The following is a 72,089-nucleotide window of genomic DNA, read 5'->3' as shown; positions in this document are numbered from 1 at the left end:
TTGAAATGTGCACTCTAAAGCAAATATCATTTGTAGTTTAATCACAAACCATGCTTAACAAAACCATAGACTAAAGTGCTATTCATACTCAGTTAAAACGTTCCTAGAAAAAAGCTTCTCTTTAATTTATTCCTAAAGGCTTGGAAAGCAATCTACCCACATCCAAACACTTGAATTTGCTTCATGCCCAACAATTCTATTTAACTCTAGTAAATGGATTTTGCAGCTGACGTCATTTTTTGAGTCTGCATAGATAGTTGAACATAGCATGCATACTGAACGGAAAGATCAGATCTTGAATAACCCATAATGTTGGGAAATTTAATAAAACAAGCTTGAAACTGCTTGTTATTCTGAAAGATTTTCTATCCGTTCATCAGTAAAGGTGTGATCAATTGGTTTTCTAAACCTGTGTCCAGTGCTAGAACTGATTTGAGCTGCAATCTTTAGTTTCTGCAGCCCAAAATACAATAAAAAGTGGTAGCACCCTTTGCTTGCATTCTACATTCCTTGGTTTATCGCAGCAGCTCTGTTTCACTATTGCACTATATTAAACATTGAGCTTGTCTGTCTGTTTCTGCCTTATCCAGTTATAATAGAAACATATTACCTGTTTGTTAACAGGAAAACATGTATGGGAGTGAAGCACACTTCTGAGATCCAATATTCAATAGGAAAGCCTTTTAACTGAGCTTCAGTTTTGATTAGCATTTGAATTTTGAACACACTACAAAGGCAGTCACATTGTCCTGCAGTGGATTCATCCAAACTAGATAGATCAAGGGTGGACATACCAAGAGACATTTATGGCCTGAAGCAAAAAGCAATAGCATATTTACTGTCTTCATATGACCAGAGTGTGAGTTATTTTATTTTTTAAAAAATATTGCAGATAAAATAGCAGCATCCTAGAGGCCATTTTAAGGGATGTTTAGTTTAGTTTAGTTTTATTTGATTTCTATACCGCCCTTCTCCCTAGGGACTCAGGGCGGTTCACAGAGCATATATAAATAACGATACAAAAGTTAAAAGGAAATTAAACCAGTGCCCAGTTAAAAAACAACAATAATAAAGTGCTAAAAATCAATTTAAAATGTGTAGGATGTACATTTTTCTTCTCCAGCAGAAGGAATTCAGATGGGACTGCTCCTGGTATCTTCAAGCACTTGAGCCTGAGGTAGTTGCTGACTGGAAGAGTGGAATAGTGGAATAGTTTTTCAAGGATTCCTTCTTACTTATTTACTTTATTATATTATATGTATATCCTGCTTTTGTTGTACACAACTCACGGCAGTGTATATAATGCTCCCTGCTCCTGTTTCCCCCACAGCAACACACTTTTGAGATGAGTTAAACTCAGAGTGTGAATGGATGAAAGACACCAGGCAGCTTTCAGGCCAAGGGTGGACTAAAACTCATGGGCTACAGGTTTTCAGTCCAGTATTTTAACCAATCACCAAGCCAACTCTGTCTATGATTCTTGAGAACTAACAGTACTGTACTAACTACTGTACTAGTTCTCTAAGACAACAACTCTTGCCAGTTACAACCATGATTCAATGAGATAAGAAGACAACTGGTGGCCAATAATCATCTGATTATAAGAGTTCTTGAAATTCAGGATGGTGAATGAGAGTTTCCTATGGTAAAATCTTAATTGTTGTTCTACATCTACACATAATCTTTCCATTAATATTATTCAATTTTTAAAGAATATTGTACTTCACAACATACAATTTTCCTGCCTAGTTGAATTTGGAAGAATGGGAGCAAGGATTGCTTGGTGCAAGTTGTAGATCATATTTGAAATCATAATGTTGCCCTGAATGTAGCTACCAGCATAAGTCCCAATATTATTCCAATTTTCAAGAATGATTGTGTTACATATCTTTAGTAACCTGATGTTAAAGCCAAGTGGGTTCTTGCTTAAACATGTCTAAAAGCTTTCATGAAATATATCATTGTTCAAGGAAGTTATTAAACTCTTAATCTGAATATTTTGTTCTTCCTGTTTATGTGTAAAGGTTGTGTTGATAACTTTAAATGTAAAACATAGGAAGAATGTAGAAAGAAAATAAATCATATGTGTGTGTGTGTGTGTGTTTTCTGAGGTTTTCGCGGGTGTTTGTATGTAGATCTTTGGTCATTCAGGATTTTTCCCACGTAGAATTGAAGGTATAAGAGCAACGTTTCAACGAAATCTCATCCGTCATCCTCAGGCTGGTGGCTTCAGCTTCGTTCTTCTGGGAGAAGTGTGTGGTAGTGGCTGTTTGTTCCTCTTTTTTAAACTGCCAGAGGGGGTGAGTTCTGTGGGTGGAGGTGTGCTCTGATTGGGTGGGGGGTTAGCTGTGTTCTGATTGGGTGGGAGTGTGTTTTGAATGGGGGCTGTGTTCTGATTGGATGTGTTTTGAGTGGATGGGCTGGTCTCAACTGCCAGCCTTAGACCTGAACTGGTGAGTTGTGCTGCTTTTGTTCGGCTCCGTGTTTGTGGTGGTGCCATGTTTTTCTAGTGGGTGTCAGTTTGCTTATTGTGTGGTTTGGAGGGGTTTAAAGTGGCTGATGTTGCAGCAGTAGTTAGGTTTCTGTTTTGTGGTTGTGTGTCGTTATCGTTGTGGGTTCGGATTTGCTTTTTGAATGGTTGTGTGGTGGTGATGTCATGTGATGTTATCATGAGTTTGGGTCTGGTATCATTCTTGGTGGTTGGGACTCGTCTGTCAATCAAGGCGGGTTTCCAAATGGCTGGTAGGCGAGAGGTATCATCTTGTTTGTTCATGCTGTGGGGGCGTTTTTCTATCTCAATGGCTTCTCTGATTATTCTGTTGTTAAAATGTTCAATTTTGGCAATAGTTCTGTTTTTTTTTAAATCAATTTCATGTCCCGTGGCTTTAAAGTGTTGGAACAGGGATGAAGTTTGTTCTCCCTTTCTGAGTGAGTTCCTGTGCTCTTCAATGCGTGCACTTACAGTATTCTTCTGTTGGTCTGTCCGATGTATGTGGTGGGGCAGGTGGTGCATGGGATTTCGTATACCCCTTGGTTTTCTAACCCAATTATGTCTTTGGGTTTTCTTAGGATGGTGGATATTTTTCTGTCTGTGTAGAATGCTGTTTTGATGTTGTGTTTTTGGAGGATCTTGCTGATTCTGTCTGTGGTCCCTTTTAAGTATGGGAGGAGGGTTTGCCATTTTCTTGTTCTCTGTCTTGGGTTTTTGTGGGTGTCTCTCTTCGGATTAAATTGGTAATCATGTTTCTTTGGAATCCATTGGCTGTTAGTACATTAGTGAGAGTGTGTAGTTCGGTTTTTAGGTGTTGTTCGTCAGCTAGGTGTTTTGTTCTGGAGATGAGTGTCTTGGCTACGGAGTTGATCTGTGCTGGGTGGTGGTGTGAGAGTGCGTTCAGATAGCGGTTTGTGTGTGTTTTTTTATGGTAGATAGTTGTCCTAGGGAGCCGTTGGATTTCTTGTAGACTAAGACATCAAGGAAGGCAAGTTGATTGTTAGCTTCTGTTTCCATGGTGAATTGTATTTTGGGGTGTAGGCTATTGAGGTGCGTGAGGAAGTCATCCAGTTTTTCTTTGCCGTGTGGCCAGATTACGAAGGTGTCATCTACGTATCTGAGCCAGAGTTTGGGTTTGTGGTTGGATTTTTCTAGAGCGAGGGTTTCAAAGTGTTCCATGTAGAAGTTTGCGATGACAGGTAAAAGGGGTGATCCCATGGGTGCTCTTTCCATTTGTTTGTATCTTTGTCCATTGTAAATGAATTATGTGTTTGATAGGCAGTGGTTGGTCAGATCTAGGATGTGTTTTGGGGGGTTGTATTTATTTAGGATAGCTGTTAAGGCTTCTTTGATTGGCACTTGGGTGAAGAGGGATATGACATCGAAGCTCACAAGTAGGTCACAGGGCTGTAAGTTTAGTTTACTTATGATCTCTATGAATTGGAATGAGTTTTGTACGTGTGAGGTGATGGAATTTGCGTAAGGCTGTAGTTGTTTGGCAAGAAATTTGGCTAGATTTTGTAGAGGTGAGCTAACCCCCCACCCAATCAGAGCACACCTCCACCCACAGAACACACCCCCTCTGGCAGTTTAAAAAAGAGGAACAAACAGCCACTACCACACACTTCTCCCAGAAGAACGAAGCTGAAGCCACCAGCCTGAGGATGACGGATGAGATTTCGTTGAAATGTTGCTCTTATACCTTCAATTCTACATGGGAAAAAACCCGAATGACCAAAGATCTACACACACACACACACACACACACACACACACACACACATAGGGTGACCCGCTCCCTCCTTAATCTAGAGGTGAAGGAGGATCCCTTGCAGGGTCGTGCTGAGGAATTTAGCCAACATCTGGACAAAATCGCTCGGATCCGGACCAGTCTGGATTCCAACTGGGCAGAGTCTGACGATGAGAACATGGACAGTCTTGTTGATGTTATCTGGGAAGAGTTCGATCCTGTGACTCTGGACGAGGTAGAAAGGATCATGAGGAAGCTAAGCTCCACTACATCCTTATTGGACCCGTGCCCCTCCTGGCTGGTTTATGCGGCTCGGGATGGGACATGAGGCTGGATCCATGCAGTGGTAACTGCTTCATTGAAAGAGGGCAGTTTCCCCGCAGCCTTGAAAGAAGCGGTGGTGAGACCCCTCCTCAAAAAGCCTTCCCTGGACCCAGCTGTTTTAAACAACTTTCGCCCGGTCTCCAACCTTCGCTTTCTTGCGAAGGTTGTTGAGAGCGTAGTGGCGCATCAGCTTCCTCTGTTCCTTGAGGATACTGATTATCTAGACCCATACCAATTGGGTTTCAGGCCCGGACACAGCACGGAGACGGCATTGGTCGCTTTGATGAATGATCTCTGGCGGGCTCGGGACAGGGGTCATTCCTCTGTCCTGGTCCTATTAGACCTCTCTGCGGCTTTTGATACCATCGACCATGGTATCTTACTGCGGCGTCTCAGGAGATTGGGAGTGGGAGGCACTGTTCTTCAGTGGTTCTCCTCCTACCTTCTGGAACGTTCACAGCGGGTGTTGGGTGGCCAGAGATCGACCCTGAGGCCTCTCATTTATGGAGTTCCTCAGGGGTCGGTCCTCTCACCTCTCCTGTTTAACATCTATATGAAACCGCTAGGTGAGATCATCCGTGGTTTTGGAGTGAGTTATCATCAGTATGCTGATGACACCCAGCTTTTCATCTTGACCCCAAACCACTTCAGTGATGCCCTCGACGTGATGTCCCGTTGCCTGGAAGCGGTCCGGGAATGGATGGGGAGGAACAGGCTTCAACTCAACCCGGACAAGACTGAATGGCTGTACATACCGGCATGTCAGGATATTCAGATTATTCCATCTCTTAATATCGGGGGCGAGTTATTACCCCCCGTAGATAAGGCTCGCAATCTGGGTGTCCTCTTAGATTCACAGCTCTCCTTAGAAGATCATATAGGAGCTGTGACTAGAGGGGCCTTCGCCCAGGTTCGTCTGGTGCGCCAGCTGCCACCCTATCTGGACCTGAATGCCTTGCGTACAGTCACCCATGCACTTGTGACCTCTCGTCTTGACTACTGCAACGCTCTTTACATGGGGCTGCCCTTGAGAACCACTCAGAAGCTTCAACTGGTACAGAGTGCAGCTGCACGAGTGCTTTTGGGGGTCTCCCGATACTCCCATATTACACCTCTGCTCCGTGGGCTGCACTGGCTTCCAGTTGCCTTCCGGGTGAAATTCAAGGTGCTAGTGATGACATACAAAGCCCTACATGGCGTGGGTCCGGATTACCTACGGGAACACCTACTGCCAGCGTCAACATCCCTCCGTCCTGTGCGCTCCCACAGAGAGGGCCTCCTCAGGGTGCCACCGGTCAGAGAATGTCGGCTGGTGACCCCCAGGGGGAGAGCTTTCTCGGTGGGTGCGCCAATCCTTTGGAACTGCTTACCAGCTGAAATCCGGATGGCCCCCAACCTTCGCTCCTTCCGGCGTGATCTAAAAACTTATCTATTCCAACAAGCCGGCCTGGCCTGATGGATTTGGGTTTTAAAATTTTCTCACTTTATTGCTTTATTGTATTCTTACTTTATTGCTCTGTACACCGCCCTGAGTCATATATATATATATATATATATATATATATATATATATATATATATATATATATATATATATATATATATATATATATGGATCTTTGGTTATTCGGGTTTTTCCCCGCGTAGAACTAAAGGTGTAGGTGCAACGTTTTGACGGAATCCCATCCGTCATCATCAGGCTGGTGGCTTTAGTGGCTGTTTGTTCCTCTTTTTTAAACTGCCAGAGGGGGTGTGTTCTGTGGGTGGAGGTGTGCTCTGATTGGGTGGGGGACCAAGTGTGTTCTGATTGGGTGGGAGTCGAAACGTTGCACCTACACCTTTAGTTGTACGCGGGGAAGAAACCCGAATAACCAAAGATCCACATACAAACACCCGCGAAAACCTCAGAAAACATATATATATATATATATATATATATATATATATATATATATATATATATATATATATATATATATATATATGTTATATATATATATATTATATATATATATATATTATATATAATATATATATATATATATATATATATGTTATATATATATGTTATATATATATGTTATATATATATATATATATATATATATATATATATATATATATATGTATATATGTATATATATGTATATGTATATGTATATGTATGTATATATATGGAATGCTGAAACAATGAAATGACTTCACTTAGTCATTACTAATCATGTTTTCTGAATCAAGATTTTCAGAGGAAAAATGTAGATGGACTGATATTATATTGACCTTGAAGAAATGCAGATCCACAATTTAACACATTTCCCTTACCTTTCAAAGAATTATAATATAGCATTACTTGATAATAATGATATTCAGGTCTCTATAAATGTACTTCCCCACCCCGCCCCATATCTGCCTTCTGCACATATTCCTTAAGAAGCTAGATTGTACAGCTTCAAATGCTTCTAGGGCTTATATGCACTTACAGGTAGTCCTTGACTTACAATAGTTCATTTAGGGACAGTTCAAAGTTACAACGGCACTGAAAAAAGTGACTTATGACCATTTTTCACACTTACATTTGTAGCATTCCCCACGACCATTGGATTAAAATTCAGATGCTTGGCAAATGGTTCATACTCATGACCATTGCTGTGTCCCAAAGTCATGTGGTCACCTTTTGCAACCTTTTCACAAGCAAAGTCAGTGGGGAAGCCAGATACACTTAACAATCAGATTACTATCCTATTAACTGCAGTGATTCACTTAACTGTGGCAAGATAGATTGTAAAATGAGGCCATCTCACTTAACAAATGTCTCACTTAACAACAGAAATTTTGGGCTCAATTGTGGTTGTGAGTCGAGGACTACCTGTATTTGGAAGCTGTAGGATGGCTGTGATACTACCTTGGCTTCAAATACTTGCAGATCACCAGGTATGTAGGTACCTCCTAGTGCAAAAAAAAATAGTATGCCAATAATAATAATAATAATAATAATAATAATAATAATAATAATAATAATAATAATAATAATAATAATAATAATAATAATAATAATTTAAGGAGATAACTGGTTGATACCTAGGATGCTGGCAGCAACCCGTGTCAACCATTAGTGCCAGTCAATGTGAGTGTTCAGTTGACTGAGTTTCATTTTTTATGAATAAAAGTATAAAAAAGTATAATAATAATAATAATAATAATAATAATAATAATAATAATAATAATAATAATAATAATAATAATAATAATATGGCAACTACACTTCTTCTGACCTGTCTATACTGAATTTTCCACCATTCAAATTCATTGCAGAGTTTCATTCCTCTTTTATTATTCATCTTACTTTTTTTGTTTCTTTTTTCTTTTTAAGCAATTTTTCCTGATAAGGAAGGGAAGACTCCAACTATTAAAAACTGGCAACATATAGTTGATGTCTTTTATCAGCTATAGTCAGTGGTGGGATTCAAATATGTGAACAACCGGTTCTCTATGTGGGTGCTGCTTCTGTATGGATTCTGGACCTGGGCAGTGAAAAATTAGCTAATGGTTCTGCCGAACTGGTGCGAACCAGCTGAATCCCACTGCTGGCTATAGTCCTAAGTCCCCTTTTCTATTCATTGATATTAGTTACTCTCTCTCTCTCTCCCTCCCTCCCTGTATGTTTGTGTGCTTGTGTGTGTGTGTGCATGGTTATGAGCATGTGTATTGTTCTAATTTCCATCATTTCACATTTGCTGACATTGAGCAAATATCAGTCCAATCTACAATAGTGATGAAAGAGATATGAAATTGAGGCCTGCTTGGCTCTGATGTAACTGTCCTTGCAAACTTTTTGGCCTTCCTGAATGACATTGAATCTTGGCAGCTGGCATTTGCTGCCTTTCAACATGTGAAATGCCATCATGGATAGCAATTATTCACTCCATTTCCTTGCAGCATACAAATGCCATTTTCTCCTGTTTTTCCTTTTTCTTTCTGGCTAGTTTGCTCGACAAATTCCCTTTTACTTCTTACATCTTCAGCTGTTGACACTTACTAGGCACCAGAGAGGCAGAATTATTTTGTATCACCTTTTCTAGCCCAAGCTTTAAAATGAACACCTTTCACTGTGATGTTTGCTTTTTCTGGTGTCAACAGGTTATGTTACATGAGTGAAGGCCAAGGACAAAATAAAACTCAGAAAACTTTGTTAAGTCATTTGGTCAAATTCAGCATTCTGGAATAATCCCATAATAATTATTGTTACCTCTGATCAGGAATCTCTTATATTTAGAAAGACATATGAGCTGTGGAAACAAAACAATTTTTATATGATAAAAAAAAACACACGACAGAGTGTCTAAGACCAGGAAGTCCCTGTTTCAACTTGCAAGAACTATATTTTGTATCCCCAGTAAAGAGAGGGGTCTCCAATAATGAAGCTAATGCTTGTACTGTGATGAGGTCATTTTTGTCATTGGAGAAAGCTGTTTCAGGAAGCAGAAATGGCTTGCCCTTTTCAGATGGAATGTGACCAGAAAGTTTTTTTCTTTGCCGGGATTTCTGCTTTGTCCTATAAAATGAAGGAGAGTTTACTTGTCTTAGGGTAACTACCCCGTATTGAAAAGTTCCCATTTCAGCATCTGCTGCTTTTGTAAACTCTGAGACAGCTACAAAGAAATCACTGGGATTTAGAAAGTTATCCTTGCCTTGCTTCTTGCATAATAGAAGGCATCTATTTCCTCTTCAGTTGAGTAAAATAAAAAGAAGTGATGCAGTATTTCCAAATTAAAATGAATAGCTACAGTTTGATCTCTCTTGCCTGAACTAAATGTACCCTGTAAAAATCAAGCTAGTGTTATTCGCCCTCACCCTCCTCCTGCTCTGTTATGTGGAGAAGATTTGCTGCCATCTAAAAAAAAAATATCAGGAAAAATATTCAAGTAGCCTAAATCTTATATAACTATAAGGGAAAAAACAATCCTGGTTTCCTTAGACCAGAGGTTTTCACACTGGAGAACATCTTAGTCTAGTTTAGTTTTAAATCCCAGACTCCAGATGAAAAGCTGTAGTGGTAGAAAGTTGGCTTAATGACCTTTTTCTCCCACTTAGTTTGTCACTGAATTATGACATTCTAAGATTCCATGGAATATAGTTTTTTTGTTTTTTTAAAAGGCATTATTTATTTATTTTATTTTATTTTATTTTATTTTATTTTATTTTATTTTATTTTATTTGTATACCGCCCTTCTCCCGAAGGACTCAGGGCGGTGAACAGGGCAATAAATACTAAAATACCGAAATACAAAAATTAAGAAGAGATTAAACCACAATGCCCATATACAACAAATAAATTACATAAAAACAGTAATAAAACCCAAACCCATCAGACCAGGCTGGCTTGTTCAAACAAATAGGTCTTTAGATCACGTTGGAAGGAGCGAAGGTCGGGAGCCATCCGGAGCTCAACCGGTAAACGGTTCCACAGATCAGGCGCACCCACAGAGAACGCCCTCCCCCTGGGGGTCACCAGTCGGCACTCTCTGACCGGTGGCACCCTGAGGAGGCCCTCTCTGTGGGAGCGCACTGGGTGGAGGGAAGTTGATGCCGGCCGCAGGTGCTCCCTAAGGTACTCCGGACCCATGCCATGTAGGGCTTTAAAGGTCATTACCAGCGTCATTAGGGCGGCCACACAAAGATACTGAAAGAAACCCTATGCCACTGTGACATACAACACAGAAAACTAGAAGCTGCAGCTGCTGACAGAGTTTACTGATCAGCCCTGTGCTATGAATCCTCCACTGGCTTTGAAAACAGGTTCCTCCAAAAAATGGATAGAAGACTGAATGACCTCAGAATGACACCCACAACTACTACAACAATGGACTTCCAGTGTTTCCACTGTGCTAGATTCTGCTTCCAGACTGGGACTGCAGAGGCACCTCAGTGTCCACAGATGAACTGCATAACAGAAGGCCTTCTTTGAACCCAAAGGACCACCTTAAACTGCCAACTACCTGGGAAACAACCATAGAAGAAGGCTATTGCGAATATCTTGTTTGAGGCAACTGATTGGTTATTTCTTCTTATTCAGTACATCACTTTTTATGTTCATTTATTGAACACCTGAAACATGTATTTTTTATCCCTTTTGTTCTGTGTTACACTGTTTTTTCTCCCTTTCTTGGGCTTTACAGCAAATAGAAATTCCTCAGAGGACAAACCATGTAGAGGGTTGCATGTGAGTGCTTGGAAAAAGTCCTCCCTACTGAATATTATCTTGGCACAAAACAGTTAAAAAGCACAGGAATTCTTTCAGGAGAAAAGAAACTGGGAAACTATGATTAGTAGAAAAAGAAAATATATTACATGGTATCTATAACGTGCAATTGAAGTTTCGACTTTTGAACTTTTACCTTGGTTCCATTATTCAGTTAAATAATAATACTGTACATTGTAACATTGGCAGTGTACTGGTTAACACAAATCTGCTTCTTAACACAGAGTACAGGTAGTCCTTGACTTACGACTACCAAATGGGATCAGAATTTCCATTGCTAAGCAAGGCAGTTGTTAAGTGAGTTATGCCCAATTTTATAACTTTTGCCGTAGTTAAGCAAGTCATTGCAGTTGTTAAGTGAACCACATGTTTGCTAAGCCAATCCAGCTTACCCTATTGACTTTGGTTATTGGAAGCCAGCTGGGAAAGTCAAATATGATCCTGGAATCATGCAACCATTGCTGGTTGCTAAGTACCCAAGTTTGATCATATGACTGGCGATGCCACAATGGTCGTAAGTGTGAGGACCAGTCTTAAATCACTTTTTTAAGCACCATTGTACAGTTGCTAAATGGTTGCTAAATGAAGGGCTGAAAATCAAGATCTATCTGTCACTGATGAATTTAACATGGCCTGTAAAAGAATCTATATATGAAGCAGAAAAGTTTGCCTTCTTATGTGTTTTATTTTTCATTCCAATATGTAAGTGGAACCAGGACAAAACGGACTGAACTACATTTCATTTAAAAATGATATTAATGAAATATAATTGACCTGATTATTCCTCACAAAAGCAGTACATTTCCCTTTCTGATATATTGCACTGCAAATTTTAAAGGATCACTTGGGACTGTGCTGAAGGTTTTGTAGACCTCAGCGTAAAATTAGGTCCTCAGGGTTTGCTCCCCACCCCCCAGGCCATTTAACATTTAGTTGTGATAACTGCAGAGATCGTTGTATAGGTCCACTTGGGAATTAGATATGATAACATGCTGTGTACAGTGGTGGGATTCAAATATGTGGATGATGCTTCTGGAAGTCCTGGGCAACAAAAAAAATAGCTATTGTTTCTGCCAAAGTGGTGCAAACTGGCTGAATCCCACCACTGGCTGTGTATATCAATTCAGTTTCTGTCTAAGTAACAGATTGTAGATGCAGAGGTGATTCATGTCTGTCACCTATCAGGCTGATCATGGCTTTAGTACTCTTCTGAAAACGTACTATCCTTGTTAAGGAATTTGTTGTGCAGGGTCTCCTTGTGCTACCAAAGAGTTGCACAGACAAGGAAGGGTACTGAGAGCAGTAAAAGTCACACAAGAATACACTGAGTTATAAAAAACAAAAAGTATTTTACTTTGAGGTGGTGTAAAGACAAAAATGCACAGTCAAAAAATAAACAGTCCAGGGCATAAACAATAGCAACAGTCCAAACTACAAAGTCTTCTTACCGGTCCAGAGGTCAATACACAGTTCAGGTTACAACAGTAGTAAACCAACAGCAGAGCAAAAACAGTAACAGTAGAGATCAGTGAATTCAGAGAGAGAGAGAAGCTACGTTCCTAGCTTCCTCTTATGGCCATGAGAACACTTACACACCCATTGGCCAATTAACTTCTTAAAGACATAACAACATTATGGTTAATATATTTTCAACCCAACATTGTTAGGCTAGCACCATATGCCTAACATTCTCCCCTTTGGGTAGAATAATATATAACTCTTACAATCTTATGGACATTCTTTCACAATTAGCATTGTGTTTCACAGCACTTTGTACCTTCGTAAAATGGTCTGCAATATTTACATCAGATGAACAATACTCTAGCTGTATTAATTTATCTTTGATACATTGTCTGACATTTAAATAACGAAGATCAGTATGTTTAGATCTTGTTCTTACTGCAGCATTATTAGCCATCTTTATCGCAGCTTGATTGTCCTCATATACAATGAATGGATCATTTACATTTAAACCCATATCTAACAATAATTGTTTGTACACTAGCAGTTCTGTACATAACACTGATAGACATGAGAATTCAGCCTCCATTGTAGACAAGCTTATATGCTTTTGTCTAATGGACTTCCATCCAATCAAAGAATCACCCAACATTACAGCCAACCCTGAGGTAGATTTACGAGTGTTTGTATCAGAGGCAAAACTCGCATCTGCATATGCTGTGAGGATTAACTCACGATTTGGCTCTAGATATAACGAGTAGTGAATAGTCTGCTTCAGATACCTTAATACTCGTTTAGCTGATTGCCAGTGTCTAACAGTTGGATTATTGTTGTACCTAGCCAATTGATTTACACAGTAAGAAATATCAGGTCTAGTCCAATTACTCAGATACATAAGACTTCCTATCAAAGATTGGTATATAGTCTTATCAAATACAGGACTCTCAACATTAGTGTCCTTAAAATCCATAGCCATCGGAGTTTTTGCTGGTTTACACATTTCCATATTGTATCTCTTTAATAACTGAGATATTTTACTGGCTTGCGAAATCTTAAAACCCCTATTTGTTTTCACAATATCTAACCCCAAATAGTGGCTTATTTCCCCAAGATTTCTAATTGTGAATTTATTTTCCAATCTTGAAATGATAGTTTGTGCTTCTAACTCAGTTTTTGTTATTATTGCAATATCATCTGTGAATAATAAAAGAAAAAATAATGCTCCATTGTGTTCTCTTCTAAACAAACAAGGATCAGCATTACTGGCTACAAAACCTAATGCACTTAACTCTTTAACTATACATTTGTTCCACTCATAGCTTGATTGTTTCAATCCATAGAGGCTTTTCTTTAACTCCCAACAATCATGGTTTCTATCACTGGTCAATCCTGGTGGTATTCTTAAATAAATAGTATGTTGCAATGGAGCATGTAAATATGCAGTTTCAACATCTACATGGTTAACCATATATTGGTGTTTAGCTGCCCATACTAAAGCTGCTCTTAAAGTAGTTGCCCTCAGACTGGGTGCAAACACCTCGTCATAATCCTCAGTAGTTTGGGTAAAACCTTGTGCAACCAAACGTGCCTTATGGGTAACAGTCCCATCTACACCCTTCTTTATTTTATATATCCATTTGCAACCTATAGCTTGCTCACCAGGTGGCAGTTTTGCTTCCTCATAAACTTTAAGATCCTGCAAAGACTTCAACTCCCTGTTCATTGCAGCTTTCCATGATGCTTGTTCCTTTTCAGGATACATCCTGATCTCATCATAGTTAGAAGGTACTGAACTAACTTGACATATTACATTAGCTTCATAGCGATCAGGTGGACGTCTGATGCGCATTAAATGCCAAGGAATTACAGGGCTTTGAATTTCTGACTCCTTTCCTTTCTCTGACTCTGATTCATCTTTTATATTTACAGGAGAAGTATTATCATTACTAGTTACATTATCATGGGAGTCCTCAAACACTAGAGGATCAGTATTAACAGTTACTTGCTCTAACCTATCCCAACCAACATGCTCAAGGAATTTTGCACACGCACTGTTATATACATTAGTTGTGCCTCGTTCCCAGAAACGATAGGATCTATGGTTAGCTTCATATCCTACAAAGTATAATTGCCTAGCCCTATGTTGACCTTTACTCCTGAGTTGTGCAGGAATGTGGACCCAAGCTGGGGTGCCAAACGTGTGCAGGTAATTAAGGTTTGGTCTTCTACCATGCCATACTGTATATGGTATTTTACCAGTAGAAGTATTAACAACTATATTCAGAACATGGTTTGCACATTTTGCTGCCTCCCCCCACAGTCTATCTGTTAAGCCTGAATCTTTTAACATGGTTCTAATCATGGCTTGTAACGTTTGCCCACGTCTCTCAACAAATGCATTATGTTCAGGTCTATAAGGGGCTGAACGTTTATGCTCAATGCCAGCAGATTCTAACATATCAACAAAACGCTTATTTGTAAATTCAGTGCCATTATCAGTAATTATGCACTGAACCTTTCTCTTTGTTTTCCTCTCCACAAACTTCAGCCAGTTTGCAAATTGTTGGAAAGTATCTGCCTTTGACTTAAGCAGATAACAAAAACCATAACGAGAGTAGTGGTCAAGGATACTTAAAATATAACAAGATCCTCCTAAACTTGGTTTCATGGGTCCAATTAAATCAGCAAACACAACTTCCAAAGGAACAGTTGTTTTGAAGCCGTTTATCCTGTTTGCAGGAGTTGCCTTACTCTTTTCCTGATTACAGGCATTGCAATTCAAATACTTACTACATGGCTTCAGTTTAATTCCCTCTACTAACTCAATTGTTTTACGCAGTGAGTTAAAGTTTACATGCCCTAACCGCCTATGCAATAAATGTATACATTCATCATGTGGCTTCTTATTCTCACATATCGAGTTAGCTTTAACTATACTAACCTGGTTACTTGTGAGAACGAATAAGCCATTTTTCAAATTAGCAGTTACACAGGTTCCATTCCTCTCAATAGTGCATTGCTCCCCTCTGAATGTTACCACAAACCCAACTTTAACCAATTCCCTTACAGATAACAGGTTGAATCTTAGTTTAGGTATATATAACATAGGTAACTGTTCATCAATGCATGGACAATAGGAATTACCTTCACCAGAGGCCTTCATCTTCCAACCGTTGGCTAGTGAAACATATTGGTTGCTGTTTTTCATATTAACAAACCTCTTTTTCACTTTAGTAATGCATTGTGAAGCCCCACTATCAACAACCCACAATTCATTATTTTTGGATGTTGATTCACCAGAAATAGCCAAACCAATGCCCTTTTTAGCCTTCCCACTGCTATTTACATTCTGTTTTCTACCCTTTCTACAGAATCTGGCTGTATGCCCTCTAGCCCCACAAGAATAACATTTCTTGACGTTGTAAGCAGTGGTGAATGGCTGCTCCTCTTGTGGCTGTGTCTCTCTCAGCTGGTCTCTGTCACGCCTTCTTCTGGACTCTTCCAGCAGTCTCCCAGTAATGTTAGTTAATGTCAGTTCCTCTCTGGTCAGGACTTCCAAAGAAGAAACATACTCATCATAACTCTCATCCAAAGATGACAGAATAATGTAGACCTGATGCAACTCTGAAAAAATCAGCTCCTTTTCATGAAGCTCTTGAAAAGTTGCCTTCATGTAATTTAAATGGGTCAGCATATCTCCATTCTTCTGCAGACGAGCTCTAAACAGCTTACGTGTAAGGTGTATATGTGCACCCACACTGTCTCGAACATAAAGCCTTCGCAAAACATCCCAACACCTAGCAGCAGACTCCTCACCACGAATATGGACAAGCTGCTGGTCATTCAGTGTTAGTCCAATAATGCAAAGAGCTTTCTCATTGCTACGTTTAAAGTTGTCTAACTTCTTTGCATCCTCTTCATCATCTGGATCCCAAGCAGTAGTATCTGGTGGGTTATTTACAACAGTCCATAGTCCTTCCTTGTGCAAAAGCAAGCAGCATTTCGTGGACCAGGAAACATAGTTTGTCCCATCCAACCGGGTTATCCAGGAGATGCCTGACAACAGTTCCTGTGCCATTTTACACCAAAACAACTAACACAAACTCAGCTAGGAATACTGTGTGTACTAACTCTCAGTACAGGCCTGGGCCCATAACCAGTGTTAAGGAATTTGTTGTGCAGGTTCTCCTTGTGCTACCAAAGAGTTGCACAGACAAGGAAGGGTACTGAGAGCAGTAAAAGTCACACAAGAATACACTGAGTTATAAAAAACAAAAAGTATTTTACTTTGAGGTGGTGTAAAGACAAAAATGCACAGTCAAAAAATAAACAGTCCAGGGCATAAACAATAGCAACAGTCCAAACTACAAAGTCTTCTTACCGGTCCAGAGGTCAATACACAGTTCAGGTTACAACAGTAGTAAACCAACAGCAGAGCAAAAACAGTAACAGTAGAGACCAGTGAATTCAGAGAGAGAGAGAAGCTACGTTCCTAGCTTCCTCTTATGGCCATGAGAACACTTACACACCCATTGGCCAATTAACTTCTTAAAGACATAACAACATCATGGTTAATATATTTTCAACCCAACATTGTTAGGCTAGCACCATATGCCTAACATTCTCCTGTGTGTGACTTTTACTACTCTCAGTACCCTTCCTTGTCTGTGCAACTCTTTGGTAGCACAAGGAGACCTCTGCACATTAAATTCCTTAATATATAAAAAAATATATGGCTGACTGATCATGAGCATGGAGGAGCAATATAGGTGAAGCAGAACTGAACAACTGACCGAAAACAAGCTCCATTCTTTATTAGTACTGCAAGGGAATAGAAGTGCCAATAATGACTATGGCCAACAACAGTGGGAAGTAGTCTAGATAGTAAGCAAAATGGCCTAGGAATAGCAGAATGGTGCCATATTCCAAAAGTAATAAAAAAAGACCACATAAGCCCCCATGTTGACAGAAGGGGCATTTGACACATGTAGAAATGAAGTGGGGCTTCCACTATTCACTTGTGGCCATTGTCCTGATATTTTGTTTTTCCTTTCAACTTCCTTGTCAAAGCTCCCAGATTGTCGTAGAAGCCAGTTTCTGCCCTTCTCATTCAATCCTTTATATTGTAAGTGGAAATCACATATCAGCCTATATCTGGAAAGAACAGTAGATGGAATGGCCAAAGTAAACAAAGCTAAATAAAAGAAGTACAGCAGATGAGCAGCTGGGATGACTGAAAATAGTGCTGAGTGTAGATGCCATAAAATTTAAGTGTGTTCCTAACAGTATTCTTTATGGAATTTCCAGTATCAATTGCTATCATTGCTGTTAGGAAATACATGAGGTTTTAAATACATAGACATGATTTAATGTAGCCTTTGGTGACTATATAGCTGTGTCTGCTTTGCTCAAGTAGTTATTACAATGTATTTGTAATACTAGCAGTCTGAAATTTTAAAAGCACACCTTAAACAAAATGGTTCCATCTAAGAAGTTAGGCTTTTTTTTAACTTCCTGGAAAAAATCATTTTCACTTGTAACTCCTGCTATAATTTTGATAATTAAGGATAGTGAAATTGTCAGTATATTAGAAAATGCAAAAGTTGGGCTCTGTGAGATCATATAGTCAAAGGAATAATTTTTCTTTCTCTCTTTTTCTCTGTTCCTTGACCCAACTATCCCTCCATCCATCCATTTCTCCACAATAAAACACAAATATTGTACAATTATTTGGGTCTTCCTGACACCACTGATAATGTCAAACCAAGGTTCTGAAAATAACCTTGGGGGGGGGGGGGAAGATTCAGGCTTCTAAAATAGATATGATTCATCCTTCTATTACAAGAAAATGCATATTTATTATCAGCCACACAAGAAAATATACAGATTTCTTATTTGTGTAAAATGGCTCTAATAATCTTCCCTCATGGAAAAACATTACATTCGAGTGGCACTTGAATTAGGCCATGTCAAATTGGAACCTGGCTGGTACATATCTTAGCATAGTACCTGTGTAACATGTTCTGTACGAGATGTTTGGCGCTCTTTGTCAATGGAAGCAGTAGTGCTATACGAAGGATAGGTATTGAGGGAGCTTATGGGGCAATGCTAATAGCATGCAAGACTTAGTGAGATGGATATGCAATAATGCATGGTCTTTTTTTATCTTTAACGAATCACTTCACTGATGCATGATCTTCAGTCAGCTCCACTTGATTTCTCTGGTATCAAACTCCTGTTTATTTTAACGCACCAATACAAAACCATAATTCCTACCATTCCATTAATATAGTTGCTTGTGCTCCCAACCCTGCAAATAGTGCACTAATTTACACCTGAATATTTAGAATTAGGTTAGTATACAAAAACTGTTTTCTTGACACATGACCTATTAGGCAACGGATGACTCTATAATATTGCCTAGTTACTTAGTGAATAGAACATTGGAAGGATGGAAGAAGAGGTCATTCCTTTTTTCTACTTGCTGTTAATGTTGTTAAGCTCTGAAACTTAAAGAATCCTAAAAAGAAATGAAATTACCCTGAAATTTGTAACCAAATTCTTTATAGCATAATTATATCTGGCTAATAATGAATATACTCCCATACAATTCACTAATGCATATTAGCATCAAAGCTAATAGCACATTTAAGTCTCAATCCTGCCAAGACTGAGTGGCTGTGCATACCGGCATTTCGGATCAACCAGTCTATTCCATTGTTAACTATGGGGGGTGAGGTGTTACCCCCCGTAGATAGGGCCCACAACTTGGGCGTCGTCCTGGACTCACGGCTCAGTTTGGAAGATCATATAGGAGCCGTGGCCAGGGGGGCTTTTGCCCAGGTTCGCCTGGTGTACCACTTGCGGCCCTATCTGGACCAAGATGCCCTATGCACAGTCACTCATGCGCTTGTGACCTCCTGGATAGACTACTGCAATGCTCTCTACATGGGGCTGCCCTTCAGGACCACTCGGAGGCTTCAGCTGGTGCAGAATGCAGCCGCACGAGTTGTGATGGGGGTCTCCCGATACTCCCATGTAATGCCTCTTTTCCGCGAGCTTCATTGGCTTCCAGTTGCCCTCCAGGTAAGATTCAAGGTGCTGGTGATGACCTATAAAGCCCTAAATGGCATGGGTCCGGATTATCTTAGGGAACACCTGCTGCCAGCATCAACTTCCCATCGTCCTGTGCGCTCCCATAGGGAGGGCCTCCTCAGGGTCCCGCTGGTCAGGGAGTGCCGGTGGATGATCCCCGGGGGAGAGCGTTCTCAGTGGGTGCACCTGCCCTATGGAATCAACTGCCTGTGGAACTCCAGATCGCCCCCGACCTTCGCTCGTTTCGCTGGTGTCAGGCCCGACATGCCCGACATCCGACGAGGCCCTGGGACAACTCACAGGCGGGCTGGCAGACGCCTGCAACCAGCCTCGTGACCAGCTGTAGACGCCCGTAACCGGCCCTTTCCTCTCTGAGGCCTCCCGGCGAGTCGGGGATGAGCGCGCCCGCCAGGACGTCCCAGCATCCACCGGGGCCTTCCGGCGGGCCAGGAAAAAGCGTGCCCACCAGGCCGTCACAGCGGCCATCTGCCACTTTGACCCGGCGGACTTCTGGCGGGCCGGGGGAAAGCGTGCTTGTGCAGTGTTCCCCTGGAGGCCCTCCCCAGGAGACGGCCCATTCTGGGGCCTTGCCTGTTTTTCCCCGGGGCCTGCAACTGGACCTGGAGGGCCTGCTTGCTGTGCTGGCACAAAGGCCACCTGCTGCCGGCCTTGCTGCATAGCCGTGGGACAGGTGGCGACGGAGGACAGTCCAGGCTGTGCAGGCCGTGGCGGTTCGGGGACCTGTGGGGGGTGACGGGTGTGTACAGACATGGGCCCGCGAGGGGGGTTGCCCTGGCTGGGGGGTGGCTTATCATCTGCAGTGGTGGTGGGGCGGGACCAGGGAGGGTATGCACCTGCGGTACGGGATGGTGGTCCACGTGGAGAGCAGGGGCCAAAGGGTGGTGGCCAGAGGGGGTGGTGCTTAAGTAGGGGGTGTGAGTTGTTGGCTTGTTTGGGCATGGTGAAGGGTGTGGGCCTCGTCGGCTATTTAGCAGCGTTGGTTGGGCTGTGCAACCAACGCTGACTTCGTTTGTCTTCAGGCGTTTGTTTATGGTGCGGAATAAACGTTGTTCAGAAGAACCAGCTCTCGTTCCGGTTGCATTCTTTTGCCTCGTCGGACGGGGGGCTGATAGCCAGGACCTAAAAACCTGGCTATTTGAGTTAGCTGGCCTGGACTAAGGGATTTTAAGGTTTTAAATTTTAAACTCTTTTTTGGGGCTATTAATTTAATTTTATTTTAATTTGTACATTGGATTGTTTTAATTTGCCCTGTAAACCGCCCTGAGTCCCTCGGGAAAAGGGCGGTATATAAATATAAACAAACAAACAAACAAATAAATATTGCACTGAACAATGTTCATTTCAGTTTAATATGGGGGTCAGTTTAACCTAGAGCTCATTCAAAATGAGGATACTTTTAAAATCTTAAGGACAGAGTCATCAGTTTTGTTTGTAATAGTGCTCGGTATTTTATATAAGCTATATAGATACATATCCCCAACTTTAATGCTGTCATTTCTGAATGTTGTATAATTTGACAACTGCCACATTTATACAGAAATTTTGATATGACCATGCAACAGTGCTACCAGTTTTTAGTTGTCAACTTTTAGAGTTTCTAAGAATCATAAATCTGAAGTAGAACTGGAACTTGCAACAAAATATTTAGGGTACATTATGCCAGCCAGAATACTAAGGAATTTGTTTCAAGTCTTTAGCTAAGTTTTGACCATATTGTTCTCAGTAATCTTCTACCTCTTAAACTTTTACATTTTCCAAACAAACTATAATTTTGAATTGTTCATACTGAGATCTTGTTTTCAAGTATGCGTGGGACCATTTTTATTACATATGTAGTTTTGCTCTTATTTTGCTACAGGTTTCTTAGCATCCCCTATATTTCTAGCTCATATATGCAGTGCTTATACTTAACTGTTCAAATAAACTATTTTGATGTGACCTTCTAGTCGCATCAGATTATTTTCCATTCTCATAGCAATGCAGCTTACAGAAAATCAAACATAAATGACATTACAAGGCCACTTACTATGTACTTATATACTTTTCAAACTCCCATTAAGTCCAAACTGGCAACATAGAACATTTTCAATTCAATGCTCCATAGCTGATGGATGATGGGAATTACACAGGTATCAAGATTATGTTGGATATTCATGAGCTAGACCAGGGATCTCCAACCCCTGGCTGTGGACTGGATTCCTGGCCTGTTGGGGACTGGGCTGCACAAGTGATGGCGAGTGAAGCGTCATCTGCACATGCACGGGAGCTAGATTGCGCACAAAACCATTCCCCCTCCCCGGTCTGTAGAAAAATTGTCTTCCATGAAATTGGTCCCTGGTGCCAGAAAGGTTAGGGATCACTGAGCTAGACTGTTGCTCTTGTTATGTAAACTAATACATACTCAGAAGCTTGGTCAAATAAATGTGTGCATAAACCTAACATTCTTTAAAACCCCAATGTTACGTATTAACCAGTCTACTATATCCAAGATTAGTAGAAGGTTTAAACTGTGATTTCTTTGCTGCGAGTGTTACAATTGCAGCATATAATTTCAAGAGAGGGTGCCTTTAGTTTCTTTAGATGAAAACCATCAAATAAACTTGCTTTATATAAAAAAAGTTTATTATCCACAAGGAAGAGCAATAGGAAAAATTAAATTGTTTTCCACAATTTGTGTTCTTGAACAGAATCTACAGAGACATATTCAGCACCAAACTAAAAACAGAAAAAAGAAAGAAAATATAGTAAAAACAGCCATTGAATATAATCTATAAAGCAAACATTAAATATTGCACTTTGTTTAACATTTTGGACTTATCCCCTCTTTTTAATTGTTATTTTGAATACTGGACTATAGCTCAAATTCCAATATTATACAATGTCCAGACATTGACCAATATTTCTGAAGTCAGAGACAATAGTAATGCCGCCAAGAGTAATATTTTGTGAAAAAATTAGTGTTTGCAAATTTAAATCTCATAATATTGGTACATTGAAGTGCCAATTATTACAATATTGGTCAATCCTACTTCAATATAGAACCTTCTATCATACTGTGATAAATGTAATGCTATGCATAACAATTGTTCCCTCATTGATTAAAACAAAAAACAACAAAAAGCCCACCAAATGCCCTTTTATGCCTTTATGCCATTGAAATATATTTTAATCTTCTATGGAAGAGGGACATTCACAAAATTGTTTATGTATTTTTTGTTCCATCACTCAATTTTCTTATTATTCCATTATATGAAGTTTGCTTGCTAAAGGTCAAACTCATTTTAAAAAAAATCACTTAAAACGTGATTCATTTTATACTGTTCATTTTTCACCCTGTTAATATTCAAACATGAATTGTTGTCAATGTTTTCTTAAAGGCCACTTGTGCTCTAATCCTCAAGATAGGCTTTGCGATGAGCTGCACAAATTCAAAGCCTATCTATTGATAAAATCAATACTTGGCCAGCAATTCACCAACTCAATTCTTGCCACTTGAAAATTAGGTGTTTTGATAAAAAATGAGTTGAGTTTTCCAGAAGGTGACAGACTTTTAAAAAATTAAATATTTTAGCATTTGTGCTGAGATTCGACCCTAATCACTCAATAATCAATTCCTTGTAATGTGTTACCCACCCCCAAATTAAGCAAAGCGAACCTGCTAATTATATCAACTATTTTACTACTCAGTCACTTTCATTTTTAGTAGAGAATGTATTTGAAATAGCAGTCCCCAGAAAATATGTTCTAAAATATCTTAAAAGATATACTGCTCACTTGAGATGCCCTCCCTAATCTGACTAAAATTTCATTATAAATTTTTTACAAGTTTCTGGGCTAACTATATATAAAAATAAATTCACTTTCCTTACCCATCCCCCCTAGTTAAGAAACACCTCTGTGAGTAACTTTATAAATCATGTACAACTTTCCTCCTCAACTCTTGTTGATATGTTTGGTGCTATTGCCTAAATGGGTCTTCTAGGAATTTGGCCAAACTGTTAATTATGTTTCATGTTTTGGCTAGATAATAAGAAATGAGGATGTCTTCATACATGTATGTCCCTTTTCCAAGTCCTCCTTTTCAAAGAAAACAAAGTAACAAAAACAAAAGAGGGAAAAAGAACTCAACAGTGCAACATAAACACAAGTAGCATTTCAACATTTTGGCAAGTGATGAGTTCACCTGAGATTAAGTGATTTTAGGCAGTCTGTAACAAAATTCTTCTTTGCAGTAATAGTAGAAAGGCAACAAATGCTTAAAAAGGAATTAAGATACACACTCCTGACAAAAAATCCTATTGTTTTATTTTGTTACTTCTCGCCCCTCAAATCTGTTGCTTGTCTACTATAGTAGGCTGTGAAACATACAGCAAGGATTGGTTGAAGGCATTTGATGTTGGTAATAAATCCACAAGAGGATCCAAGCTGAAGAGGTGATGCATGGATCAGTCTTATTGGGACAATTCTGAGCATGTGCATATGCAGAAAAAGTCCAGACTATATTGTTTATCTAAATAAAAAAAGTCAGTGCATTTGTATCAAAGTTTTCAAAGCTTTTTTTTTTTTTGATCCTTGTTGTGCGGACCACAAACAAGTTATAAGAGGTTAACAGTCCAACATAAATGAGAAAAAAGCTGTAGTGACACTGAACTGCACAACAAAAGCATTGAGCATGTGCAAATTTTCAAATAAAAGAATGTTATCCCTCTTGCAACATGATAAGTATTTTGACACATGTGTAGGCTATTAAGGCTGCTCTTAGTATGTGCCAGTATAGAACAGAAAGAGAAAGCCCACATCTTCAAGCATGTGGAGCAGTCCTATGATGTTTGCTTGTAGACTCCAAAAGCATAATCACAGGATGTTTCGTTACTTCTCCTTTTCTTTTAGGCAAATAACTTCCTTTCAAAGCCTGTTTTCTATAGGACGTCTTTATCCTGACCACAGTTAAAATATAATTTAGACCCATCTCAACGTTTTTGAGAGACATTCTTTCAGCGAGAGGGGCAGGATGGCCTGTCATCTGAGGTCTGATCCGGATTTGGGTCAATCTAAGTGAAAGAGGAACAAAAAAGGAGACATCTTTAAAAACAAGGAAGACACTATAATACTTTTTATGGTTGGTTGCACAGACATTAAGACTAAATGATGTTGATGATTTAAATTTATATGCTGCCTGACTTTCAGCAATCCTTAATTTATTTCAAAATATTCAGAGTTCTTTTATTTTTTTAACTTATTTGTACTTTAGAACACAAAAACATTTTGCATTGTACAGAGCAAGCAGGGAAACAGTTGGGTAAAAGAGAATAGCAAATTTCAGTGCTTTGGGTCTAATATTAAGTGTCTTAATGCTGTAATTGCAACTTTTCCAAAGAACTTCCAAGTAATACCAAATACCATACTTTTATAGACAGTGGCAATGACATATCTTGGAATAAAATTAAATGAAATAATGCATATTTTTAAAGCAAAAAGAAACAAAATCATTTTTCCAATAAACCATATAGTAGGATTGTCTGTCAGGAAAAAAAAACCCAATCCAAAATAGATAGGAAATATGTTTAGTATGATCATTTTGAATAGTAAAATATTACCCAACTCTTTATCTCCTGCAGTTGCAACTTTAAAAAAAAATCCCAAATTATGTTTCAGTTTTTTAAAAAAGTGTCTTTTTATAACAAAAAAGATTTATTAAGATTTCTAGGTTGGTCAATACCTTCATTAGGGATCACTAGCATGGTATAATAAAGGTACTGTCCAACTGTCACTTTGGATTCTTCAATAAATGAGACATTAAAAATCCTAATTCTTAAGTAACCTGCACACATAATAGTATTTAAAATAGCATTTTGCATTCAATTACAATAAGAACTTAAAACAAGCATGAACCATTTATTTGCTTTTTTATCTACCAGGCCAGAAGTTGTAATAAACTTTAACGGGGCTTGGTATTTTATTAGTATATATTATATAATGATTAAATACAAAGAGTCCCTTGGTAATCAAAAACAGCCAAATCTTAAGTACACTTTTTTAGAAATAATTTCTATTGATTTAAATTATGTACTGTGTTTAATAAAAGTTGCAATTTCAGATAGAAGATAGGCATAAATCTAGCAAGGGGAAACAAGTATATAACTCACTGTTCAAGGACTATTTGAAATAGATAACATAAAGCTACCTCATATATAGATTGCATTAGCTCATTGTATGGGGCATATTTAAGAATAAAGAGAAAATACAACCTACTTAAAAATGGAATCCTGGAGCTTTAACTATTTGTTATCTCACCTCAGAATAAAGTGGAGGAGGCAGGAATCGGAACTCTTGGATGTAGGCGAATAATGGTCCTTGAAGTGCTCTTTCAAAGTCATCACAAGCAGTTACAGGTGCTAGACTAGATTGCCTTTGCTCCTCAGTGACCACTTCTGCATAGCTAGGAGGTGCTGAAGGGAAAATTACACGCAGTTCGAACTATGTTCTTATGCATGTCAGAACATATAACATGACAGGAATATTAAACTTTGTTTATATGATTTGTACAAGGCAGAGATAACAATAATTTTAACTGTTACCTGGCAGTTTTGGTAAGTAATAACTAGGTTATGATTTTAAAAAATCATTTTATAATAATATAACCATTTATAATTTAGAGGACTCTCCAAGAAGAAAACTACCTACAGATGTTGTTGAGTTCCCACATTGCCAAAACCCTTGTTTTGCATTACCACAGCTTACTGATTAAACCGTAACTGGCTGGTTTGCAAAAACCAAGTAATCAGAACCAACAAATCACTTGCCACAAATGCTGAGCCTTTGTCAAATCATCAATGTTAGGTAAGAAAAAACAATAAAATCAAGTTATACCAGGTTTGACCAGTTTTAGTGGCATTCATGATAAAAATCAATGCTGCAATGCCACTGAAGTTTTGTAAATGTTTTCTATAGTTGTACAACTTAACAGATAGATCTGAGACCTTGTTCTACCCTTCCCCCCCCAATCCCCAGAAAAGTCTGGGTTTTCACTCAGCTGGAATAATATTCTGGAATTATCTAATGAAAAAAATACTCTTTATGCAACATTATTATTTAGGACTCTATTAACTAGATACTACTAGAATAACAGGCCTATAGAAAATCACAAATAATATGGAATGTGTGGTTCAATTACCTTCTGGCCTTTCATGCAGACCAAGCCAATTCATATTCATGCTACACTGGCTGCTCACACTTGATGTTCTGCTGCCAAATGAGTGTAAAGGAATAGTACCAATGACAAGTGGTAAATTAAGAAACAAGTCCATTGCACCTGGAATATCCACATATACCTTGAAAAGAAATAACAAGAAATTACTCAAAGCTGAATCAAAACCTGTCATCTACTTTACACATATTGTCTTCTATGTTAAATATTAGAAGACTGAATTAAGTTCTTACCATTAGAGAATATTCTACACGAATTATGCTACAATCAAGGATGGATGGGGACACAGGTGGAATTTTTAACTGCTTGCCGTTCCAGGTTTCTGTCTTCCCTGATGACAAAGATTCCCCACGCAAGTTGGCAACCAACTGCTTTACTTCCTTCATTTTCCCTTTAGCATAGAATGCCTGTGTTTGATAAATGGCAGCCTTTGGCACTACCATTCGAGATGAGCAGTTTTCAATCTCTGCAAAGATCTGAATTGGTTCACCTTGAATGAAATCAAGAATAAGCACATCAAATGCAAATCATGTAACTTTTAAAATGTAAGCATTACTACACATTGATTATACTACTTTTAATAATTAAGGAAATACAAGAAGTGAAAGCAATGGCAGCACCCAATTAATGTAGGCTGACCCAAACACTAACCAGAAACAGATCTGGTAAATACATGGGACGCCATATGAAAATCCTAGGGCTACAGGCTGGCAAATTGAAAAAAAATTCTCCAGGAGATAATGAGCAAATATTTCTATACTGATCTAAGAAAAAATATGGACATTTTCATCGTCATCAGGAGCTCAATTTGAGTCTAAGACAACTCAATAACTTTCATGTGAATAATACAAATCCAACATGTGTACATTCATATTTTAATCACAAAAAACCCTGCACATCGCAAGGGATCCAAACTATACCATATGTATTTTTATAATCAGATAATCATAACATTTGATGTTAACATGCAAACCACCCATTAGTAAGCCACTGCATTTTGTTTACACCCCAGAAGAAACCAAATATTGATTTAAATTAATTAAATGAAAAAAATCATAAACCCTACTACATTCCTTAGAACTCACATTACATACCTGGGGTATAGCCCTTCCTTTCAATTTTGGCACTTAAGGATATTGGGCCTGAGGTACAAAACCAGCAACAGAGAGTCTTTTCTTTTGTGCCTGCTTGGGGTGACTGAAAGAAAAGAAAAAAACAGTAATTACATTTTTAGCTTATTGAAAATGAAGTAGTTTGAAGGGTGATTTTTAACATAACAAATTTCCTGTTATCAAAGTTTGGTTCCACTGTGATCTGAGTTGCTGATTCTATTACTGGATCCAAACCAGCAGCTATCAGCACAAGATGGACAACAAACCTGTCATCTGCCTTGCTATTATATCATTAACAGTACAATAAACAAAAAAGTCATTGTCTAGAAGTATCAACTTTCTATGGCCTTTCTTTTATGAATAAAAGCTAACAAACTAACCTATATAAGTAAAATGAACTTTGTCACTATTAATTCTACCATGGAACTGATTCAGGAAATTACTACTGAATTAGTAGTTTTTCAATCATTTAACTTTATCAAAAATCAATTATTAGAATTGAAATTCTAGTTTTCAATTATTTCAATTCTAGTTTTCAAGTTTCTGCAGTCAGGTAGTATACCAGCAACTGAAAAAAATTACCCTGCTCAACATCTGTCATCCCCAGATGGATCCTACAGAACCACTGTTATTCTATACAGATGGAAGAAAACTTAATAAATTAGTAGTCTGACTCAGAATAAGGAAGCTTCCTCTCTTATTGAATGTATTTGGCCTAACAGTTCAAATACAGATCAACTGCAGCATGATCCTAACTATATTTATTTGGGGCAAACTCCACTGATTTCAATAAGATCTGTTTTCAAGTAGGTAGATTTAGCAGTAGGGTCACTAAAAATCTCACAAATCAGGGTTTACAATCAGTTTGGCAATGTGGTTCAGCTAAAGGACTTCATTTTAAACAGGGCCAGATCTTATTCATATCTGCCCAGAAGAAAGTTCCTCAGTGCTAAATCAGGCTGTGCTACCTGAGAATAAGCTTCACTAAACTTAGTAAGGGCTTCTTATACAGAAAGAAACACAAGGATGGGCTGCCTGTATGCATTACCAGTCAAATAAAAATGTACTGAGCAAGTGGAACTTGACTTTGGACTAACATTGGGATCATATTTGTTACATAATGAAAGTACATCTCTTCGATTTACATTTTAAACAGTCAAGTTTAGGATCACAACTATATACCAGTTTAACTGATCTTGAATTGTCAGTTAATTTTTTATTGAATCTTTAGCTTCAAATTCCAAATATATTTCTTAAAGCTAAATTTCAATGGGACTTACTTCTTATAATCATAGACTTGTTCTGAAATACTTACATCATTTAATTGTAATGGGTCTCTTTTAAGCATTTGTTTTATATGAAGAGATGCCCCAAATGGTCCATATTCTTTAACACTATTTATTTAAGGTTGTTGTAGTCCCTGCTCTAAATCCATCAAAACTAGTAGCATTATCTAATAGTGGTTAGTAGTTCCAAAATACAATTTTTTCAAAATCATATATGAAATGGGCCTTATCTCAAACTTATACAATCCACAGAAATATTCCTGCTGATTGTGTTGGGTTTTAGACAAGGCCCTATATCTTCCCAAATATGATTTTTATCCAAAGTAAAAGAACCCTGTTTCAATGGACATTTTCTGCCTGTGTTTCATTTTCAAATATTTTTTTAAGAATAATGGTTTTTGATCAGATTGAAAGAATCTTAAATCCTTGATACATGAAAATAAGTATATTAAGATAACATACAGAATTATGATCATTTCTCCCCACTCGATATGTAAATTATCAGTAGTATAATAAAGAATAATGCACTGCAGTACAATTTTTTTAAAAAAAACATTGCTTTGCCAAGCTGCAAATTCTAAGGCAAAATTTGTTTCATAAATAGAACTGTCCCATATAGAAATACAGTTAATCTTTACTGGAACAGTTTAATATGTTAAAAACAAGCAGCTTAAAATTATTATTCAATATGCTACCATATTCTGGGTTATTACATTGCATATACTTTAAGTATTCCATTGATTTGATTATTGTTACTTATATATATATATCTATATATATAATTCAAGGGCCATGTGTGATGTTATTTTTTTAAAATGCTAACAAAGAATTAGTAATTCTGTCAATTCTTACCAGTAATGAAGGAGTGTTGATATCTATATGTTCAAAGACTGTAAATTCCTTCTTTAATTTTACTGGTAGAAGCCAAGGCCTGTGCAATTCTGCTTTCACCCAATAGCGCACACTGCCATGTCTGCCTTCAAATGAGGTAGCAAGTGGTCTGTTCAGGACACAAAGGTCAAAACTAAATAAATCTTTAGCTCTGTTGTTGCTTATCTTAAATATACAGTCAAAGTAATAATAAGTTGTACTGTACTGTTAATGCATCATAGTATATAATGAAATGTTTATTTTTAAGATTTTCATGTTAAATTTGTTTGGGAGAAATATCTCTGTAGTTAAACTGATTGCTGTATAGACCTATAAAATATGACCATATTTGTATCAGAATTGCACTGAAATATCCTACGAGGATACAACTGCCCAATACAATTTGGTTAATGCTGGAGGAATTACATTTTCACTCTAAGTCCCATTTGGCTGACTGGGAACTATTATTGAATTTAATGTGCCCCAGCTTGAATATATTGGAGATCCAAGTTAAGATATGTTAATTTTAGAAGAGATCACTTTTTAAATTTAGAAATAAGAAAACCATGAAATATAAAGCAGGTCCATAAATTGTGTTTGCAGACTTACTTCCCAAAGGTCTCAATTTATATATGAGAATTATTTAAATCAGGGACTATCTATTTAAAGATACTTTTGACTTTAAAGGCAACATGTATAAAAGTGTACAAAAGATATTCTTTTAATTTATGTAATGTCTGGCATTTCTTAATATTCCAGATCTGTGTCTTTCATTACAGACAAGAGAACAGTTTAGGTTTACAAAGTTATTTTACCTACTTCCTTTCTGTTAGTATTCTTAAAGGAAAGTTACTATGATGATCATTATAGAGAACTGCAGACTTTTTTATATTCTGGTCTTTACTGAGAATAAATATGTGCTTAGTCCAAAATAATTTATTTGTATTCCCTGGTACCTTCCATTAATGCATTTATGCAGTTCATCCTTTTATTTTCATAATTATGTTTAAAAACAAATATTATGAAATGATGGATTTTGTTTCCAATTATTTCCAAGCTAATGCAGAAACATATGAATAAATTCTGCTTACACTTAATTTAAAAGTATATATTTCTACAACTTCTAATTCAGTCTTAGTTGAGATATTTTCACTAAATATATTTGCTAGTGATTATTATAATCTTTAAATCAAATTCCACATAGTTTGTAAAATATTCTAGTTGGGGTAATTAAATTTTGTCACACTGCCCCTTTGGGGAAAAAAAAACCAGTAGGTAGCAATGCAGCCTGCAAATTCTACACAGGTTAGAGTGCTAGACACACTGCATAATTTTACAATGTGTGACAATCATGTATCATATTGCTAAAAGGTTTTCTATCTCATAACAATGTACTTCTTTAACAGAAGTCTTTTTCCTTCTTTCCCCATTCTGGCTTTCATTACAAATAATTATATATAATTATTAAATAACTCTATTTTAAAAATGTATTTCCATATCATTCTCATTGTATTTTTCTTTTCCAGTATATCAGTAATTTAAAATGCTTTTAGAATGTTTATAATGCATATGTGCTGAAATAAGGACATTTTTTTCTTGTTTTGACCTAACCAGCTCCTACAGCCATTGCCAACATTTAAATTTTCCATATCATCCATACTATTTTGTTCTGCTTTACATCTTTTTAAACAGGTATGTTCAATGGAAACAATCAGCAATATAGCCAGTTTTAATTGAACAGAAGCAATGCCAATGTCTCTAAAAGCCTAGTGAGCCTGTTTGAAAGTAAATATGTAATGACTGAATAAATAAAGCATGTTTTTAAAGTCATTACTGGTAGGAGAGTAGTTATCCTGATTTTTCATGATTTTGCCACTTTGAATCAAAGTAACCTCGTTTATTAGGACAATGTCCCTGCAGCATATTTTAGTGCAATCCATGTGACCATTGAAAAGGGTTTTTTTCCCCTCCATCTCATTTCTTTCTATAAGATGCTTTTTACAGATTTATTGCAGGGTGACCCAAAAGTCACAGCTGAGTATTACATATACTTACGTCTGTGGAAGCTCAAAGCTGAATGCATATTCATGCCGTCCTGAATGAATGATATGGAGGCCTTCTTCAGAATTATCATCATCTAGAAAGGAAACATTCAATATTCTAATTCACCTTTTAGTATTTTTCTATCATCCTATACACCTGTCACTGGTGCATCTGAAAATAGATATTTAACAGTACTACAGTTGGTAAATTCTACATAAATATCTGAGAAAATCGTTTTTTTTTTAGTTTGATTCTCACAAAGCAAAGAAGATCCAAGGTTCATTAAAAAAAACAACACTTCTTTCCGTCTTAGAATTCCTTAGCATTACCATTTATTTCCTTCTTGAAATCCAGACCCTATCCCACCCTCTGATAACAGTTTTTCTCAGGCCAGGGCTCAAATCCTATATAATGTAGTCCTAAAAGATTAGAAAATGTCCTAGCAGAAAACAGCAGCATTGGCAAGATCAGTAAATAACTTCTCCTGGGTTAACAGGAAAAAAAAAGAGCACTCCTGGTTAACAAGCCAGACACCACTGTTACTAATGTCCTGGAATTGAATTATTCAGGCAAAGAGTGAATGTGTGACAATGGGCTCCTCCTCTACGGTTTTATGAAGAGATGCTTTTTTGCCATTCTCAAAAATTATACATACAGGATTTGGCACTAATTTAAGTTTACAGATTTGGGCTGCGAAAATCTGGACCACCACGATTTCATTCACACCGGTATATAGCCACAGGCATCTTCAAAACCATCGTTTATTATACATTATTATTATTATTATTTTAAACCACCTATAAAGCTGCATAAAATCGTGTTTTTTTGACGTTTGTTTCACGCTGACTCTGTTCCCATTTATTATACTGAAAATTCCCCCCCCTCCCCTCGGCTTTCCTCCCTTTCCTTCTGCCAGCTCAGCAGTTTCCCTTAAGCTTTCGGAGTAGGAGCCGCCGCCGCCGCCGCCGAGCTGAGGTAAACAACTGCTGGGCTGTCAATCACAGACTAGTCTCGAGCAGGAGAGGACCGGCCTAAACCGGTGCGAGCAGCACCCCAGCCAGCCGCTCATATGCATACAGTATACATTGGTCGCCCGGCCAGCCTACTTGCTCAGCAGCTCCGCCTCTCCTGCTAGCTGGAGGCGTCATGAAGGACGGAGCAAAGGAAAAGGGAACTGCTCTGACATCTTCGCCTTCTGGGTTCCAGCGTTGGCATGGATTTGGGAAGACTGGTTTGGCCGTTTTGTGAAAAAAAAAAAACGCTATCAAAGACCGGAGGTTATTCGCCCCCTGGTAAATTACACAAAAACGTGAACTGGGGAGAAAAAGAAGGGTACCGAGGTTCATCTTTTTAAGCCTACTTCCATGTTTTGCTTTGGAATCTGAGCAGTTGATCCGGATCCCAGAGGGACTATTAAATAGGATGTAGGAATCCACATCTCTCTCCCCCCGCCGCCCCCCCACCCGCTTACTCGGCTCCAAAGTCACGATTCTGCGGAATGAGACTCGATCTGCCAATCTGTCTCCCATCTTAGGGAACAGGAAAAGAAACCTGGCAATTCTTAGGGCAAACTTAAGATATATCAGCGTTTCGGAAGCGATAGGCTTTAACGCCCTAAGTAGGACTCGCTGTTGACGACACAAGATTGTGGGTTCAGGATTGCGGAGTCAAAGCCCAAGCAAAAGTAGGGCATTTTTTCATTATTATTGCTGCGGTAAATGTATCAATAAACTCAAGCTTGCTTCTTGGTGAAATAAGATCTTTGCTATAATTTTGAAACCCACCCTCCAAATGCAAATCCTTTCCTACAGGCTCAGACGCATGGGATTCCCATCCAATTTTCAGCCAAAGTGAAACGACGTGGCACCAAGTTGCTTGCTGCACATCTATGCACGCATGCTTTTTCCAAAATTAAACCTCATCGTGCCGGCATGGAGGCGCGAGAGAATGAAATCTAGGCAGCCCTCCACTCAAGTGTTACCCACAAACTGAAGCCGCAACCCGCAGAGGTAGCTTCTGAGGAAGACATTACTCACTCCCAAGCATAGGCCAGGCTTTTACTGTGCTCAGCCAGTTTATTATACTGCTGCACGGATTGCACGCATACACCAACGGCAGCCTCGCGTGGCCGAGGACAAAGGACCGCCCTCCTCCACCAAAGCCATCCAGAATACACATTCCGACAGCACGCGCAACTCCACTCGCGTAGCAGCAGAAGCTCCGCGAACTAGAACCTCGGCTCTTAGTCCCGCCCCTCTTTACGGGCTCCCCACTTCCCAATCAAGAAGTGGCATTGCCTTAGCAACAGCCTAACAAACCTCCCCGGACCAATGACTGTAGGAGCGCTGGGCGTGGCTTCGGCGAGCACGCTAGGCTGCCGGGTTCTTTCCTGTCTGCTTTCTCAGCTAAGCCATCGGAACTCCCCCGCTCTGGGCCGGGGTCAGCCGTCGAAGCCGCTCGCTGTCGGGTTAGCGATGGAGTGAAGAACGAAGGAAAAGCGCCACTCCACAGACCGACAACTCGGCCGAGTAGCTCGATACACGTATGGGCTTGGCTCAAGGGTCCCGACCCAACGAAGCGTAGATCACCATCAAGTCTTTTGTTTCTTACAAAAAAAATACTGAATTGAACATCCACCCTTCTTTAATTGCCACCGAAGCAGGTGCAATCACAAGGGCATCTGACAAGCAACCCTAAACTTCTAATTCGTACTTTTCTCGGGAGCGCTGTACAAGTATTTGTGCAGTTCAGTGACTGGGAAGGGGGCACTTTCAAACCTATTAATGGGAGGGCTTGCCTTTTGCAAACCGCTGGATGAAAGCTTTATTTTATTCTTAAAAATCATTCGCAACGTAAATTTTGTCTTCTGTACCTTTCAGCTAAGCGCCCTCCTCACATCACTTACATTTGGAAGCAATTTCATAGAACTTCAAGATTTTTTTTAAAGCCCTATCATACTATCTAATTAAGGCGAATCCTCTAACCTCTATTTGCAGCAACACACACACATATATATATTATACACACACACACACACACATATATATATACATACATATATATAGATATATAGATATATATATATAAAAGACCAAGCCAAAATTACATAACCTGCTTTAACATTTTCTTGTGCTAGGAATTAAGTCATCGCCACCACCTGACGCGCCTAACCAATCTGCTGTGAGGAGCACCACCCCTCCCTTCTCCCCAGTACCGGTCCCAAACAGGATTGAACCGCTTTTAACAAAGGGTGGAAACTTCAGAAAAACAACCTTAGACTCCCCTATACTTCGACTGACACCATTTGAAACAATAGATTAACAATCTGGAGTCTTAATTTACCCTTCGATAAAGTATTTTCCCCTTGCCAATCTCTTTCCCTTTGCAAATTTCTTTGCGTTGGCACAGTCAGGTTCATACATCATAGAACTCCTGAACTTATAAAGGATGCCCTAATTCAATATGAGGGTCATGTAAGAGTGGGGTTCCCTTCCCCAAAATAGCTTTACCTACGCCTCGACGGCTGAAGCATTACAGAAGAATACGGCGGATTTACCAACTTTTCCAGCCTCTGTAGAAGGGAACACGGATCTACACGTGGGGTGCTGAAAGCAAGTGTCAAAATAAGCCGCAGGGGAGCCCTTTCTCTATCAACAATTTTCTGATCCTAAAAACATCACTGATCTGCTTGCAAGCTCTCAAAAGTGGATTAATAAATCAGTCTCCACAATTTTTTTGGTCATCAGATACTTAAGAACAAATCCCAACGTATATCTTTCCAAAATCAATTCATTAAAAAAACCCTACCAGCCCTCTTGATCTACATTGAAAGGATCTCTATAAAAAGAAAATGGGGATGGTGGTGGAAAAAAATCTTCATGGAAGCACTTTACAGCTGCACCACGATCTCGGGGTTCCTTCCTTAATATAACCTTGATGTTCTACCCAGCTCTTTATCAAGCTTAATTCTGAACTTCGATGCAGGAGAATAAATTCCCTTGCATTAAGGAGCTCCTTTTGAATAACTACGCTCACGATTAAACAGTAGACATTCTAAGGTTGTCAGAACTTCACCTTCAAGAATAATTTTAAAAAAATACTTACCTCTTTCATGCCCAATTAAGATATCCTTGTGATTGAAGTATTCTACTTCTTCGGTGTAATTCTGTGTGTAGGCAGTGTTGGAGCCAGCATTTCTAGATTCAGTCCAGCGTACTTTCGCATGTCCTCTTGCATGGATTTTAAGTGATCTGACTCTAATTTCTCCAGTCACTTCTAAATTCACCCTTCCTGAGACTGTATCCCCGCTAGAATAGACGGGGACATTGCTGTCATTAAGACAGTCAAAGCTTATTGTCAAACTCTTCACCTTCCCCAGCACCATGTTAGGTTTTTTTTTAATAATAAAAGTCTATAAAAATACACTATAAGAAAAAAAGGGGAAGGAAAGTTAAGATCTCATATAAAAATGCGATCTTCACTTGACACTGATCAGTTTCTCTGCTCTGCGAAAAAGGTTGCAGGCAGGATCAGTGTGATCTCTACGAGTACTTCATCGGGGATTTCTTCAAAAGTACCAGCATTAGATGCTGCTCGCAGCTGCCGCTCGCCAGCTCTGTGGTCTCTCTACAAAGACAAGTAGTCTGCCGCTGCCAGCTCATTTAAAGCTTTGTGGAAAACAACCACAGTGCGCATGCGTGGCGCTTTGCTTCTTTAGCGTAACAGGGCTGATGTCCTCCTAGTTGCTTGGAGGAAGGAAGATGATTCACAGCGTAGGTGCCTTGCCTTTTATAATGCTTAGCAAAGAATCGCAGTTTGCTCTAGTCTAGATTGTGAAAGCAATCACTGATCTAAGCACGATTGCCAGTCTGAACTCCAAACAGGTGGTAGTGTTAAAAACCTCAGCCTTGCCAAACTGGATGATGGGGAAAGGAAGAACGTAAAGGGACAAAATATCTTCTAAAGGCTCTTGTGAAATAGTTGGGGGACATTGTATCATGGTGCAGTGAGTATAACATTTGTAGTCGTCCCTCCCCCCCCCCCGTGACGATTTAACTAAGATTAACTGGAAAGCAACGACAGAATTGAATTTAACAGTATGCATCATTTCAGATGGAGGCATAAACCAGCTATAACTAGATCTTTACTTAGTTCAGACTTTGGTTGGAATTTCAAAGGAAAAAAAAGACTGATAAATTAGGAATTGTTCCCTTTATTTATTTAGTGTATAGGTCCAAACTTACAAATGTTAAAAACACCCCACTGTTGGAAGGAGTCTTTTTAAACAATTCCAGAAGTGCTATTCATTGGAAATTTGTACTAATTTTAAAATTTAATTCTCTCTGATTTCAGCTCTCCTAAATATCATTTTTCAGTTGTGCCTATTTCCAACAGAGCAATGAGCAAAGCCCATTTATAATAACAAGAAATAAGTTTATAAAGAAAGAATCAGAGATTCATCAATAATCAAAACCTTTGAGTTTTACCTATGATAGAGTAATAGTTTGGAGGGTTTCAGTGTAAAGAGAGAGGCACTGTCATCTTTATTCCCAAAATGCAAATGCAAATCTATTTGATCAATGAATCCTACATCCTTGTCCCAGCAGAAAGATGTCCAACTTAACTTTTTTTCTAGAACACAAATGCATGACATTGGCCTCTGTCTACCCAGTCTACTGCCTCTTCTTTCTCCATGCTGCTTCTGCCAGTCATTGATGGCAGGAGATTGGGGTGAAATAAACTGGGGAAAATAGCTCCTGTGCAACCAGTTCTTTGATTCCTACGAGCAATTATCTAGGATTAAAGACAATGACAGATCTGCTGCCACTAAATGGCATCAAAGGAGAGGTGCCCTGCCCCTGCTTTTCTCCATCCCCCAGTTTCTAGTGCAGATACACCTCTAGTTTGCTTTGTTGCTGAATTACAGAGTAAGAGTTGAACGTGTACCCAACACTTCCTTAAGGCAGCTTAGTTTTCTGCTGGCTTTGATACTGGATAGTGGCACTTTAGTGCTGCCATGCAGAAGCATATGCAGGCCAAGGATAGGTGCAGTGATAGTCATTGGCTTCTTACTGATGAGAACCATTGGGGGATTGAAGCCCCAGTACTTTTCATGCGTGTAGTTCCTGTTAGAAAAGGGTGTAGTTTCATGCATCTGGTGACACTAACCATTATGAAGCCAGTAACCATAATTGTAGAAACACTTGCTTCAGGCTGATTTTAGACTGCTTCCTTTCTCCCATCCCCAACTTTCTTGCTTCCTCACCATTCTCTGTGGGCAAGAGTGAGATGATGGGGCAGATATTTTACCTGATCTGTGTAATGGTCCCAAGGAGTTTGAACTAACATTTTATAACGTCACTACTAACTCATTAAACGTGTAGCTAGGTCAAAATAATGAGTGAAAACAAAGGATTCAAATAACAATTGGCCCCTATTAAGTGTTTTATGTTGTTTTATAAGATAGTGTAGGATATAACCAAAAGGAAATGAAAAAAAAGAAATATAGAAGGTCTCTGAACTACTTTCTCTCTATGATTACTCTGATTTTACATTGAAATAAGTTAAAGGTATGAAATGGTGATCTTTTCCAATGTTTCTCCCATTAAAAATTCACCTTAGTTTTTTGTGAAGATTTTTTGACACTCGTGACAATAGGCTCACTTGTTCTCGGTGACTTGTACAACAAAAATCTATTTGGAACTGAGAGACAGGCCATTTCCAATCCCACAGTGCATGCTGCTAACTCCTCTACTTAATGCCTGAAGGACTGAATGAATGATTCAGGAAACAGCGAGAAGATTAAAGGCTGGACAGACAGAGGATTGAGGAATCTGACCATACAGGTGATGGTGTGTTTCCCTTTTTGGTAGCCCCAGCTAGAATGGCCAGTGATGAATAACCTTTTCAGTATCAAATAAGCCATAGCTTCCTCCCTCCCTGAGTTAGAGGGCTGGTTTGGAAATAGTCTACTGGATTATGATTCATGATATTTCCCCCCTGCTGTTTTCAAATCCTTCACTCAGACTGTTAGGGGAACTAGACATAAAGTTTTATAGCGTGATTAAAGGAAAGTATGAATTTTGTTTCATTTTTTGATAAAGCAAAGAAAAGTATAAGTAAAAAAGAAAACGTAGAAGTAGGCAGAAGCCAAGCCAGCTAATTTCTTGATTGAGACTGGGGATCCTGCTGTTCCAGACGTGACTGACCTCTGATAGCCCTAACCAACATCAAGAAGGCTACAGATTCCCCTACTACAGGGGTAGGCAACCTTGGCCCTTTTAGGACTCATGGACTTCAACTCCCAGAATTCCTGAGCCAGCATGAAGTCCATAAGTCATAAAAGAGCCAAGGTTGCCTAGCCCTGCCCTACCATTACCTTGGATTGTTATTTATAGGCAGTAATATATAGAGGGAATCTAGAGAAAGCCTTCTGACTGGGGGATTTGGCAGCAGAAATCATTGTGCCTACACTTAGTAATCGATCGGTTGTGGCCCATGCCATCTTAAAAACATGAATACCTTAGATGCAGCTGATATAGTTTTTTCCTGATGAAAAGGAGTGTCAAATTCACTTAGGTTTTGTTTTGTTACAATGAAAACTCAAACAAGTCTACTCAAAGTAAATTCTCACTGAAATAAAATCAGGTGGAAGGGATTTCAGAGTTACTATAATCTATCCTCTGCACAGTTCAGGAAGTAAGATTGTTTTCAAGTATGATTGCCTTTCAGATATAGACTGCAAAAATGCAGAAGTCTATGGGATGGCACTAAATATATAATTTTCTGTATCTGTTTGCTGCCATCTAGTGACTGCTTGGTGTTTGTAGCCCAGTTCTGGTGGCCCTTTTTAAAATGGTTAAATGTATTAAGGAACATTGTTTCATGTATATTTGTACACAATTTCTCATTGCTACTGTCAAAAAAGAAACTGCTATTCATTGTCAGAAACTTTAGCTTCATGACTGAACATTAACTACTTTATCATTTTATCACCGTTTATTTTCCATTGTCCAGTTGCATGTATCTACTCAGGATATTTACAAATAGTTTTACAGGTTTTGTGGGTTGGAACTTAAACTTCCCTGTTGAAATTTATTGCAGTATTGTTTTACTGGGATTAAGGTATGTACTGTCAGAAGGGGAGAGGCATTTGCAGTTTACTGGAACCAGGCTATAATCCTATTAGGATAAGTAGAAAAAAAATGACTGAACTATAGCTCTTGCTTGAAACTGTTTAGGAAATGTATTTCCCTGCTATGCTGTACTGCGAGATTTACTGGAGTCAAATAGAAGTAACGTTAAGGTAGTATAAATTCTCTGACTTGATAAGGTAAGTGTGGATTCATAATTTAGAAAAAAACTAATTCACAACTATAGATAATTGGAATATTGCAAGAGCCTTGGTGGAGCAGTGGGCTAATGCCTCCTTAAGTAACACCAGCTGCCTGCAATTAGTGCAGGTTCGCATCCCACCAGGCTCAAGGTTGACTCAGCCTTCCATCCTTCCGAGGTAGGTAAAATGAGGACCCAGATTGTTGGGGGCAATTAAGCTGACTTTGTAATAATGCCGCTTGGGGTGTGTGTGAAAGCCCTAATAAGCAGGCATATACATAGAATGAAGGCTACTGCTAAGCTTGTAAGCCGCCCTGAGTCTTCGGAGAAGGGCGGGATATAAATGGAATTAAAATAATAAAAAAAATGGTTAGTGCCAAACCCCCAAATTTCTGCCAGCAAGAAAATCTATGGCTTATATTTATTTATTTATCTGTCTGTTTACCTATCTCACTATTCTTGAGCTGTTTGAATGTGTAGGGAGCTGCTATCTAAATAAAAATTCAGTTTTAGGTGCCAAGAAGAGAAATTAACTGTTTTTCACAGCGACAATATAGATAAACCAAGATGGTTTTCTCCATTGGTCTATGGAATATCCACTTCTCCCTGTTATTCAACGTTTCTATAAAGAACTTTGCCTTCTAGTATGATGTTGATTCTCTTTCAATTGCTTTGCAGCACCTGAATACTGCAGGATCCAATCTGGGTCGGTCACCGGGACCAGAGGATTTGTCTTTCAAGCTTTCAGACACATGCTGGAGCCCATCTTCAGGAAACTTCTCTCTAGCCTGTAGTCTCTCTAGACCAGACAGAAGTTCCCTGAAAATGGGCTCTAGCACAAATCTAGCACAAATCTGAAAACACCTTGGAAGACAAAACCCTCTGGTCCCGGTGACCGACCCAGTTTGGATTCTGCAATATTATCCTGGGTCATGTATATTCACCTTCATTCATGAATTTCTACTATCTCCAAACTGTAGAAAATAAACTCTTTAAAAAGCAGGCCAATTGGCTACCTATGGACCTAGTAAAAAAGCATTATTTTTGTGGTTTTGCATATCCTTTAAAAAAAATCTTTACATGGAGTTCAGATGGGATAGAACTCTCTTAATAATGATTATCTCAAAAGAGACATCAGTTTCCTAATATCTGTTTGTTAACAATGGCCCATTAGCTACAAGGAGAAGTACTGACCTTTATTGAAAAGGGGCTTACGTTGAATTATTGAGTCATTAATTTTAAAATTAAGATTTTTGGTTTACTGAAGGCATTTGCCTTTTATATGTCATTTCTTGCAAGAATTATGAATCTCAAGAGTTACTAATGGTACTAAAACTAACTAAATATGTAAGTAAATATCTAGTGCATGTTTTGTAAGATCATAAGTTGTAATATGTAAAGCGGGGGTGGCTGGGGTCGGAATGCAAATTGATATTGGCCAAGAAACTGATAATTCTGGTTCCAGTGAAGAATTATTTGAGTATTTACTCTGATCAAGTGTCACTGAATTCATTGAGCTTATTCAAAAATAACTATTTCTGAATGTCTATGAATAAATATGCAGAAATCATCCTGCAAATCTGAAATTCTAATTATACAAATGAGGAAGCAAATTTCATTGAATTTAGTAAGAAATGTGTAAAAAAAAGTTTAAGGGTAAGTTATAATATCTGCATATGATTATCTAGTCAAAAAGGTCATTCTTGTTTTAGTTGACACATAGTGTAAATTCTGGTAAGTATACTAATATTTTGTCTTTTTATGCCATCTTGTGGCTAATATAAAACATGCACATTTCAGTTTTAGAATGCACAACATTCTATCATAAGTTGTAATATGTAAAGCGGGGGTGGCTGGGGTCGGAATGCAAATTGATATTGGCCAAGAAACTGATAATTCTGGTTCCAGTGAAGAATTATTTGAGTATTTACTCTGATCAAGTGTCACTGAATTCATTGAGCTTATTCAAAAATAACTATTTCTGAATGTCTATGAATAAATATGCAGAAATCATCCTGCAAATCTGAAATTCTAATTATACAAATGAGGAAGCAAATTTCATTGAATTTAGTAAGAAATGTGTAAAAAAAGTTTAAGGGTAAGTTATAATATCTGCATATGATTATCTAGTCAAAAAGGTCATTCTTGTTTTAGTTGACACATAGTGTAAATTCTGGTAAGTATACTAATATTTTGTCTTTTTATGCCATCTTGTGGCTAATATAAAACATGCACATTTCAGTTTTAGAATGCACAACATTCTATCCGTGGAATTTATAAGTTAAAACAAAAATATTTTAGCTTAGATTTCAAAGCAAGGAAGTACAAACATGGCTTTTTTGAATCTTAAAGCTGGATCAGACTGAAAGCTCACCCAGCTCACAGTTTGTTTTACTGTGACCAATTAGATGCTTCTTACACTTACACTTAATGTTACTTCCAGAAATAGAACAATAATTTGTTTCCTTGATTGTTTTACGAACTGGGATTCCAAGAGGAGCTTCCAATTATTCTGGAAGTAGTTTATACTAGCTAGTGTAAATGTTATATTACAAGAATTTGCCTAAACGTCTTTGAAAGTCATCCAAGCAGCAGGTCATCTTGTAGTTGGAGGAGTCCTTGGGAGTCCTTGGTCAGGTGGGTCTGGTCATGCACTAAGCCTCACAGGAGCTCCCCCAACCCTGAGACACCACCTGCCCTGCTTAGAGTTCTGCATCTCATCTGTGAGAACAGAGGTGGGGTTACTTGAGATGAATATGTTGCTTCACTTAATGACCCTCACGACTTGTAACTGTAAAGGGCAGAAACTATTATGTCCATGAGTCAAGAGCTATCTGCATTGAATTATTCATTTTTTATCCAAAATATTCTTAACATGGCCCTCCTGTATAATTCAAATGCATCATTTTGGGAGGTTGTTTAGCTTTTCTGCTGGTCCAACTTTTACAACTCTTTGTTATAGCTGGGAAAGTTATCACCTTGATAATACATGTTTTTGTGGTTAATGTGTTATCCTTGTACTTTAATTTTTTGTTTATATTTGTTAGTCCTTCCAAATAGCAGAAGTCTTCCTTTAACAGCTATCCTTGTAAATCAGGAGTGTTAAATTGCCGGCCCGTGGGCCGGATGCATCATACTGAAAACACGCCTGCCCCATTGCCAGCAATGGAAAAAAAGTGGCGATACGTCGTGACATGTCACGTTGTGAGTTTGACACTCTTGTTGTAAATGCTTGAATGTAGAAAAGTAAGGTCTGTTACTACTTCACTGTCTGCTTTTCCTATTTTAGGTGGGTTGTTACTGCTGCTTTTTAAATGATATTTTTATTGACATTTTAAATACATTAATACAAGATGATATAAACTAAAACTAGATTAAATAAAAGGTGAAAAAAACATTAGGGAATACAAAAGAAAAAAAATACTAAGAAACCAACTTCCCATCCTCATCACAACAAATATAAACAATTTCACTATTTTTTCACTTCCTCTTTTGAATCCAACTGGCCTTTCTGGCAGTTCTTAGTTCTTCTGCACAGTTGAAGGCCAGATTGCAAAATCTTAATAGCACTATCATATTAATATGTTGGTGTTAAATAATCCAAACATTCTTTAGCACTGCCCTCAACCATGGGGTTAATTAACAAATATGTAGAGCTCTTCACCCCATAACACAAATCTTAGTTACTGTATAGGCAATTCCAGTGAATAACTTCTCTTCCAATCCAGACGTAAGCAAAATATGTAGTGCAAAATGGTCCAGAGCCCTAAAATAATCACATTCATTTAACAAATATCAACTGTATCATTTCATTCTGTTATTTCCTGTTCATCATACAAATTCTTTTGTAGTCAAATATTTTTAAGAGCTATTTACTGTTTATTGTGGTTTGGGGTCAAATTCCTTTATAATCAATAAAGCAAAATTGAATATCTTTCTGGAACTCTTGTGTGTTTTCTGTCATTTAGCAAATATTAGCAATATGACCTGGTTCTGCCTCTTTTGAATCCAACTTGCCCCCTTCTGGCAGTTGTTAGTTCTTTTGCACAGTTGAAGGCCAGATTGCAAAATCTTAACAGCAGTATCACATTAATATGTTGGTGTTGTTAAATAATCCAAACCAGTGCTTTTTTTGTAAAAAAAAAAAAAAGTGCCAGAACTCACACATGTCATACAACCCGCTTTGCCTACCCTACAAGGTTCCATCCAAAAAAGGTGCCGGAACTCCGTTCTGAGCGTTCTGTGAGAAAAAAAGCCCTGATCCAAACATTCTTTAGCACTGCCCTAAACCATGGTGCTCATTTTCAAGAAAAGTTTAAACTTTTAGTTTGGTAGATACATCTGGCTAACCTGGCTAATTAGGTTTGTTCCTGCTTGATACTTTGATGGGAGACGACTTAAGAATGTCAGGACTATATGCTAACCAAAAGTCCAAAAAACATCCTTAAAAAAGGCAGTGGCAAGACCCTTGTATTGTTGCTGTGAAAACTGCATGATTATTTCCGTGTAGTTAGCAAGAATTGAATTTGCCTATATGGGACATTTATTTTTATAAATAATAAAATATCCATATGCAGCTTACTTGTTTGAATAAGTATGTTAAATATGTTTTTATTGGAAATATATAGTGCTACTTCTCTTGATGACATAGTAAGATAAACTTTGAAAGTTTGGTTGATTTCATTCTCTGTCACTTTAACAATTGTAATATTGCAGTGCCACCTTGTGGTACATTGCTGGCATTAACGATTTTTTCAGGCACAGTACATTGCTGGAATAATCATTTCAATAGAATAAATCTATGTATGATAGAATAGTCATACTTTAAATAAAATAGAAGAGCTAATAGGATTTTGCCTGGGAGGTTTGTGTGGAATTCTATAAATAAAAAATGTAGACTTTGCTAACCTGAGTGTTGGAGAAATAACAACAACAAAAGAAATAAAAAAGCCGCCTTGCTGGTGGTGCTCTAAAAAGAAAAAAAAATGAAGATGAATGTCAAGGAATTGGCATTTGTACTTATAGCAATAGCACTTAAACTTATATACCACTTCACGGTGCTTTACAGTCCTCTCTAAGAGGTTTACAGAATCAGCATATTGCCCTCAACAATCTGAGTCCTCATTTTATCGACCTTGAGAGGATGGAAGGCTGAGTCAACCTTGAGCCCGTAAGACTTGAACTGCCAAACTGCTGGCAGTCAGCAGTCAGCAGAAGTAGCCTGTGGTACTGCATTCTAACTACTGCGCCACCACAACTTTATCCTGCCTTATTAACTTATGGTGTATTTATTTTCTAATACAATACCTGGGTTATGTTTCTAGCAAATTCAAGGCTGTAGCAGTACTTAAAGAAAAAGTCTAAGAACTGAATCAGTAAATGACCTCCTATTAGTTAATAAGGCAGAATAAAGTAAGATTGGGGTGTGTGTGTGTGTGGTTTTTTTTTAGAAAAAGGAAATTATTCAACAGAAACAGCCTTGGTGGAGCAGTGGGCTAATGCCTCCTTAAGTAACACCAGCTGCCTGCAATTAGTGCAGGTTCGCATCCCACCAGGCTCAAGGTTGACTCAGCCTTCCATCCTTCCGAGGTAGGTAAAATGAGGACCCAGATTGTTGGGGGCAATAAGCTGACTTTGTAATAATGCCGCTTGGGGGGTGTATGAAAGCCCTAATAAGCAGGCATATACATAGAATGAAGGCTACTGCTAAGCACATTGGTTTGTGCTTTAGATTGTAAGCCGCCCTGAGTCTTCGGAGAAGGGCGGGATATAAATGGGATTTAAAAAAAACAAAAAAAAACATACTGTGAAAATAACTTTTCCATAAGGAGAAATATAGCGCATACTGTATTCTGCACCACTGAACTCATATGGTTTTGATATTCTGAAACAGTTTCTGAGTATTTGGTTTCTGAGCCACAAAGAAAAGGGAGTCAAGCTATTCTCCAAAGCACCCGAAGGCAGGACAAGAAGCAATGGATGAAAACTAATCAAGGAGAGAAGCAACCTAGAACTAAGAAGAAACTTCCTGACAGAACAATTAACCAGTGGAACAACCTGCCTTCAGAAGCTGTGAAGGCTCCAACACTGGAAGTTTTTAAGAAGAGACTGGACAGCCATTTGTCTGAAATGGTATAGGGTTTCCTACCTGAGCAGGGGGTTGGACTAGATGATCTCCAAGGTCCCTTCCAACTTTACTATTATGATTATGATTATGTTCTTTAAGAAGACAAAGAATAAATTCAAAGAGTTTTGTGATCTACTGTTAGGAGAATTGAAAAAAATATATGTTACTTGGATTCACTGGTTCATGAAGTCTGGTGTCCTCCTAGAGCAGGGGTCAGCAACCTGAAACAGTGAAAGAGCCACTCAGAACTGGTTCCCTCACAAAAGGAAAAACTGGGAGCCGCAAAAAATGTGTGCACATGTGCGTACATTCGCGCATGCGCAGAACAGGGTTTGACTGAAGAGTGGAGCCAAGGCGAGATATGCACCTACTCTGCATATTTGAATTGATTATTTGAACTTTTTTTTTTTATTGAAAAGTTTTAAAATACAATTTTCCTTTGAAAAACCCCCCCTTCCCCCTCCCTCCTCCCCTCCCTACCTCCCCCCTATCTCCCCCCCTCCCCCTCTCCCTCCTCCCTCCCCTGCCTCCCACCCCTCTACTTCCCCTCCTCCCCCCTCCCCCCCCCGACTTCCCAGAGCAAAATACAAGGTATATATCTAAAAAGCAATCATAAACAATCATATACTAACAATTATAAACTCTAAAATCCATCACTCTCTAGCTTATATAGAGTAAACCAATCCTTAACAATACTAAATATGTATAAAGAACTAAAATAAAAGAAAACTAGCATCATTCCCATCTATGTTCTTCCACAATTCACTATTACCTAGACATATTCTCACTTACACATCACAAGCACCTATCCCTATTAACCTCTCTAGCCAAAATAGGCTATAATAGATAGTTCTTACACAAATTAACCCGCATTAACCCACAAAACTTTCTTCCTCTTCCTCTGTAGTAAATTGTCCATTAATTCCAAATTGAACATTCTGTTACCATACATATCATCCCAAAACTCTTAAAAACACAACTACCACTTGACTATAAGTATATTGTGGAAGTTCCATAGATTTCTACTGGTCTTATTTTTTAATCTTTTTTGAGCGTTTTAAGGCAGCACGCGTCACCCTCTGTTCTCTAGGATCATCCAAAAGAGTTGCAGCTTGATCTCCTCCTGTACCCTTCTCGTCTATCTGTCCATCTTCATCCTCTTGATGTTCTCCTTCTCCAGATCCCTCTGCAGCTTCCAGAAGTGTTGATGGGGTTGCTTCTAAAACATTGTTGTAAAAATCATGCGCTTGCTTCACAGTACCCAAACAGTACCTTTTGCCATCATACATGAAGCTCAACCCAGCTGGGATCTCCCATCTGAACCTTATATCTCTTTGCTTGAGCTCTTGCACAAGAAATATAAAGTCCTTCCTTCTCTTTAAAATCTTTGGAGGAATTTCTTTTAGAACCAAAACTTCTTGACCAGCAATCACAACTTTAGTATCATAGGCAGCTTGTATAACTTCATCTCTAATTTCCCTTTTTACAAAATAAACCACCACATCTCTAGGCAACTTTCTCTGCTTAGCAATCCACGAATTCACACGAAACACTTTGTCCATGCCTTGTTTTATTTCAGATGCTGGATGGTTCAATACTCCCTCAAAAGCCTCAGAAACCAGCTGCTTTAAATCTTCCTTAATATTCTCTTTTAGGCCTCTAATTCTAACAGCAAACTGCATCTGGTAAAATTGAGCCAAACTCTGTTCGCTATCCATTTTGTCTTTTAAATCTTCAATTTCCAATACTTTTGCTTCTAATATAGCATTCTTTTGAGTTAAGTCTTCCACTTGATCATCCAGCACCTCCACACATTTAGCTACTTTATGCACTGAGGACAAAATGTCTACCTTCATCTCTCTAAGTTTCTGCTCCATCCTTTCTTCCATTCTCTGCTCCAATTTCTCCAATTTCTCCTCCATCTGTGCAAATTTAACACCCATTGACTCCAAAATTAACTGGGTATGTTTTTCAAGATCCTTCGATGTCAATACATCAGGAGAATGCAACGCCTGCAGTAATGATTGTTGTTGCACCGGAGAATTTCCAGCACTCCGAAAAGTTCTAGGGGGAGGTTTAGCCGCCATCTTTTACTTACAATTGTGACGCACTTTCACTTTAAGTTTTAAGCATAGTCCATCAAGCTTGAGAGTAAAATAAAATAATCCTCTTCATCTCTTCACCTTTTCCTCTTGTACCGCTCTGCCTGCTCCTTTAAATCATAGTCCTTTCTTCAGGCAGGGATGGTTCGCAGACGCCTGGCTCTGCTCCAGGAAGTTCGGAGCAGAGACGACGGCCAGCTGGGAGCAACCCAGGCTTCGGGGGAGTTCAATCCTTCAGCCGCCCAAGCTCGAAGCTCAGGCGGCCTCGGAGAACTCTACCCCTACCTGGGGCCTCACCCCCTCCTCTTCTCCCGAGGAGGGGGCTTCAATTTCGCCCGAACAGCTGATCGGCGCTGTTTCGGGCAAAAAAACAAACAGCTGAGCCGCGGGCAGCCAGGGGAGGCTGTCTTCGGCGCCGCGCCGCCAGCGGAAGTCCCGATTATTTGAACTTTTTTAGTCCCACTTTTTTTTTGGACTGCACATGGCAGAGGACTGGGAGCCGCAGGAGATGGCTGAAAGAGCTGCATGCGGCTCCGGAGCCGCGGGTTGCAGACCTGTGTCCTAGAGCAAGGACCCCAAATCCAGTGATTTTCAGTCCCATCAAGTGATTTTCACTTTCCATCCAGTGACATACAGGGCCATCAAATCTAGTGACAATTATACCATCCTGATGATGCATGTGGAAACATACAACATCATTTATTTATTGTTAATGTTTTTTTTTTGTTTTTTTTTTGAATTTTTTTTATTAAATTTATTATTTAAAAACATTGGACACAGTACCAGCGAGCTGACAAACCTTTTTGTCTACAATGTTTAAATATATATATATACATGTATATATGTACATCAAAAATACACTTAAATACACTTAGATTACAAATCGGTGAAATACCACAATATTTAAAACAGTAAGCTAGTCTGTAAAACCTAATAGAGACCTTTCTTTTTATCCATCCAAAGATACAATTTGTTCCAAATTCTATAATAGTCTGATTGATCTTTATTCTTTAATTCCAAAGTTAATTTGTCCATTTCAGCGCAATCCCAAATTTTCCTAATAACCTCTTTTTGTCCTGGGATCTCATTCTTTTTCCATTTTTGCGCAAATGATATTCTAGCTGCTGTGATAATATGGATCGTTAAGTATAGCACATCTTTAGGATATTTCTCTTTCGTGATTCCCAACAAGAAAAGTTCTGGACTAAACTCCAGATCTTGTTTCAATATTTCTTTCAGCCAAATCCAAATCATTCTCCAAAATTTTTGTGTTTTACTGCAAGACCACCACGTATGGAAGTATGTGCCTATCTCTTCAGAACACTTCCAACATTTGGGAGATGCTGTTGTGTACATTTTTGCTAAGCGGGCTGGGGGAAGATGCCATCGGTAAAACATTTTAAATAAATTTTCTTTATACGATGAGGCCAGTGTTATCCTTTTATTCCTATCCCAAATTGTTTGCCAAGTATCTAGGTCGATGTTATGTCCTAAATTGTTAGCCCAGATCAACATGGGGTCTTTCACTTGCTCTTCAAACAGCTTATATCCCAAAAGTAATTTATAAAAATTCCTTATTTGTTTAGAGTCCGGTCCCAATAATATTTTGTCCAATGCTGTTTCAGAGGTATATATCCCCCATTCATTTTTATCCTTCCTAAATCTCGATTGGATTTGTAAGTAGGCCCACCAATCGAGTTTTATACCTTGTAATTCTAGTTCATTCCTAAGTTTCAATTCCCCCTCCTCATTCAGAATATCCTTGTATGAGATTATGTTACCCAAATCAAACAGATTTGGGTAAACTATCGCTTCAAGGGTGGATAGCCAGACCGGTATTTTGGTGTAATTGTGAGATCTAATTTTTTTCCAAGTATTGAGTAGCGCTTGCCTGATCCGGTGTCTTTGAAAATGCGAGAAAAGACCTTGTTTCTCCGTCCATAGGAAAGCATGCCAGCCATATTGCAAATCGTGACCCTCTAAAGTTAATAGTCTTCTATTTCTCAAGATTACCCATTCTCTAATCCAGCTCAGGGCCGCGGCGTGGTAATATAATTCCCAGTCTGGCAATCCAAAACCCCCATTTTCCTTCGTGTCTTGTAAATATTTCAATTTAATTCTTGGTTTTTTCCCCTGCCAAATAAAATTTAGTGATAATTTATCCAAATTTCGAAAAAATTTAGAGTCGAGTTGAATTGGGATATTCTGAAACAGAAACAGGATTTTAGGCAGAATATTCATCTTAATGACAGCGATTCTTCCCAATAATGAGAGTTTTAGGTTTCCCCATCTTTCCAGGTCACCTTTTATTTGATTCACTACACTATCATAATTATCCTTTTTGAGTGAAGTGCATCTAGCCGTAATGTTAATCCCTAAATATTTTATTTTCTTGACTATTTCTATATCCGTGATTTCGGCCAGATTACCTTTTTGTTTATTGGTCATATTTTTAACAATCATCTTGGTCTTATTTCTATTTATTCGCAGTCCGGCAACCTCACCATATTTAGATAATTCTTCCAATAGCTTTGGTCCCGTCTGACATGGATCCTCCATAATAAAAACTAGATCGTCCGCGAAAGCTTGCAATTTAAAGGTTTCCTTTTTAATGGTTAATCCTTTTATCTTTGGGTCGTTTCTTATAGTTCTCGTTAATACTTCAAGAGTCAATATAAACAGCAACGGTGATAAGGGGCAGCCTTGCCGTGTTCCCTTTTGAATTTGAAACTTGCTAGATGCTTCCCCATTAATAATTATTTTTGCTTCCTGATTGTCATAAATTGCCCTAATTATATTTATAAATTTTTCTCCCATATTCATAAAGCTAAGCTGTTGGCACAAAAAAGACCATTTAACATTGTCAAATGCCTTTTGGGCGTCTAAGAAAAGTAATGCCATCTGTTGTTCGCTATGTAATTCATAGTACTCCAATGTATCTAATATTATTCTAATGTTGTGCTTAGTGTGTCTCTTAGCGAGAAAACCATTTTGATCTGCGTGTATGAAATCATTCAGAAATCGTTTCAATCGTTCCGCTATAATTGATGTAAATATCTTGTAGTCCGAATTAAGAAGTGATATGGGTCTGTAATTTTGGATTAATGTATGGTCTGTGTTATCTTTCGGAATAAGGGTTATGTTTGCCTCTAGCCAAGATTTAGGCGTCCTTGCGCCTTCTAATACTGCGTTAAATACCTCCACTAGGGGTTGAGCTAGGATATTTTGTAATTCTTTATAAGTCTCTGATGGAAGACCGTCGGGTCCCGATGCTTTATTATTCTTTTGTGCATTAATAGCTTTTATCACCTCAGATAGTCGAATTTCCTCGTTTAACATATTTCTGGTATCTTCTGTGACCTTAGGTAGTTTGGCTCTTTGAAAATATTCCTCCATTTTCTCCACACTTGCCTTGCTATCTTCTTTGTATAAACGTTCATAAAATTCCTGGGCTATAATTTTTTTTTTTCCTCCTGGTGGAATATTCTCCCTTCCTCATCTCGTAGTTCATGAATCCAGTTTTTCCCCTTTTGTTTTCCCAATTTGTATGCGAGCCACCGGCCCGGTTTATTTGCATTTTCAAAAAAATTTTGTTTCGTGTTTCTCAATTGTTGTGCCAATTTCTCTTTGTCTAGAATGTTAAGTTTGTGTTTAATCAGATCCATAGATTGCTTGATATTCTCTTTTTGTGGATCTTGTTGGAGTGTAACTTCTAAGCTCTTATATTCCTCTTCTAATCTTTCCCGTTGTTGTCTTTTCCCCTTATTTTTATGTACCATATATGCCCTCGCTACCCCTCTCATCATTGCCTTAGCTGTATCCCAATTGTTTTGTACTGAGGTGTCTGTAGCTTTATTTTCCTTAAAGAAAAAACTTAGTTCTCTCTCCATCTTAGATTTGAATTCGTCTTCTTTTAAAATTGCTCTTTGAAGCGTCCATCTGGATATTTTTTTGGAACCTTTCCAGATAAGTTTAATAGGATTGTGATCTGCCCAAGTACCTGTCGCTATATGTACCTCGTCTATTTCTGAACTAATTTCTTTCGTCATCCATACCATGTCTATTCTAGACCATGAGTTATGTCGGTTGGAGTAATATGTATATTGTCTAGCCTTACGATTTCTTTCCCTCCAGACATCTTGGATATTTAGTTCCTCAGCCAAGTTAAGAAAAGATCTCGGTAGAGTTCTTCTCTTCTTTTTCCTAAGCGTCTTTCCCATATAATCCAAATTTATATCTAGGATAGCATTAAAATCTCCTATTAAACAAATCTCCTCATAATCAATGCTACATATCTTATTGTGAAGTGTTTTGAAAAATTGTTCTTGGTTATGGTTTGGGGCATATATCTCTACCATCATGACCTTCCTGTGATTTATTATAACCTCGACTATCAGTATTCTACCCTCTTTATCGTTATAAATTTGTTTTGCAGTCAATTTTGGGTTTACATATAGTGCCACTCCTCTCTTTTTCTTGTGTCGGTCTAAGGAAACGAATAGGTTCCCTATTCTTGGTTGTACTAACAAATATTTTTGTTGTTCCTTTATATGGACTTCTTGTATTGCCACGATATCCAATTGTTGGTGAATAAGCCTATTAAAAAATTTCCGCCTTTTCACTGGCGAATTCAATCCATTAATATTCACAGACATAATACTACACTCACCTCCCTTCATCTTACTTATTTCTGGTTTTTGTGGATCTCGTGATTCGGGGCTCTCTCTCTTCCTTGTCTCTAGTTCCATGTTTCTCTGTTAACTCACCGGATTTGTTCCTTCTATCCTCTGTAGCTAAGATCTTCCCATCCATTGCCACACGTATTGTATCTCTTTCTCTTACCTCCCTTCCATCTTGATCTTCTAAATCTACTTCCTCTTGGCTATGGAAGTGGCGTTTGTAAAAATCTTCTGCCTTCTCTATCGTGTCCAGTCTATGCCTTCTATCCTGCCACGTAACAAGAATACCCTCTGGAGTTAGCCATCTAAAGTTTACATTTTCTCTTATTAGTTTGGATGTTAAGAATTGATAGCCGCGTCTCAGATCCCTCATCCTTTTAGGTATCTGTTTAAGGATGGTGATTGGTTGGCCCCGAAATTCTAATGGTTCCTCTCTAGATCTATGCAGAAGCTCATCCCGAATTGATTTTTTAACTAACCTTACATGTACTTCTTTTGGGAGGTTGTGCCTTCTCGCATAATTAGTTTGGACCCTGTATGTTTCATCAATTTCCGCCAGCATTTCCTCCTTCCCTACACCGAGTGCCTTTGCCATCAGTTCTGCCATCATGACCAACAGATCTTCCCCTCTTTTTTCTTGAACGTTCTGGAAGCGTAGATAATGAGCAGCCTTTTCTGCTTCCAGAAAAATGACTGTTGTTTCTAATTCCTTATTAGCCTGAAGGAGTGTTTCATTTAAATCATCTACTCTCTTTTCCTCTTTTTCCATTCTAGCTTCCATATCTTGAAGTCTTTGTTCATTTTTGACTAATTGCTGTTGAATCCCTTCAAATTTATCATCTATCGCTTGGATTTTCCCCTTTAATTCACCAGTGTCGTTTCTTATTTGGCCTATTTCTCTCTTCATCTCCTCGTGGTTTTTGGCCATTGCCTCGTGTAGGTTTTGCAAAAGGGCATGTAAATCTTTAAAGGAATTCGAGTTAGATCTTTCCCTTTGCAGCATATCCTCTATAGATTTCTGATTGGAGGGACTTGAGACCATCCCCTGTCCCTGTGCTGCTGCCTTTTTGCCAGCGCTAGGCTTAGTTGCTCCCGAGATACTTGTCATGTTTCCCCAATTTTAACAGCGTTTTATCAATGTATAATACCCTGAGTCTTATATAAACCTTTTAACTCTATGACAAAAGATATATAAAACAGTTACCACCAGATACTTATTACCAACTAAGCAATTTATATAATAGAATTCTATAGTATGAATATAATCAAAGTCACGTTCTTCTTCTTTTTTCCCCCCCCCCCGTTTCCGGCGCAGAAATTGGCACCTTTTCCGTCTTCCTCTGCTGTCAAAGACCAGTAGGTGTCCCACTAAACAAACCTCCAGTTACTAAATTGCTATATCAAATGGCCGCCCGTGACAAGTAGAGTAGAATTTCAAAAGTTTCAAAAGTTCACAAATTCAAAATTTACCAGGATAGACCAGACTAGACCAAGCTGATCGCTTTCCACGCCCGACAATCCAGAGTTCAGTCTCTAAGGCTCCAAAGCTCAGACTTTGACCTGTTGTAGCTTTTCTCCAGCTAGAATACAGTCATATAGTCTTCGGCTTTCTTTCCCTTGCTGTTTTTGCCAAACGCCTCCCTCAAGACTTCTATCGCCGCTTATTCCCTCTCCGTGAGGCTCCCACTTCGAACCAGTACCTCTTTCACAAGCGCTTCCTATTTAATATTCGGATACACTCTCCGTCAGCTCCGCTCTACCGTTGTCCCGCTGCTTACGTGCTAGCTCCATCCCTCTGTCAGATCTTCATGTCGGCCATTACTGGCCTCCTTCTCCCCGGTTCGCTCGCATCAGACTTTCTCCGGATCTTCAACACGAACTGCCGCTCATGAAGGTTCTCCGGGCTGCCTGCAACTTCGGATGTCCCTACAGGACCTCCTGAAGCTCCGAAAAGCCCCCGCGAACACTGGGTGAGAGGTTGTGCGAGGAGAGAGCTCCGTTCACACAGCCGCCCGCTCTGACAGTTGGCTCCGCCCCTATTTATTGTTAATGTTGAGGTTCCTTCCAAAATTTTGAAACCTATGTTCATATGATTATAACTGTTTTTGCAGTTTTATATGGTACTACTTGGTGCTTCTTCATTTAGGAGAGAAAAATCAGATGCACAGATACAGGACACCTGACTTTCTAATACTACTTACGTTATTTGCTCAGAGTTGCCTTGAATAGCAAGATGGGTGGCATATAAATTTGATAAATAATTAAAAAAAAGATTGTGGGTATGTAGCTGATTGCAAACAATGAATCAACAACGTGATGTCTCTGTACATTCATTATTAAACTCTCTGCCTTTCTGGGTATGTAAGCTTTATAAATAAGTTAAATACAGTTATAGTAATTATAATATTCAAATTGTAAAAAGTCATAATTACATTTTGTTCAGCTTTGGTTGAACTTCATCTTGAGTACTGTGTCCAGTTCTGGATATTACACATTAAAAAGTATTCAGGAAAAATGGAATAGGTTTAGAGACGGCAATAAAGTTGTTCATGGGACTGGAAGCCAAGTCCTGTGAGAAAAGGTTGAAGAAGCTGAGTGTATTTGATTTTATTTTTTATTTTTTTATTTTATTTTAATTCCATTTATATCCCGCCCTTCTCTGAAGACTCAGGGCGGCTTTACAAACTTAGCAGTAGCCTTCATTCTATGTATATGCCTGCTTATTAGGGCTTTCACACACCCCAAGCGGCATTATTACAAAGTCAGCTTATTGCCCCCAACAATCTGGGTCCTCATTTTACCTACCTCGGAAGGATGGAAGGCTGAGTCAACCTTGAGCCTGGTGGGATGCGAACCTGCACTAATTGCAGGCAGCTGGTGTTACTTAAGGAGGCATTAGCCCACTGCTCCACCAAGGCTCTTTCATTTTGAAAAATGGAAACTGAGAGGTGAGACAAAGGTACTTTTCAACCATCTGAAAGGATGTCACATAAAAGGTCAGAAACTCTTCTCTCTCATTCTAGAGTGCAGCTCACAGAATCATGCATTTAAATCACAGAAGCTTATAAAAACGTTACTTAGTGGAAAGATCAGCTTGATGGTGGGACCACTTACCTAAGAGGTAGTGGTTTTCCATTACTGGACCTATTCAAGAGGAGGCATGAAAGCCTGGAATGTTTTAATGTAGATTCCTGTACAATGATAGGTAAATGATTGTAAAGTAAATGTAAAGTTTCCCCCGCATATGCGTGCTAGTTGTTTCCGACTCTAGGGGCCGGTGCTCATCTCCGTTTCAAAGCCGAAGAGCCAGCGCTTGTCCGAGGACACGTCCGTGGTCTTGTGGCCAGCATGACTAGACGCCAAAGGCGCACGGAACGCTGTTACCTTCCCACCGGAGTGGTCCCTATTTTTCTACTTGCATTTTTACATGCTTTTGAACTGCTAGGTTGGCAGAAGCTGGGATGAGTAACAGGTGCTCACTCTGTTATGCGGCACTCGGGATTCGACCCGCCAAACTGCCGATCTTCTGATCGACAAGATCAGCGTCCTAAGGTTGAAGTGTTGTGTTACATGAATCTTCTGAGTTTGATTTTTCATTTTCAGATACTTCACTAGCGACTTAGGCAACTTCTTCAGTGTTATGATCATAGCCTTTTATACTCAGGACAAAATAAAACCATCATGTTTAAACTAGTGACTAAAATAGCTGTGGGGCCTGATCTATCTTTTGATACCAGGTCTTATATCAATTTTTGCTCCAAAAGATGCATTAGGACTTATTTTCCTGTTAGGGCTTATATTTGGGAAAATATGGTACTAAATGTGTGTGTCTGGCTGATGATCTTAACTGGGGCATATTTTGGGGTTGGGGCTTATATTACAAGTGTTGTGAAAAATGTTTATTTTCCTATTGGGTCTTATTTTGGGGAAAACACGTTAATATCATTTTGGGGAGGAACTAATAGCTAGAGCAACCTTCAGTAGAAAGCAGATGGAACACATTCCTAGGTCACCCTGCATAGCTTTTAGTCTAAAAGAAAAGTGACCCTGTCAATTTTGAATAGTTATTTGGTCCCAAGTGACAGATGGGTTGTATTTGGAGGGTAAATAAAAGATTTCCCCCCAAAGGAAATGAATTTAAATGTGCAAAGTAAAAGGCAATGTGGATATAACATACACAATATAATTCCTGGGAGGAACTGAACATGAAACTACTCACAGGTAAAAAATTGTCAATTGTCTTTTCACTGTATAACTGTTTATCTTGAATCACCTGACCAGGTTTAATGAATTTTTCATCAAAATACTGTACCTGAGATTAATAAAGAATATGGTTAAAAAAAACATCTGCAAGCCAACGAAAATACAACACTTGGGGCAAATCTACTTTTCAGTTTTTGAGGTATTTATTTATGTGAAAAAAACAGGACTTTTTTTGTATTGGCCTTAAACTGAAATAGTTAACAGTTCTGACCCTTGTATAGAGGGCACAGGATGCATAATGGAAGGCATATTAAAGAGGAGACAGTCTATGGATGCAAGGGGAAGCTATATTTGCTCAAATGCAAGGATAGCTTTCAGATCTTCTGGGGCATAACAGAGCAGGTCTCCTTTCAGAAATACTCAGAAAGAGCATGGAATCTGGCAAGCTACAAAGGAGATGGCCCTGAGCATGTTGTAGAATACCACATTGGGAACCCAGGAACTCTCAAAATCTGTGATTTTTATTAGAGCAAATGAAAAAAGCACAAACTTCATTTTGTGGCTGGCAGGGAAGAGCCTATGAGAGATGCTGGAGATCCAAATATAGTTTTGGCAATTGGCAGTTAGCACCAGGCTAGTTGCCGAAGAGAAAAAAGCATCAGACAGTTTGAATCAGGAGTAGTATAGGTTGAGAAGCAAGTGTGTAGTTGTCTTTTGTCTCTCCCATCCTGTCTGCCTTTCACCTTACAGGAGTTATTCAACAATGCCCATAAGGGTAATATTTATTTTAATTATTTGTGTACAGTTATATTGTTGCTCCCAGACTGATAAACATTCAGGGGTCTATTTGGAAAACAGTTGCAGGATCCGTTGTTATCAGTGAAAAGTCAGCCAGTTCCTATTTCAGAAGAAAAGAGTTAGAAAATAAATACCTATCCTGATATTCTTTGAAATGACTAGTTGTAGCTGGGAAATAGTTCAGTTGCCAGATTTCTTGCAACCTCAGCTTTCCTTTTCAAGACATCTTATTTAAGAATTTCTTTGTCAGGTTTCTTGTAAATTGCTGTAGTGGACAAACCAACAAAGACAATTGTGTTGGTACCTCTATTGTGGTCCATTAGTAGACAAACAATTCTTGCAACAATGATCTTAAGGGTGTTCAGCATCATCAGCCAGCCTGGCCTGGAGATTCTAAGAGCTATAATTCAGTGGAAGGGGATCAAGGCAGAGAACCCCATCCATTGCTGTTAGCAGTTGGCAGGGACATGAAAGGAGCCCCCAATTGGGCATCCCCTGGGCAACAGTGATGTCACTGGCTAATCCTTTCACCATGGAAGTGCCTTGATGCTTCTGACCCAGAAGTAATAATAACAGTTGACAGGTTATGGGAAGGAAAAGGCCTAGACTATGCAGAAAGTACCAGGTAGTGACAGATAAGGAAAACAGGCTACCTTCCAAAGCACAAGAGGGAAGAAAAAAAAAGTAACAGACTGAGAAATATTGGTGTTGCTTGATATGTTCTGACAGCTCTCCAACTATGAATAGATATAGCACCATTGCCACATTGCCAACAATAGCTGGAATTCATTTTGAGCGTGTTTATTAAATGTTAGGTAAATGATGATTTTGAAATAGATGAAGAGGGAGAAAAATCTGGTTCACACCCATTATGTTTGAGTGGTTGAGAACTAGGCGTATTTGTTCAGCTAATTGTTATATTTTGTCTTTCCCATATTTGTTTAATTCTTATATTTTATATTAGAATTCTAAAGTTTCTGTTTGTGCAGAAATATTTATTTTTTAAAAAAATTATATAGCTGGCCATCCTATCTAACAACTGGGCGTTCAAGAGTAGTAAAAAGGGGAAAAACAATAAAAAAACATAAAAATCAACAAAAATATTTCTGAAACCTGAAATATAATCCATCCAGTCCACAAGATTTCCATGGCTGGTGATATTGTCTATACTGAATTAAGACATTTATATTTTATAGCCTGCAAATGTTTGTCATCTTCTCTGGAATAAAACCTGTGAACTGAGTCTATAGCACTATATTTTATAACAACATATGTAGTGTTGCTATGTAGATTTTGTAACTACCAAAAGATTCCTACTAAGATTTTAATGGATGCATTTTAGGTTAACAAAATATATCTTTAGATATAAGAAATTAGGTATTGCATATGATTTTGATAGGCTTTCGGGACTTCCAATGGGATGGTGAGGCAGAAGGGTGCATGTAATCAGCTCCATGTGATAATTTTAAATTTTATTCCATAAATATTTGATAAGAGCTTTTTTTTTTAATTGAAGCACATAGCATCATTATCAGCTGTGGTTTGACTGCAACAGCTAAGTTCACTGCAGAAGTGTGGCAGGCCGATAACAAAGAATGTAAACGAAACATGGAGCTCTCAAGAGTCTTATCTCAAAAAACTTATTTTAGCTCTCTCAGCTATATTGCAGCCAGTTAGTAAAGCTGAGAATACATGCTGCAGGTGAATGGAAGAATGAGTAAGAACAGAATGAGTAAGAGGGCTGTTGTTGTTGTTATTATTATTATATAAAACTTTTATTCATAAAACATGAAACTCAGTCAACTGAACACTCAAATTAACACGGGTTGCTTCCAGCATCCTAGGTATCAACCAGGTATCTCCTTAAAATGTTCCGAGTAGCGCAGTTTTTTGTAGCTTTGCTGGAGTTATTGCAGGAAGCTGCAATTTCTTGATGTATTTTGCAAAGTTTTTGGACATAGTTCCCAGTGGCCCGATGACAATGGGTATCACTGTTACATTTTTCATCCATAATTGCACAGTTTTGATGGCCAGTTCACAGTATTTCATAATTTTTTCCAGTTCTTTTTCTTCAGCTCTGGCATCTCTTGGTACAGTGATATCAATCAACTGTACGCTTCAGTTCTCTATGACTGCAATATCTGATGTGTTGTGTTCCAAATGGCGATCTGTCTGTATTCGGAAGTCCCACAAGATCTTCACCCTCTCATTCTCGACAACTTTTTCCACCCTATGTTCCCATGACTTTTCGGACACAGACAAGTCGTATTTTTTACACAATGCCAAGTGGATTAGTTTAGCAACTCGGTCATGTCTAGCTTTGTAATCAGTTTGCGGGATTTTGCTGCACTCACATCTTAAATTGTGAAACAGTTTCAACTTTGTCGTTGCAAAGTCAGCGATTTGGATTGTCAGTAGATTTTTGTATCTTCACTTTCATGGCATTAGTTTGTATTATTATTACTATCATTATTATCATTATCATCATTATTATTATTATTATTATTATTATTATTATTATTATTATTATTATTATTATTATTATTATTATTATTATTATTAAAATGGTCCTCACAAGAGGTGATTATATTGATTAGGATTAGACCCAGAAACTAGAGTAGTGGGACACTATAAAGAAATGTAAGCCAAGCCAAATTACAGATTTTTTCCCTTCCAACAAGACCCTCACCTCATTAGATAATGGCTCAACTATTGCAGATGAAGGCCCTATAGTGTAGTCATCTCATGACTGATCATTCGGGCCCCACAACCAGCTCTGTTTACAACAAAGCTGGTTGAAAATGATTAGGTAGAACTGAGTTATGCTGAGTCTGGGACAGAACTGTAACCTGAGAAAGCATCTCTGATTGTTAGAAATTCTATTTTATTCAATAGAAATTATAGTAGAGGATGATTACATACTGTAGCCATACAGATCAAATAAAATGTACAGTGTACAGTCACCATGGGCCATGTTGCTTAACTGCTTCAACTGTCACAGGAAACAGGAAAAATGGAGACCACAACATTCCCAAATTCTGATTAATACTGAGGTATTGATCTTCTGAAGCTTGGAAAACCCAACCACAAGTTATGATGTTCAGATCAAAATTCATTGTGAATTCCCAGATGACAGATAAATCTCCTAGGTCTTTTTAGTTTATTTATAGCAAGAAGTTTCAGATGGAGCTAGTCAAGAACATCTAAATAGCATGGGCAAGTTGAAAAATTCTGCTTATCTTTACATGGAAACTGGTTGGGAAATTCTGACAGTTGAAGTCCACTTGTATTAAAACTGTCAAGGCTGAGAACACTATATGGAAGCATATCCTTTGTCTCTCAATAGAGTTTTCCATAAATAATTATTCCTTTGCACCTAGTACAGAAATTTGAACCTGTCCCTCTTACATCTTTTTTATTAGGGAACTGAAGTTTTTTTCTCACCTGTATGATAGCCAACTCCATTAATTATTGTGGATTTTTTGTTGAATATATACAAACCTGAGTGCACTGTAAGCTGAAATCCTAGACACACTTTTATTGTTTAATTATCTGTTTTTGCATTTTTATTTGTGTGCAGATGTTAATCATTGTTCAGTTTTCTAACCAAACTCCATGTGACCATTTAGATGTTTAACTTGCTGATCTTGGGCTCTATGTCTTTTTGTAGTTACACATACAAAATAGAACAAAACTTTGCATTTTTAATAATATTGAGCAGCCAGGAATTTCAAAAAGTTAGATCTGCCTAACAAGATTCACCTTTTGAAAATCCTTTTTCTATACAATTCATAAAAATAGTTCTCGAATTGTAGATATAGCCTAAACATTGTTGTCCTTCCTATAGTAGTTATGTATGCTCTTAATCTATATAAGATATACGTACTCATAAATAAATCTGCAGTTCTTTTTCTCATTATTGAAAGGGCAAAGGCAGCTATGAATTCAAATGGTTTTATTTTATTTTATTTTATTATTTTATTTTTATTATTATTTTATTTTATTTTATTTTTTTATTTTATTTTATTTATTTTATTTATTTTATTATTTTATTTTATTCTATGTCTCATGAGTTCCCATTCGCAAGTAGCTATTTTACGGACTGCATTGTGGTACGACTTCATAGAAAAAGCTCTTATTTAGATATCTTCTAAATTAATAGTGTGTGGTTAGTCAAGGAATTCATTCTTAAATGGAGTTACAGTGAGTTTCAGTAGAACCAAGAAGAGTAGATCATTGGCAAATTATACCACAGTTCCACCTGTGACTATGCATAAATAGCCTTTTTTGTAACCTTGTTTGAATTTCTATTCTGCATTTCTTTTTCTGTAATTAGCACAATTTTCCTTGCCTTCCCATAAAAGCTTCCAATTACCATAAAGAAATTATAAACAGGAGAAACAAAGACCTATCAATGATCTGCATCTAATTACTCTTATTTTGCTTAGGCATTTATATTCCTGATATTCATATACATATTGGTACTGCTATATACTTCCACACATCACTTTGAATATAAAACAGAGGTTTATTTGAAGCCTAGCGTTTATTAAAATTTCAGTGCATTTATTATACAGTTTCTATTTACAAAGCTGCATTTGTATTCTTTTAAGGTCAGATTTTCAAAAAGCATTTTTTCCTCAGTCCACAAATGACAAAACTGGCTCATCAAGAGTTTTTTCTATTGGATTTTCAAGTTTGTCTCTGCAACCATAATGCATAGAAATTTATTTTTCTCCTCAGAAACCTGGAACATTCATGAGAACTAACAGATTAAGAAAATCCTGGAAAATTTTATTATTTGCCTCAGGTCTTACTCAATATATTGAACAATGTTCAAGTGTCCTCCAAAGCTGAATATTTTCAAAGAGAAACTAGTTGTTGTTGTTAGTTGCGAAGTCGTGTCTGACTTATTGTGACCCCATGGACAATGTTCCTCCAGGCCTTCCTGTCCTCTACCATCTTCTGGAGTCCATTTAGGCTCACACCTATTGCTTCAGTGAATCCATCCACCCACCTCATTCTCTGTCGTTTCCTTCTTCTCTTGCCCTCAACCTTTCCCAGCATTAGGCTCTTCTCCAGTGAGTCCTTCCTTCTCATTAGGTGGCCAGAGTATTTGAGTTTCAACTTCAGGATCTGGCCTTCTAAAGACCAGTCAGGGTTGATCTCCTCTAGGACTGACCAGTTTGATTGCCTTGCAGGCCAAGGGACTCACAGAAGTCTGCTCCAGCACCATAGTTCAAAGGCCTCAATTCTTTGGCGAAGAGAAACTAGCTGCAACCTTAAACGTTTTCACTGCATTGTGAGTGCCATATGCCACTCTGGTTTGTGATATTTATTTGCTACATTTTATACCATTTCTATAGTACTACAAAAATGCCATGAATCATTCTGGAGCTGAGTATTTTGACTGTCTGTTGGCATTCTGGTGATCATTCAGAAGTCAATATGGTTTTAGGATTCAGAGTCAATAGGATCAAACCAAAGTGAAATTTTGCCTCTCCCCAATAAAAATAAGAATCTTAATTGTCTTAACAGTAGAAATATAATTGTAATGTAAACATTGTAGTAGAAATACAGATAAGAGTAATTAACAATACAATGATAAATCCACACATCTTGCTAAAGTACAGACAATATGGCTAAATAACCATTCCTACACAGGTACTTCTTATACTGTATGTGCAAAGGGGGAAAAATGATCCACACCTTTCTTTTTACCAGCCAATGTTCCACAGCAGATTGAAATTTGATGGGTGAATAGATAAATGAATGAATGTTCAGAATGATATATATTGATTTCCTAGTTAAGAGTTAGGGATCTCCCCCCCTCCCCCCCGCCTAAAGATTCAGAACTTGAGAATTCTGATTTATCTATGATTTTTGCTTTCCAGTTAGAGAAACTGGAAACTGCCTTCTAATCTATGGATTGCAACAATGCAAGTGACAGAGAGAACCATTTGACTGGTTTTGCTCTCTATTGGGCATAGTTTGCAAGCCTACAAGTAGAAGGTGAAGAGTACTCAGTTCCTGACCAATAAAAGTTATAAATGTGTCTAAAATGCATCAAGATATTATTCATAAATATCTGTGCCATGTCTAATTTGGCCCCCAGATCATCTGCTTGGCATTTCTCTTCCTTTTCTACATTAGCTGTTATTCAGCACCCATCCCTCCTGCGTTCTTTGAAATAATTTATATTTTCTAGTACAGTGGCCAACGTAAAGTCTCTTGGATCAAAGTAAATGCATTCTCTAAGCCAATTTATTTTTATGCTTGTCGTTTAGTAATAGTATATGCTAGATTCCATACCATATAGAATGTGGATAAATGGAGGAAATATTTGACTTTATAATGTTTCTACATTCCAGTTTATTTCCCTTCCCTACCCCTTGATGCTTCATTTAATACATATATCAACTGCTTTAGGTTAAGCCCTTGGGTTTGCAAGTAAATTACTGTAAATCACAAATAATTGGTATTCACCACTCCAATAGCAATTTCACACTGTGGTTAAACCCTATTACATTCCCCCCCCACACCCCCAAGGATTTCAAGTATCTTGGAATATTTATTCCATGCAAACTATTTTAAAGTGACTCATTTTCTGAATGTTAAGTATTGTGGCATTCTGTGATTTCCCCCCCCCCCACTTAATATTTCCCATGAGATTTGAAAACGCTGAAATTCCTCTGAGTTTTTAAAAAGATAGATTTTAATTAACTGTCCAAAGAGAGGTTTATAGCATAGACTGTTTAGACTCAAGTGGTGTTAATATATTTCCTAAAAAACACCAGCTATGAAATCTTTGTAACAGTTTCAGTGAAGATGTGTTTTTCTATGTAATTTTTATTTAACAATGTTTTTTTTAACAAATCATTTAAATTTTCCTTTGTTGTTTTAATTTTTTGATTCACAACATTTATACATACTTTACGTATATATTCATGATAATCCATTTGGATATGTTTCTGTTCAAAAAGTAAGATAAGGATATCAAAATCTACATGTTTCTGGAAAAAGCTAAATGACACAACTGTCCTATAAAGCTGCTTTTAGATGAGAAAGAACTGCACTTGATATTTTGTGGTCCAATCTTAATTATTAGAGTGTCTGTCTGTCTGTCTGTCTGTCTGTCTATTTTCTGTTGATGAATAATAGCCTCGACAAGTAGGTTGCTTTTGTGCAATCTACCTGTGCAATAAACTAAGTGTCAGTTGGAAGAAACCCTCTGAAAATGGTAATTATGTAGTTATATCAAATAGATTAAAGAAAATAGAAGTGGGAAAATTAAGATCTGCTAGAATCGATTACAGGTGTCTGCAGTTTCTTCTTTATTTAATTGCTGTAACTCCCTCTGCTTCCCAGCCATCTTGCTACCAGTATATTGAAACATGTCTCATGATGCCATGACACAAGCTCCACCCTCTCACTTTCACTAAAGCAACCAAATCACTTTGAAAATAAAAAATAATGTTATTAGCATTTAATCAATAAACACTCTCTCTCTCTCTCTCTCTCTCTCTCTGTGTGTGTGTGTGTGTGTGTGTGTGTGTGTAATCTAGCAAAGGTTTGGCACTTAGCTGAGCAGCCTTGAGAAAAGGCAGAATTAGAACTTATATACCTTTAGTGTGCTACGTTGCAAAGACAACAAAGAAGGCAGACACAATTGAAATTACAGAGTCCATATTGTTATTTATCTCTTCCTACTAGGGCAGCTAGCAATGCTGTCTTTGAAATATGGTTGGTAAATATGCACTATTTGGTTTTGTGGGCTACAGGTTCCTGATTGATTCTTCTATCCACTCAGGGTCATTTCACCTTGCTGTGAATTTTTTTTTTTACAAGGGCATGTTAAGCAGTTCTGATGTATGGTGGAAGGGGGCATGTGGTAGTGAATGCAACTGACACGTGTATTGGGGAGGGAGTACTGTTTACCGCCACACATGCAGATACTTAAATGGCAGACTTCTTTGTCATCATATTGCAATGAGTATTACTCTTGTATTACAGATGCCAATGTGCCCTTGCCCAAATTCTGGAAATTATAATAAATATTGGTGCTAAGACTCTTTAGATGTTTAAACTCTTTTGATTTTCTTAAAGATTATTTAGTATATATTCAGCTTTCAAGAGTATTAACATTTTAACAACCTTCATCATTCTTGCCTCGATATGAAAAAGAAAAAGAAGACTTGTTCTGGTTTCAAAGTTATTGATATTATGAAGATGCTCAAACCATTTTTTTTGCTTCTGTGATTTCTTACAGCATTTATTATGACTGCAATTAAAATTTGCATGATTTAAAAAATCACTGCAACTCAGTTTTGGTGACTTGGGAGTACCGGGGTAGCCTTATCCCTGTTTCTTTCCTGGATTTCAATCTTTCAATTTGAGAGCAGTTTTAAAAGAATAGGACAAATTCTTGTTGAATGTACATTCAAAAATACTATCTGTCCTTCTAATTTCAAGTATTGAAATATTGGCACAATTATTGGCACATGGGACAAATATTGGCACAATTACTTAAGGTATTGTTACTCATCATTGGGTTATATGCAATCAAACAATTTTTTAGTTCACTGGATCCAGATGTGTGGAAAAAAAAACCCTTTGCATATTAAAAGACATATTGAACATGCTTTGAAAAGACTAGCTTAAACCAGCTGGATTTATTTTTCATTCTGTCCATGGATCTTGGACTTCCAATATCCAATTCAATAAAGTCAACAATAATACTTCAAAAGTATCCCTATCTAAGGAACAGAGATTCAAGGTGTCATCAAGAGCAGGAGATAATCTTGTAGCATAGCAGGTGAAAAGAGAACACTTTCTGTGAAGCTTTATACAGTGTAAAAATACTGGAAAGTTGCCTGGGTTCCTCTGGAACCATAAAATGTACAGTTGTACTTTGCACAGATAATCAAAGTTATCCACAAACGTTACTAAGTACAGTTACAACAAATGTTAGGAAGGGCTTTTTTCATGAAAATAATCAGAATGCAAGACCATTCACTGGTGATATATAATACCATATAATACATAATGAATGTCGGCGGGTTATTCCCAGGGGAAGGGCGTTCTCTGTGGGTGCGCCTGGCCTATGGAACCAACTACCCACAGAACTTAGGACTGCCCCCGACCTTCGCTCATTTTGCCGGGACCTGAAAACTTGGCTCTTTGATCTGTTTGGTCCAGACTGTGGGGTTGTTAATTTAACTGGGTTTTAGATTTACTCTTGGGGCTTGAATTTAATTTAATTGTTTTAATTGTTTTTAATTTTTTGTATTCATGGTTTTAACTGCCCTGCAAACCGCCCTGAGTCCTACGGAAATAGGGCGGTATACAAATCCAATAAAATAAATTATAAATAAATACCTACTGGCATATCAAAAACAGTTGCTGGAACTGGGTATGCCTAGTTTAATGAAAAGAAGGACTAGGACTGACATGATAGCAGTGTTCCAATATCTTAGAAGTTTCCACAAAGAAGAGGGAGTCAAGCTATTCTCCAAAGCACCTGAAGGCAGGACAAGAAGTAATGCATAGAAACTAATCAAAGAGAGAAGTGACCTAGAACCAAGGAGAAATTTCCCGACTATTAGAACAATTAATCAGTGGAACAACTTGCCTCCAGAAGTTGTGAATGCTTCAACACTGGAAGTTTTAAAGAAGATATCGGACAGCCATTTGTCTGAAATGGTATAGGGTTTCCTGCCTGAGCAGGGGGTTGGACTAGATGACCTCCAAGGTTCCTTCCAACTCTGTTATTTTGTTCTATTCAAACAATACGTTCATTCAAGGTACAATTTTTAAAAAGCCCGGGATAGATGCATAAATATCACAACAGTGCTACAGTATTTCCATTGATATTACACTCTATATCCTGCTCTATATTATAATATATTCTAATAAGTATATTATTCAATATTATACTTATGATTTTCTATTCCTCGATAAGAACTGGAAACGCAAAATCTAAGAAGTTTATTTTAAGGAATCTTAAACACCTCAACTACTTTTGAAAATTAGGATCACATCTGACTTTTGGAAAGAAATGGCAGACTGAAGGCAGCTCTGTGAAAAGCAGTGATTGAAAAACTGGCGACTAGACTGTTTCTTTGATAATTCCACTCTGCACAAAGAGAGGACCTGAGATTATCCACAAGTGCTCCAGATAGCCGCTGCTTTCAAGATACCATAGCAGTTTCTGGCGGGTGTAGAGTTCTGGGAAATGATTTAATAATAATAATAATTTAATTTCTATACCGCCCTTCTCCCGAAGGACTCAGGGCAGTGTACAGGGCAATACAATAAAATACAACATACAAAAATTAAAAAATATTAAATATTACAGCCCAATTCAATACATTAATACAATGACATTAAAATTAATACAATGACATTAAAATACATTAAAATTTAGGGGCCATTTAAATCAGGGAAGACAATCTACACAGAGCTTGGGTGTAGCAATTGACTGGATGAGAACCAACATGCTCAAGACATAAATCCTCTAGGAAGGATGTGTGGAATAAGTTTTATATAGCCTAGAAACCACATAAAGGGCTGATTTCTACACCTACAAAATATGCTTGAGCATGGCTGTATCTTTCAGTAGTTAAAGGAAGTAAGATGTCCAATATAATTAACTGAGATAATAATGTATTTAAATAATCTCCTTGGTTTATGTAATGGTAGTGATAATTAATTTTCTAGAGGAAGTATAACTATATAATATAATTTTTAAAACTATTACACACTAAAGTTGAAAATGCTTTTTTCCAAGGGTAGAATTATGGAATTTGGATTGAATCATGCTTACATGTACTTCAATGTCACTTGCTTCAAAGATCAGGCTGTAAACCAATATTCACATTTTAAGATTACAATATGAAATGTGACAGAAAATTACAATAATAGTTATGTTTCCAGATGAGAACTACGTTGATCTGATCTAACTGTCCAAAAAAGGATATTGAAAATATTTCTTAAAATAATTTTATTTAACAAAATGTCTTGAATATTCAGTTACTGGATTGAGAAATATTGGGTGGGTTTTTTTGATCCATGAAATAAGATTTTGGTTTAACTATTAAATATGCTAACCCTTACTTTTATATTAAACAACATATCTTTGTTTCAGGATGTAGTTCCTAAAACCCATGTAAATGATTTAATCACATGGCTCTTTACATAGATTTACTTCATCTAGCAGCTAATTGAAAAGCATTTGTGGACCCCACTTTGGCAAAGGATGAATTGTTTCCTTCCTTGTAATGATTTACATGCTGATGTTGTGGTTGTGACAGCTGAAGGTTACTCTTATTAATTGTTTTTTAAAGGGTTATAAAAACATATAATATTACTATCCAGTTTTCAATTTATAGATGCATTTTTCCAAAGAGTTAATAATCTTACTAGTTTACCACCAGATAATCAGTAGCACAGCAAGGAATATATGAATTTTATGACATTTCTGGATTTCTCTCTGTCTTGGGAGCTTCAGAATGGATGCGCATGATAATGCATGCATTGCCACACTATGATTAATGGGGTGAGGTAAAGAAAGCCAAAAAAATCTTTTCATTTCTTCAAACTGCAGCCAATGTATGATGCTAGACGTAAAATCATTGATTTTGTTGCCAAATTCTCAGGATCACATTATGATTTATTCAGATTCAATTGGGGCTAGGTCAGCCTTTTGAAAATGGTTATGTTCAAGGAGATTTGCTAATAATTGTTATAAGTGTAATCTAGTGTTTTGAAATAAGATTTTTGTCTCCTTTCAAGAAATACTAACTTTAATATGTAAATTATGAATCTGGTGTGTTAAAAAAGGAGCAAGTCATAGTTTGTAGCTACTACACAGCAATCAATAAACCATGGTTAGAAATTGGATTTATTAGCCAAGCATTCTGGCACAAGCCAAGCGTGATCCTTGAAGTAGCACTCATTGCATAGAATATTAAAATTGGAATTTAGTGTGGAATCTGCTAAAGTATTTCAAACAGATGGTCTTCCAGCCTGTCTGCCATATTCTATGAAGTGGGAAATATACCACTTCAAAAGCAATGTTCTACTAGTTTCTGAAATGCTGTGGTAAAAAAAAAATGTTTTGTGCAGCTTTTCCCAAATCAAATACAAATTTGTGCACCACAATATGGATGTAAAAGGAAATTATTCATACATGTTAAAATGTTTACAAATTTCTTACCTAAAGTATAGAAATCAGAACATTTAATAGCATGTCATATACACTTACAGATTATAATACAGACTTGCTGATCACTATGTACTGAATTAATCCCAGTTTAACATAATTATATTTATCAGGAAATATTTGCTTATTAAAGAAGCTATTATAATTTATTTATGAAAGTCCATAGGTTTTATAATTGTCAGAATCCATTTATATCACATTCATAAATGTATGTTTAAAACATAGTCCCCCCCCCCCTGGATTCTGCCATCTCCCGAGGAAGGAGGAACGGATGTGGATTCAGCCTGCCTTAGGTTATTTCAAAGACCAAGGGAAACCTTTTGAACTGGGGGAACAAAGGGTAGGGTTAGGGAAGAAGGCATTTGGCTTGTGTCTCCATTTGAATCTGTAAAGGAAGAAGGCAATAACCATAAAAGATCTGAAGTTCCCTTTTTCCCACGAAAGGGATGACACGAAGTAAATGATGGGGGGCTGACCAAATGGGGTTGAGGGAAGGGAGGTTGAACCGGGAACTCTTTATAAAGTTTCAATCTGTAAAACAATACCAGGTCCTGTCTTGTATTTCCACAACCAAACATGTCCTAGTAAAAATTCCTTTTGGACTAGAACTGACTCCAAGAGTTTTTGTTTTCCTAAGATGTGGATTGGGGTGGGTCCTGACAATTTTAGTGCTAAGCACATTGTGCTTTAGATCGTAAGCCACCCTGAGTCTTTGGAGAAGGGCAGGATATAAATGTGATTAAAATAAATAAATAAAATAAATCTGCAAACCTTGGCATTTGTCTATTTAAATTTTGTCAAGATCTAGTAATCTGCCATCTTGTTTCAGCTCCTCCCACACATAAGCATTTCCAAATGCTCAACATATAACTGTTTTTTCAGTTTGTTTTTTTATAGATTAAACTAAACCCACACTCTCAGAGTGTCCTAGATGCCGTTAATATTCTTCCAGTATTAATCAATTTTGCAAGATCATTTGGAGATCTAAAAGACACTATCCAGAGAAAGATTGACAGAACCTGGCCTTTAAATTTTTTCAGCAACAACAAACATGAAGTTACTGTATCACTCAACTATTGTTGATTCTTCAGCAAATTTTTTTTAATATTTTGCACAGTAGTTAAGGCACCAGACTAGAAATCAGGAGAATGTGAGTTTTAGTCCTAACACAGGCATGAAAGCTGGCTGGCCTATTTTGAGATAATCACTGTCTCTCAGCCCAACTCATCACTCAGGATTGTGAGGAAAGTAGGAAGAAGGAGTATTTGGTATGTTTGCTGACTTGAGTTATTTATAAAAATAATAAAGGAGGGATAAAAAATATTTATTTCTGATCTAATACAATATTATTAATTCCAAAAGAGGTGCCACAGTTAGCTATTCATCTAATATCAAATATAGGCCAGGCTTTAAGTTCCTTTTCTGGGAACTTAGAAGATGGACACACAAAACATTTATAAATCTGATTAGAGGACTTGTATCAGTAGAACCAGTATGTTATGATTTTAATAGGCTTTAGCTTTTTGACTGCATTGAACTGAACCTCCTAGGAATTGACTTCTTATCTCATTATCATACTGGACGATGTGCTTCAAAAGGCATTAGACTCTTCTTTTGTGAAGCAGTGACAATGAAGCTAGATCTGATAAAACATCATTCAAAACTTCTGGCGCTAGCTTAAACTCAAAACTGTTTCACTCTTTA

The 72,089-nt window shown here is 37.9% G+C and overlaps 1 protein-coding gene across 3 annotated transcripts; it reads right to left on the bottom strand.

The window, feature by feature from the left end:
- Positions 1-22,001: 22,001 nt before the first annotated feature.
- Positions 22,002-36,533, bottom strand: ARRDC3 (arrestin domain containing 3). 3 transcript variants are annotated; one of them, XR_014491198.1, is made up of 8 exons: positions 36,024-36,533; positions 31,932-32,013; positions 29,859-30,006; positions 27,703-27,805; positions 26,842-27,098; positions 26,576-26,732; positions 25,696-25,885; positions 22,002-24,452 (listed from the first exon to the last, which is right to left on the bottom strand). XR_014491198.1 is itself a non-coding variant. In XM_083352577.1 (8 exons), the coding sequence occupies exons 1-8, from the start codon at positions 36,301-36,303 to the stop codon at positions 24,396-24,398; spliced, it is 1,239 nt and encodes a 412-aa protein (XP_083208703.1). In that variant the 5' UTR covers positions 36,304-36,533; the 3' UTR covers positions 22,002-24,395. The 3 variants fall into 3 exon arrangements, 2 of the variants coding, with proteins under 2 accessions (XP_083208703.1, XP_083208704.1); XM_083352577.1 differs by having other exon boundaries at positions 25,696-25,850; XM_083352578.1 differs by lacking the exons at positions 29,859-30,006; positions 36,024-36,533 and having other exon boundaries at positions 25,696-25,850; positions 31,932-32,783.
- Between the last annotated feature and the right edge of the window lie 35,556 nt (positions 36,534-72,089).

This window comes from Vipera ursinii (assembly GCF_947247035.1).
Source record: "Vipera ursinii genome assembly, chromosome: 2".
Classification (NCBI taxonomy): domain Eukaryota; kingdom Metazoa; phylum Chordata; class Lepidosauria; order Squamata; family Viperidae; genus Vipera; species Vipera ursinii.
Note: the sequence above shows the minus strand (reverse complement) of the source record. Positions and strands in the feature narration are given on the sequence as shown.

Bases quoted from the DNA above. Each gene is read 5' to 3' on its own strand.
- ARRDC3 (XM_083352577.1), bottom strand. From the start codon at position 36,303: ATGGTGCTGGGGAAGGTGAAGAGTTTGACAATAAGCTTTGACTGTCTT. The intron at 27,099-27,702 runs GTATGTAATGTG...ATTTCATTCAAG, and splicing joins AAGGAAGGGCTATACCCCAG to GTGAACCAATTCAGATCTTT. The intron at 25,851-26,575 runs GTAATTGAACCA...TTTTCCCTTCAG, and splicing joins TCTGCATGAAAGGCCAGAAG to CACCTCCTAGCTATGCAGAA.